The 72,089-nt window shown below is 32.6% G+C and overlaps 2 protein-coding genes across 2 annotated transcripts; both read left to right on the top strand.

Moving 5' to 3' along the window:
- The first annotated feature begins 14,861 nt into the window (after window positions 1-14,861).
- Window positions 14,862-15,209, top strand: LOC122505892 (uncharacterized mitochondrial protein AtMg00860-like). The gene has a single exon (XM_043617760.1). It carries the CDS (start codon window positions 14,862-14,864, stop codon window positions 15,207-15,209), a length of 348 nt encoding a protein of 115 aa, XP_043473695.1.
- A 3,557-nt stretch (window positions 15,210-18,766) lies between these two features.
- LOC122505890 (radial spoke head protein 6 homolog A) lies at window positions 18,767-50,164 on the top strand. The gene is made up of 11 exons (XM_043617759.1): window positions 18,767-18,885; window positions 19,016-19,205; window positions 23,164-23,369; window positions 26,891-26,978; window positions 27,269-27,508; window positions 28,433-28,555; window positions 33,612-33,771; window positions 33,970-34,118; window positions 34,680-34,787; window positions 48,262-48,488; window positions 50,029-50,164. Exons 1-11 carry the CDS (start codon window positions 18,767-18,769, stop codon window positions 50,162-50,164), a joined length of 1,746 nt encoding a protein of 581 aa, XP_043473694.1.
- The last annotated feature ends 21,925 nt before the right edge of the window (window positions 50,165-72,089 follow it).

Genomic DNA, 72,089 nt, shown 5'->3' with positions numbered 1-72,089 from the left:
TTTATATATACTACTCATATCAATCACTCACTCCTGTCACTTGTTGCACACACCATTAGCCGAGTCGTGTCAACACTTGATTTCTTTTTTTAAATACGCGCACTTCACTTGATTTTTTTTTCTTTTATAATACGCGCACTTTACTTTCTTTTGCCGGTGGTACATCTTCGCGTCCGAAGGTTGTAGCGTGGCTGGTTCTCGCGATTTGTCTCTGATGATTTTCCCTCAGGTTGTTCGTTTGTAAACTTCTCGTTCGCCTCGTTCAGTTATCGGCAACTTTTTGGCTTCGCTCTTTCACGGGGATTAAGTGATTTCGGTGCACTTTAATACTACGTCCATCTTTGTCGATAATGAAGACGTTCTTTTCCACTATGTCCTTGATGATGTGTGGTCCATCCTCTAATGACGCCGTCGCAGCGTTGAATCCGCGTGCCGCATCGGACAAATAATGTGTTTTTAAGTACACAGGCGTTCCACGCAGGAGTTGCTTGCCAGCTTGCTGATGATCTCTGATCCTGTCACATCTTTCGCGCCGTTGTTGAGTCACAGGAGACTCCATTCTCTATTCCCCGGGCCTTTTCAGCGATCCGCCAAACAATGCAACACTCGGGGAAACTCCAGTTGCAGCGTTTCGTCTATTGCGTTGATTGAACAAAATCTCCAGTATTTTCTTGTCCCACTGACAATGCGGGAGAGCTTCGAGTTTGATACGCAGGCGTATTTTTATTTCTTAATTCCTTCTTTCAGTTGAATTTCCTCTTATTACTGCTGTAACGACTTTGAGTTGGTGTGAATTTCGCACTGGCGAAGCTGATTATAAGTTTTTTGATGTTCGATGTTGTCTGACATAGGACCGCCCCCATTCCAACCACGCTCGCGTCCGTCTGCAGCACGTAGGTCAGCTTTAGATCGAGTCTTGAGAGTTGTAGTGGTTCTTTGCTGATTTCGTTCAATTTTTGGAAAGCTTGTTGTGCTGTGTCGTTCCACTTCCAACCTTGATTCTTTTATAATAGTTCTGTGAGTGGTGCGACGATCGTGGAAAAATTCTGGATATATTCCCTCACCCAGTTGCAGGTTCCCAGAAATTGCATCAACTCCTTCTTATTTTTAGGAATGACGGCTTCGGCGATGACGTGCAGATGCTCCGGAAGTGGACGATTTTCGCCTTGGCCGATCATATGTCCTAGGTATTTTATTTCTGTTCTTCCGAAGTGACATTTTTTAATTGAACAAGTAAGACCATGGATTTGTAGTCTTTCTAATACGATCTTCAAGTGGTGAAAGTGCTCGTGGATGTTCTTCGAGTAGATGATGATGTCGTCGATGTAAACTTTACAAATTTTGTTGATCAATCCCGTCAAAACTTCTTGTGTCATTGAAGCTTGGTATGTCGTTGACGCGTTTTTCACTCCATAAGGCATGACACGAAAATGATAAGTTCCTTCCTTGGGCGTTGAAAATGCTGTATATTTTTTACTTTTGAGCGAAAGAGGAATCTTCCAATATCCACTCTCCATATCTAAAGTGGTAAAAATTGTTGCTCCACCTATTTCTTTCAATTCCTCGTGGATTATTGGCATCGGATGTGGTGCGTCAATAGTTACGCTGTTTAGACGCCTGAGAGCTAGACAGAATCTGTACGTCCCGTCTTTCTTAGCGTGCATAACGACTGGTGAATGTATTCGTCGTCGCACGGTTCGATGATATTCGCAGCTCGCATTTCCTTCACTTGACACCTGAACGCATTCTTCTTTTCTTCCGAGTAGCGGTACATAGGTAAACGGAAAGATGTCTCGTCACTTAACCTTATTTTGAGTAAGATGGTAGTTGTTTGTGGTAGAGCGGTCCCTAATTGAAAAACATAATTGAACGAAAAAATGCACTAGGATCAATTGATCCATGTTTTAAACCAATCAGGTGTCTTTGTAAAATAATAACAAATTTCGTTGGTTATGTTATTACCAGAAGTGACATTTAATAGTCTATTCTGGAAAATGTTTATATTTGATTGATGTTATTGTGATTTAAAATTTCAATACACATATAAAACATTCTATAATTGATAGAATTCTGGTCCAATTTTAGGATTAATTTTCTTCTTTACGATCATAAAAGCTTCAAGTTCAGGTAAAAAATATAATAATTACATCAGTTCACTTTAAAAATAAACATAAAAAATGCCAAATGGAAAAAAATGTAGATTTCTTCAAATATTAAAAATTATATTTGGAATTTATGCAAAATATGAAAAGTTTTTTGTGTCCAATAATCTGGGTTACAAAAAAATGGTCATATCGTGTTTATTTAAAGTTTCCTGTGATTATTGAAAGTTTAGGTGTCACTGAATAAGAATATACCAGTAAAACATTTTTTCATTCGGTCATTCCCTTAAAAAAACGAGTTTAAAGTGTCAAAAACCGTATTTTTAGCACTTTTTGAGGCAGCGTAACAAGAAAACGCAACATGATAAAAATCTCTACAAGAGCTTAAATAAAAGCTTAAACCTTCAACTTTGAGGCTCAGAACTGAAAAGTACTTAAATAATCAATAAAAACCTCCTTAATCAAGCAGTCGCTACCTGAAATTGTCAAAAAAGCTAGAACAGGAAGCAATTGGTAAAAATCGATTTCCTTAAGCGGATTCGGTTGCAACTTGTTACTTGAAGTTTTTTGAGGTTTCTAATGACGAATTGGAACTTAGATTTAAAAAATTTCAAAATGGCGGACTGAAAATAATGAATTCACTCAATTTTTCAAAATTTGCGTTGATAATTTTAAAAAATTGAGTCCGCCACTTTGAAATTTTTTAAATCTAAGTTCCAATTCGTCATTAGAAACCTCAAAAAACCTAAAATAACAATTTGCAACCGAATCCGGTTAGGGAAATCGATTTTTACCAAGTGCTACCTAACCCAGCTTTTTTGATAATTTCAGATAGTGACTGCAGGTTTTCAGTGCTTCTTTAAGTACTTTTCAGTTCTGAGCCTTAAAGTTGAAGGTTTAAGCTTTTATTTAAGCTTTTGTAGAGATTTTTATCATGTTGCATTTTCTTGTTACGCTGCCTCAAAAAGTGCTAAAAATACGGTTTTTTGAGACTTTAAACTCGTTTTTTAAGGGAATGACCGAATGAAAAAAAGTTTTTCTGGTATATTCTTATTCTGTGACACCTAAACTTTCAATAAACACAGTAAATTTTAAATAAACACGACATGACCATTTTTTTGTAACCCAGTGTAATGTATTTAGTTTAGTTAGATAATAAATAATAGAAAAAGTCATGTTTGTATGTATTATTCATAGATTAATTTTTTTAAAGGTACGAAATCGAATACTTGGTCTCTAAGCAGATCTGAAATGTTTAATATAATGAAAATGTCCGGATGCGACAAATTGCACGAAAAAATTGAATTTTTACAAAAAGAAATCGAAAAAGAGACAGATATCAGCTTACAAAATCAAATTAAAAAACTGATAATTGAATTCAAATTTGAATTTAAATCACGATGGGCCGCAGCACATCGACTAGAAGAAAGGTTTCTCAAAATGAATGAAACATGGTTGCAAAAATCAATATTTTTTTCTTGTTTAACATTGAAACGTGGAGGTCGACCAGAAATTATATTTGATGAGAGTTCAGACAAAATTAAACGACAAAAAACTATGGATCTAAGGAAAAAAACGACTCTTTCACAGTTAATTTATGCAGCACAAATGGGACTTAGAACTTAAAACCGGGTAGAAGATTCTAAATCTGTTAAGAAACTGATTGTATCTGAAACGTCAAAATGTAACGAACGCACAATTGTAGGCAAAAATTCCCTTGAAAAATCTAGTTTAACAGGAGAAGACGCCTTAGCACTCATTGTAGATGCAAGTTTAACTCGACATAAATATCAATTAATAAGATCAAAAGCTCCATCTGTATATCCTTCTTACAAAATTGTACAATTGGCCAAAAAAAATGCTATCCAGAAACTGGAAAAGTAAAAGTTACTGAAACTTCAGTCTACGTTGATCTGCAGTCAATACTAAATCTTACTGTTGAGCGTTTATTAACGTCTCTGAAAGATGATGACACCTTTCAAGCTCTGAATTCTGATGAATTACAAAATATGTGTTTATTTTCTAAATGGGGTTTCGATGGTAGCAGTGGCCACAGCTCTTACAAACAAGCATTTTATACAACTCAAGCTACTGATGCCTCGGTCTTTATGACGTGCCTTGTACCTCTGCGATTAGTATCTGATTCAAAGATTATTTGTCAGAATTCAAGACCCAGTTCAACTAGATATTGCAGACCTTTAAAAATTGAATTCATTAAGGAAAGCGACACAGTTTCACAGAACGAAAAAAAATGGATAGATGATCAAATAGAAAAACTTGATTTGAGTAAAACTTAAATCAATGATAACAGGATAGAAGTAACTCATAATTTAATGTTTACAATGATTGACGGGAAAGTGTGTAATGCTGTTACTGGTACAAGATATACTCAAAGATGTTACATTTGTAAAGCTACATGCAAAGAATTTAACTGTATAGACAATTTACTTACAAGAAAAGTTGAAACAGAAAATTTGAAATTTGGTATGTCAGTTTTACATGGTTACATAAATTGTTTCGAATGTCTTCTTCGTGTAGCGTAAAGGCAATCTTTTGAAAAATGGGAGGCTCGTGGCTCTGATAAAGAAAAAGTGGAGGAAACCAAAAAAAAAAATTCAGGATGAATTGAAGAAAAAACTAGGTTTAATTATAGACAAACCAAAACCCGGATTTGACAATACAAACGATGGTAATACTGCGCGTCGGTTTTTTCAAAATGCCGAAGTATCTGCTGAAATAACGAAAATTGATGTAGATTTGATAAAAAGAATACACACAGTATATTGATTGTTGTTTCAAGTTGTTATGAAGTTGATGTTGAAAAATTCAGAGAGTATGGGATCAAAACAGCAAAATTATTTGTACATTTATGCTTTATGGTCCTGCTTCACGGACCGGAAATAATAAAGAATGCTTTGTTTCTAATAGGGCAATTAACTGAAGAGGCCCAGGAAGCGCGAAACAAGGATTTCAAAAAATTTAGAGAACATCATTCCCCAAAATGTAGCCGTGAGGAATCCAACACAGATATTTTCAATCAATTCTTGTTGTCGTCAGATCCTGTTCTTACAAGTAAAAGGAAACTACGAAAAAAAAGTTCCACTTTCCCTGCAGACGCGATGGAACTTTTGATACTTACGCCTCAGTCTATCAGTGAAAATAATACTGAGGAAGAATGTGATAGTCAAGAAAGTGATACAGAACTGTCCGATGATGAATCCTAAAGAATCCTATTTTTAATTTATGAGAAATGTTACATAAAAGATTGTATTAATTTTGTATGAAAAGATTTTTTTTTCATTGTTAATTAAACAAATTTCCTTATTTGCTTTAAATGAGATGCACTATAAAATTTTCTACAGAACTTTGTTCAATTTTTACACTGTTTAAGGTTATCAATGAACCCTCAATTTGAATTTATAAAAAATGACTTCAGATTAGTAATCAGCGACCTCAAAAACCTCTTATATAACTAACATTAATGAAAATCCGTTAACTTTTGCAAAAATTTATCCTCCATATTGGGTCCGCCATTTTGAATTTTTGAAAACTGACTTCAGATTTGTAATCAGCGACCTCAAAAACCATTTATAACTAACACTTATGAAAATCCGTTAACTTTTGAAAAAATTTATCCGCCATATTAGGTTATGACAAACACTAATGAAAATTCGTTAACTTTTGAAAAAATTTATCCGCCATATTAGGTCCGCCATTTTGAATTTTTGAAAACTGACTTCAGATTCGTAATCAGCGACCTCAAAAACATATAATTACCAAGCTTTATATATATCGAATAATATTTTGATGTTTTCGGCACGTTTTCATGATTCTGCCCCACTGTGCAGTCCCTTCATTTCACCATCGTCGCAATCACCTATTTTGCGCCCTTGATACGAAAATAACTATTCATGTTAACTGTGTAACGCTCCTGAGAGGCCCACATTGGAAGTTTTCTTTTGCTTTTAATACATATTAAAACAAGTCGTAAAAATGCTGAAAAAGGAAGTGGTGTTCAATATATTTTAAATAAATTGAAAATTGATAAAGGCAGATTAGATACCAAAGATCTTCAATGTTTGACGAAATTGATTTCAGTTCTTGTTTCTAAAAGAAACGAAAAATTTAAAAAAGAAAAAAAGTAAAGAATTATTTGTAGAAAACCATAAGGAATAGATTAATTATCTCTTTCTCGTTCCTGATTTAAGAACAAATAATTCTCGTGTTCTTTCTTATACTTTAAAACGCGGTCGTCCAAGTGTTGAGTTTTCAGAAATGTTAGATCGATCTAAACGAAGGGTAATTGAAGAAATAAGTAATCAATGCAAAAATGATCCACTTAAAATTTTAATGGCTGCACGTTACGCCGCAAATAAATCGCATGAGACTGAATTGAGTTCAGTTTTGAAGGAACTGATTTCAAATATGTGCAGATAAAACAATTGATAAAAGCTCCATAATCTTTTAATGTCAAGACTCCAGAAAAAGCTCTTGCTTTTTTGTTTGTAGACCACGTACAGAAGCCATTCAGATAAATGAAAGTGGAGCTGATTGTCAACTTCAATCTCTTTTAAGTTGAGTCTCCAATGTGAGAGAGGCGCGCATCGATGTTCATAGCTATAGATATACCACAGCATACTTTAGTATACCTATAGCTATGAACATCGATGCGCACCTCTCTCACATTGGAGACTCAACTTTACATCACACAGCAACAGGAATTATTGACTTACAACATGAAGTGATACTCGCACAAACTCAAAAGTCTGATTGCCGTGATATTGAAGCTGTGTTTATTTTTTCTTGGGGTTTTGATGGAACTAGTGGATTTCCTTCTTTTAAACAATCTTACTCTGATGCAAGTACGGAAATAAGTGATACAAATTTATTTGCATGCATTCCATTAAGATTAGTAACAACAAATGGGATCATTTTGTGGAATAATGCAATCTCTCAATCCGAAAAATTTTGTCGACCAATGGCATTTAAATGAATCAAAGAAACAGCTGTCTAGCCACCTTCCGATAGATCCTCACAAATTTTAAATGTTGGTCATTAGACTGCAAAAATTTATGTACAATATTATAAGTGATATTTAATGCCAGCAACGTTACACAAATTTCTAATTCATGGTAAAGCGATCATTGAAAACAGTATTTTACCTGTAGAGATGTTTGCAGAAGAAGCTTCAGAAGCTAGAAACAAAAGTTACAAATCTTTTCGAGAACGAAACAGTCGAAAATGTAGCAGGAAAGCTACAATGGAAGACATTTTCTTCCGTTCCATGGATTTATCAGATCCACTTATAGTATCGCTTAGCTCATCCTCACCATTACAAAAAAGAAAAAAGTTGCCACTTCCATCTACAGTAATTGAATTACTTGCATTGCCAGAAATTCCAAAAATAAAGAAACAAAAAAAAGAAGCTCTTGAAAACCTCTAACCTTCTTGTGGTGGGCACTGGAAACTGCAAACAATTGTAAAAGTTAGCAGGCTAATGGCAGGTAATTGATATTTCATTCATCGTCTCCTATAATATAGTAGATCCGTCATTAAGAATTTTGAATTTTAAACGTCCTGTTTGTATTCCGCGACCATAAAAACCTGCGAAAAATAAGTTTTAAGCAAATCCGAACAATCTATAATTTTTTCGTCCGCAATATTGGATCCGCCATTTTTATTTTGTAAATCTGACATCAGATTTGTAATCAGCGAGCCCACAAACCATAGGATACCAAATTTCATGAGAATTATTTAAGATTTATATTTTTTGCCACTTTTTCGTAATTTCCTCCCACTGTGCGTTTCAGTCAAAAAAATTATATTAAAATTAAATGTTAAAGATGCCTGCTTTAATAAATGCAATTTTTTTCTTAGTCCTCTGATATTCTGATAATAAATAAGAATGTCAGATGTTCTCTTTCTCAATGAAGGAATGCGATTGACAGGAGGGGAGTCACATGTTAAATCACCATCACAAACACGAGGTATATCGTAAACAAAACTATGAATGTCTCTGTTTACTCCGACAAGAGAAGGAGGATGAGAAACTGATGTGGGAGAGACAGTAATGTTATCTAAGTGGACCTTTCTGGGACTTTTGGTCCCAAAACTATACGAGGCTCTCCTCGCTGGTAAATCAGTCGTAGACCCTTTTCCCCTTTTCTCAACGGTTCTTCCATCATCTCTCTCGCCTTTCCGTACTGCTTCGCTTGCATTGGCGTTTTGTTATAATAATTATATTATATTAAATCATTTCTGTTTCTTAATTACAATTGTTTTAACACAATTTCATACAATTAAACTTTCAACTCGCAATCACACTACGATTTCCCGTGGCAAACTACTCTTTTTGCAAATTTGGAAAACGCCGACCGGTTCGTCATCTCTCTGTCTCCCTTCAATGCAGAGCAATTCGTCCACCATCGTTCTCTCTCGCTCCTTTGGGCCGGAACCACCTGTAGGGGTAAATTCGGAAACTCTCGAGGACATTCAACACCATTCGTAACTACTCATGCGCTCATAATTCTCACGACCAACGAATTCTCACGCTGAAAGCTTCGCGAAAATCAGAATTGTCTTAAGTAACAAAATCTTCGTTACAATGCATAAATTGCAATTCTTTCTTGTTTTCTCGATACTGTTAAATAAATAATCAGCAACATAATATTAATAATTTTTTCAATATTGTTTAGCGGTTCATCCGATTCCGATTTAGCACAAGACTAGAGGAAGGGGAAACGTGTCTCATCTCTTCTTCTAAGATCTCTAAGCAACCCAAAAACTCCCCGAGTAACAGGTTTCAAGAGTGATTTAATTGATGAGAAGGTCTTACACATTTTGTTCCCAGTTTATAATATTTTAGCTCTACACGGAAGAGGTTAAAATTAAAAAAAATATGATTACTAATTAAGATAGCAAAAAACATTGCTGACCAGTGTTCCATAAAACGATGTTCCTGTTTGAAGGCAAACAATAAATATAGTCATTTTTGAGTAATCATTCGATTTAAGATGTGACGATGTAAATAGTAACTTTCTTAAAATCCAAAAAATCTAAATTGTGGTGCCACCTGTCAGAAGTCATTGAACCGTAGAGTTCCAAAATTATGGTAATGAGGGAAACTCAGTGCTGCCGGCTGACCCAGTAAAAGTCGTGAAAGTGGGTCGCGCGGCTAGTTAGTAGGAAGACAGGTGGCAGGGCCAGTATTAAAATTTGAAGCAACGAGAGGAAGGAGACGAGCCACGTGCGGAGAGAAATTGGACGCTACAGGTGTACAATACATTAGCCGTCATAACGAAATTTGATATTGCCGCGCCGGTACTACAACCCGTCGCCGTGACTAAATTTTCGTTTTCTTTGAGTGAGTTTGAAGTGAATTTGAGAAACTGTGTAGCCGAGAACTGTGTATTGAAACCAGGATTTCGTGTGAATAAAATAGAACTTAAATAGTTGAAGTGTGTGTAGTTTTCCTTCCCTAGAATCTCCCGTTTTCAACCCGAGTAACATCTCCGAGGAGTTGTTGGCCGAGAGACCAGGAGGATTAATAGTTGCCAGGGAGGTCAGAGCAAAGATCACCGTGGGTAAGTCGCTTGCCAGTACTAAGCCAGACGTGTCTCGTCGTTGGCATTTTCTGCTTGCCAATTGTTCGAGCAGAATCTTCTTTGAGTGAGAGAGAAGTTCAGAGGTGTCGAGTTGTATTTGTTGGTCGAGTCAAATTAAAGTTTATTAATTTAGCTTTTAAAAATTAATTGGCGCCTGACGGCGAGATTTTGTTGATTTAAATTCTCTATTATTATTAATGTTGAAAGCGTCGGATTTTGCCTGACGTATAGCAGAACTTTTAACTTAAAAATAAATTAGTTAAAATTATACGTCACAAAATTTGGCGCCCAACGTGGGGCCAGGCTCGAACCGAGACACGACTAAAATTGATTGATTGCCAGAAAAATTTTTTTGTTATTGTTGTGATTATATTGCCAGAAATTTGAATCTTAAATTTAGCCAGAGCCAAAGTTTATTTTGTCAATAGCCAGAAGATTCAAATTTCTTTCTTGCCAGTGTCAGAAAATTGTATATGTTGCCAGAATTTAAATTTTTTTTTTGTTGCTAACACCAGACATACAAATTGTATGTTACCAGCTGACAGAAAATTCAAAATTCCCATTGCCAGATTGTTTATTGATTTATTTTGCCAATGCCAGAATTTACTTATCGATAAATTATAAGTAAATTTATACCAAAAATTGTGTAAAATAAAATTGTAGAGTGCCTTTGCCAATTATTTAAAAATTTAATTTTCTTTGGGACTGTAAAAATTTCCTGCCGTGATAAAAATTGAATTCAACAATTAAAAATTTTTTTTGCTTGTCGAAAGCCAGTTTTGTGAGAAAAATCCGAGTAAAATTCCCCACAACTTGTGCAAAATCAAAAATTTCCCCAAAATTTTATGCCGAGCACATGTTAGACTGGAAATAAAATTCGAATTAGTCACGTGACTGTAAATAGTGCGCCAGACGGTCGAGAGAAACGACGCGCCGGGATATTTAAAATTTCGACAGCCGAGAGAAAGTTGCGCGCGCCAGGAAAGAGTGGCCTAGTAGTAGTAGTAATAGCGGCTACACACAGAGAGAGAGAACGAGAAGAAGAGGCAGAGGGAGAGTCGAGTCATCAGTCCGCCAGAAATTTAAAAATTTTAAAAGGGGGCCCTGCTTGAGTAGTCACGTCCTTTCTTCAAGACAGCACAGTGCCGTATATACTAATTGTGCACCCCCCTGAAAATTTAAAATTTTTCAAACTTAGAAAATTTTCTTTAAAAATTTTTTTTTGAAATGGCAAAGGCAATCGACGAGATGCAGGATTACAAGAGACGCATGAGCGAATTAATTGGAGTACCATGTGTAAGCCGAGCATGGGAAAAAATTAAAATCATGCAAGTTGGCCAGGTAGTGACGAATTTATTGAGACACCAATTGTGTATCAGTGGTTCGCCACAAGTTTTGAAGGAGAGACTATTGCGAGCGGAAATGAGGTTAGCCCAAATCGACGACTTAGATGTGCCATTTAGCGATCGATATGACTTGGGAAATTCCGACAAAATCTTTTTGGTGGAAGCTTTCCCAGAGCCAGAAATGGAGAAATTTCCATTTGTTAATTATCGTCGGGGTGGCCAGATGTCATCGGCAGATGACGAAGAATCAGATAGTGAGGCGAGTCAGGTCATCAAACGTATTAGTGCCAGGAAAACTCTAGGGAGTGGGAAAAAAAAAACCAAAATTGAAACACCGTACAGTAGGCATAGTCCGACCAGCGTTGTTTCGACCCCAAATTTTACACCCCCACCCCCAGTCATGACAACAGCCAGCATGACGACATTTTCCCCCACAACAACGAGTGCTCAGATGAGCATGACAACGAGCACGACCATGACAGCACCCCACACTATTCAGTCGGCCACGATGGCCCCAGTGGTCCAGAGCCTCCGTGATTCAGTCGCGCGTTTGGGTTTGTCACCTGAAATAAAAAAAATTATGGAGTATGCCAAACAAATGGACCGCCAGTATGCGGGAGGAGGGTGGGAGCTACAACAAAGCCAGTGTAGGGCCGAGGTTGCCGAGGGACACCATCTAATTCACCACCAGCAATCGAGATTCGTATCCCCTTAAAGAAATTCCCTTTTAGCCGAGACCTCACACAATCACCAAAGTGATGACAGAGTGAGGCCCACACCCGCCCCGAGGAGCCATTCAAGCAGAAATAGCATGAGTGACTCTAGTATCAATCATCGTAGAGTGCCAGAGAATGGAGAGCCAGCCTTAAATCCCGAAAACAATGAAAGTAGAAGTAGGGGTAAAAGGGACAAGGTAGAGAGACAAATTGAGTATAGTGGTAGCGAAGAAGGCCGTATAAGTAGTAGATGTAGTTGTAGAAGCAAAAATAGTGACCGACCGAACAAGAATAATAAAAGAGAAAGAAAAGTGGGGGTGAGCCGGAGATCAATTTTAGATGACTCTTCGAGTGAGTCTGAAGTTGAGAGCGACCTAAGTCAGAGGTTGAGCAGTAGTTAGAAAATCTAGAACGCACACCAGGCCGTAGATCCAAAGTGATAAAAACACTGAAAGACTGGGACCTAAAATTCTTTGGAGACGAAGACAATGCCGAAAAATTTCTGGAGAGATTAGAAGATTGCAGAGTCAACTCAGGTTTCTCAGACCAAGAAATTTTGCAAGCACTGCCAATTATTCTCCAGAAAACCGTTAGCAGTTGGTTTAGGTCGTTACGTCGCGAAATAAATTCGTGGAAGTCATTTCAAATGGCTTTCAAAAATGAGTATTTAGTAACAGTTGACGATGACGACGTCATAGACGAACTTCGAGCCAGGACACAAGGAAAAGGGGAGAAAATTTCCCCATATCTGACCAGTTTTCGACTAATCTTGGGTCACATGAGACGACCATTGAGCCAGAAACAACAGGTCAAGCTGGCCTATAAAGGCCTGACACCAGCCTACCGTCGTCAACTGGAACGACTCAATTTTGAATCGTTGAGCCAGATGGAGAAGATTTTGAGAGATTACGAGAAGGCCAAAGACTTAGACGAAAGATACGCCCCACCACTACCCAAAGAGAAGATGCGTTTCCCGTTAGCAGCCATGAAGGAGAAGAAGAGTAGCCAGAAACATGCGAAGAATGAGTAGGTGGCAGCACTAGAAAAGGAGTCGGAGTCGAGTGAGAGCGATCACTCTACAAGGACAGAGAAACCGAAGAAAAAGAAGAATAAAAGTAAGAAGAGTAAGAATGAAAAGAGTAAGCCAGAAGAAAAGAGCGTCGAAGCCATTAGTCCAGCGACATCAAGCCAGAAGCCAGCAATGGTCCAGGGTCAAGTTGCCAGTACTGCGCCATCCCAAGCAGTACAAATGCCAATGCAATTTGCCTACCCAATGGTTTATCCAGGGATGTTTCCACCTGGAATGAAACCAAATTACCCCAGGCCAAATGGTCCTAAAGGACCCAAGTCGGGGCAAAATGGTACACAAGCCCAAAATACCCCCAAAGAGTTCGTTGGGGCATGTTTTCACTGTCAAACTACAGGACATCGAGCCAGAGATTGCCCACAGAGAACCTGTTTTTCTTTCCAGCAACAGGGGCATTATTCAAACCAATGCCCTCTGAAGCCAGCCCAAACAGAAGCGTGTTTGGTGTGTAAGAGGCCAGGATGCAATTTTCTAAATTGTCCAAATTGTGTGTCAGTCAGAGCCGCTTTGGGAAACGGTGTCTGGGGGGCACAGAGCAGCCCTGTACCCCCCTCAAAAGTATAGTAGAGACGAGAGCCGAATATAATGAGCCGTGTGTAGTAGAAAAGAGAGCCGAGACTTTTGAGCCATGTAGAGTAGAGATAAATAGCGAGTGTAGAGACAGATTCACGCCTAGTTGTAGTTGGGTAAAAACTGAGCGAGAATTAGAATTAGAGAGAGGAGAAAAAGTTAAGAAAAGTTTGGAGCCAGCCATAGGTAAGGACGACATAACAGAGGACAAAGCGTTCAAATTCGTGCCAGAAAGTAGACAAGAGCGGTCGAGTGAGAAGAGCTCACTCTGCCGAAACCAAGTAGAGAAAATTGTCGAAGAGTGTGGGACAAAAGGTAAGGATGTGATCCCGGTACCTATAGTCCAGGGGAGGGGAGAGGCTGTGAGAGTCACAGCTGACCCGAACCTAAGTAATGAGGACATCGACGGATCTAGGACGGAGAACAGATACTTCTTCGACATGTCTATTGGCGACCACCATTACGAGGCACTTTTCGATCCTGGTGCTATGATTTCAGTAATCAACACCAGAGTCGCAGAGCCGTATAAATGCTGAATTTAGCCGTGTGATACAGTTGTAAGAAGTGCAACAGGAGGTATCACAGAAACAGCCGGTATTCTGGATCTTAACATAGTAGTCGACGGATACGCACAAGGATTCGCAGTCAAAGTAATGAACACTTTGACTCAGGACATCATCTTGGGCATCGACTTCTGTAGGGCCTGGGACATGGAAGTGAAGCTGAAAGAAGGACTGTGGAGAGTTTTCCAAGGAGAATGGTATGAGTTGGGCCAAAAGAGAGAGAAGAGGACGAACAACTAATATTTGCCGAATGTGCCGGTATTCCTGCGCTTGATGATGAACAAAAGAATATCATCCAAGCCATAGTAGACAAATGGGTATTGCCAGAGTCAGAAGAACACGGAATGACAGACTTGACGGAACATCATATACGTGTTACGGACGAAACGCCAGTACAACATGGCATCAGACGGATGTCGCCGGCCATGTTAACTTGGGCCCAAGGCAATGCTGCTCAATTGTACAAACTAGTACAAACTATATCATCGAGCCATCTGCCAGCCGTTGGAGGAGTGCGCCAGTAATAACGAGAAGAGGAGAGAACGATTTTCGACAGTGTAACGACTACAGAGATGTCAACAAAGTTACGATCAAAGATGGGTATCCACTACCATCCATTGATTATATTTTGGATAAGCTCCGAAAAGCCAGATATTTGTCAAAGGTAGATCTCAAGCTGGCGTATCACCAAATACCAATGGCCGAAGAGAGCAAGAAATACACTGCGTTTGCCATACCTGGGTCAGGACTGTGGCAGTTTCGCCGCATGACTTCGGGTATCTAGACGACATCATAGTAGTCACAGACACTTTTGAAGAACATGTTAAGTGGTTGGAGTTTGTCCTCAAGAAATTGAACAAGGCGAAGTTGATAATGAATCCAGATAAATGTGAGTTCGGGTGCTCCCAAGTAACTTACCTGGGTTACTTATTGGACAGAGAGGGTTTGAGGCCAGATCCGAGTAAGACAGAGCCGGTGAGAAATTATCCAGAGCCGAAGAACGTGAGACAACTCAGACGTTTCTTAGGCATGGTCGGGTGGTATTCCCGTTTTATTCTAAACGACAGCAAAATCAAAATACCATTGTTAAAGGTTCTACGCAAAGGCCGAACGTGGGAGTGGGAGGACGAGCAACAAGAAGCTTTTGAACAGCTGAAAAAGAAGCTGACATCTGCGCCAGTCTTAGTCCGACCTGACTTCACAAAGAAGTTCACAATTTAGTGTGACGCCAGCAACTATGCCATTGGAGCCGTACTGACGCAAGAGTTTGAAGACGGAGAGCATCCAATAGTTTACATCAGCCAAGTCTTGACGGAGTCAGAGAGAAACTACAGTGTGACAGAAAAGGAGTGTCTGTCATTATTGTGGTCGATCAAGAAGTTCAGGCCGTAAATTGAAGGGTGTAAATTCCATGTGATCACGGATTACAGTGCCCTAAAATGGCTCAGGAACTTAAAAGACCCTACAGGCCGTTTAGCCAGGTGGGCCTTAGAAATGCAGCAATGGGACTTCGACATAGTTCACAGACGAGGTGCACAACATCATGTCCCTGATGCATTGTCCAGGCTTCAAGAAGACGAAGAAGAGTCAGTAGCCGCGTTTGAATCCATTGAGGATAAGTGGTACCTCAAACATAAGGTGTCTCAAGCCGGACCAGTCGGACTAATAGGCCAAAGAATTGTTGAGAGGCCGTGGGCCGTAGTAGCAGCAGATACGATGGAGTTCCCGCCGAGTAAGAGAAATTGCAAGCACCTGGTGGTGTTCCAGGACTTGTTTTCGAGGTTGATCGAGGTGAAGCCATTGAAGTCAGCAGACGGAAAGTCGGTAGCCAGAGCATTCGAGGAGTTGGTCCTATTCAGATGGGAAACGCCAGAGTATTTACTAACCGACAACGGTAAGGAGTTCGACAACAAAATTCTAAAGTCAACACTCGAAGAATATGGAGTCAAGCACATCACAACGCCACCTTACCATCCGCAAGCCAACCCAGTCGAAAGGAGTAACAGGACTCTGAAAACTATTATCTCCACCTTCATTGGTGCCGATCATAGAAACTGGGATCTTCATGTTCATGAGTTCCGCCATGCTGTGAACACAGCAACACAAGCGGCCACGAAGACGTCTCCTGCGTTCCTGAATTACGGAAGACACCCCAAGCCAGTGAAGAGCCTACGAAGAGAAGTCGAGGGAACGAGAAAAGTAGTTAGAATAGGGCAGAAGAGTGGGTAGATAGAATTAAAAGATTAGACGCGTTAAGAGACATGGTGGCCAGACACATTGACAAAGAACGAACGAGACAAACACAGTATTATGACAAAGGTAGGAGAGAAGTGACTTTTAAAGTAGGCGATTTAGTATTGCGGAAAAGCCATAAGTTGTCCAGTGGGGCACAAAAGTTCGCGACGAAACTAGCACCGAAATACGAGGGTCCATTTGAGATCGTCGAGGTCCGGTCGCCAACTGTATTCATTCTACGAGATGAACAAAGCCGGCGAGTCCCTAAAGTCCATATTACCGACCTGAAACCATACTTACCTGTCCTAAATTCATAAAATGTCATGTTCTTGTTGTGAATAAAGAAATTGTTTTAGAGCGAGAGGGGAACCAAAGCCAGAGAGAGAAGTCGAGGAAGAGAAAGAGAGAAGCCATGTCCAGACAAAGAAACACCCGCAGCCAGAAGTCATCGAGCCGTCATCGAGTGTCGTCCGATTTCATGGGACTCGAATGGGAAACATCCCCATCCCCACCACGAATTACTCGCCAGGGAAGAAGCCAAAGTGGCTATCGTCCAGTACAAGTGTTTCACCATGGAGACGCCCAAATGAGTAGGCCGACTATCCTATCCTTCCCGATTACGGAACCAACATCCCAGGAACCACTAGTGGCCAGGAGAGACACCGTGATAAGAAGAAGAGACGATCACCAAACGGCGGAGAGAGCACAGAGGCCAGAGGAAAAGGAGGGTCCGATGGGGGGACAGATAATGTTCGTAACAAAGTCAGAGGACTGGGCGGAATTAAATACGCTGGAGGAGAGAGGAAAGAAGGAGAAGAAGAAGACAATTCGACCGGACGGAGCAGAGGTGGTCATACCCTACCGTTGGCCGGCCGACCAGGGCCCAGAAGAGAGTCTCGAAGCGTATGAAAGCAGATTGGCTGAATACGAACTAGAGATGTTCCTAAAATCAAAGGAGCCAATGGTGACGGTAGCACTAGAGAAAGCCAGGGCCAAGCAGAGAAAGGCGCTCAGAGAGAGAAGCGAAAGGCAGTGGACTGCCGACGATCTAGAAAGCCAAACGCCCGCACCACGAATGAAGAGGTCGAACAGCCCTCAACCAGGACCTCCGACCGAACCGAAACAGGCGCTAGGAGCCAGACCAAAGGAGAGACCTGAGACACCAACACTCAAGCCAAAGGCCAGGGGAATAGTCTTCGGTGGTTTGACGCTAATTCCGACGGAAAGGTCGATAGATCCCCCGCCCTACAGCTGTTTTAACTGTTGGCGAGGGGGGCATAACGCTGAAGATTGTCGTCAACCAAAGAGGTACGACTACTGTTGGAACTGTGGTCGACGCTTCACCACGGTAGAAAAATGTCCTAGGTGTGCTAGGGCATACGCACGTTACATGGGGAAAACATATAAAGAGGAAACGAGGAAAGAGGAAAGACCATTGAGAGAAGAAAAAGGAGAGGAAACCAGTGAGGAAGTTTTCTCGACTGCAGACTCACAAAGGCAAGAAGTTGACCTAAATGATGAGCAGGATGTCCCAGAGCAGGAAACAGCCGAGGAGAAGGAAGTATAAGAGGAAAAACCAGATGTCTTAACTCAAAGTGTTCTGACATTAACAAAGGCGCTTGAGGGTCTGCCAGCCGAAACCATAGACCTAGCAATACGCCAACTCCTTAAGGAAAGGGAAAGTAGGTTGGAGAAAAGAGTCCGAAAATGAGCCAGAGAGAGAATAGGAGGGCCAGAAAGAGAAGAGATTGGCCAGAGAGAGGAGAAATAGGAGGGCCAGTAGAGAAGTGAAGGTCAGAGGGAGAAGAAAGAGGTGGGTCAGATGAGAGAGTAGGAGAGCCAGTAGAGTTGAAAGGCCGGAGAAAGGAGAGTCAATAGAAAGGCCAATTTTATTTTGTTAACTAAACTTGTGCATTATAATGTTGATATTTAATTAAATATTACTAAAAAATATATCGTAAGACTTTTTAGAATAATAAATATGTTTTAATACATTAAAATAAAAGTGTTTTTTCATAAAATACTTAATTTTGTTTCATTTTTAGTGGTTCGCTGGAAAAACGACTTAAGTCATTTGTTATAAAATAATGTTATTAAAGTAGCAAAACATTGTTTACTCGACCTTCTTTTCTTTTAAAGAATTCTTTGATAATACCTTTGTATTGGGAAAAATGATCGATATAATTAATACGTAAATTATATTAGTAATTCGTTTCCGAATCTTTAATTTAATTTTTTCGTCAAAAACTTAAGTCGACTTAGGTCGTTTTTCTAGCGAACGGCTCAATTCATACTCAACTTTTTATTTAAAAAACACCTGGGCTAAGAGGCTCAATAAATAATAATTTAAACTAAGAATGTGGTAAAATTTCAAACACTATTCTTACAGTTATGAACTAAATTATTTTTAAAAAATGTGATAAGATTGTCTTTTGTTTACTGTTATTTAATAATTTCACACTATGAACTTTTGTATTTAAAAGAAAACATTAAAAGGTTAAAACAAGTTTAAGTAAAATAAAAAATTACAACACATTTTAAAGATGAATTATTCGTTTAAAATTGACGAGGTTCCATCACCAGAAGTTCCATCTATTTCTGATGAATTACGTAAAGCAAAACTATATTTACAAAGACATAATGGAGAATCTGATGACAGTTTGTACGTTTCTAATATACTTCGATCATAAAAAGCAAATAATAAAGTTGCTAAATTATAAATATTTTCAATATAAAGTTCAAAAATAAATTGTGATTTAAATAATTCCATTTGAACTACACAATCTTTGTAGGTATGACCACTTGAGTAAATTATTGAATAAAATTCTTTCTGAACGACCAAACAATGCTTTAGATATTTTTGAAGAATATAGTAAAAATTTGAAGCAGGAGCGATTTATAAATCAAGCTGATTATCTTCAAAATATTTATATTCCGCCATTAGAGTATGAAAACGCAAAAAAACAAATTAAAATTTTTGAGGTAATTGCAATACTTCTATTTAATTTCTATATATAATTGTTTTAATATTTTTTTACTTTTTTAACATCTCTTCAAGTTGCTTGAAATGTTAAAAAATTCAAGGCGCTTGTAATTTTTATTTTGTAAATAGTATCTAAAAAAACATTATATTTTTTAATTGTTAATATTGAAATCTATCATGGAAAGCAGAAAGTCGGGGACTTTAATAAATTGCAATGCACACGTCTGTTTTTAATTCAAAATCATAAATATCGACATACTGAAATTTCTTTTTTAGTTTATAAGAATCTGAAGATATTAGTTACATGTATTTAAGTACTTTTCGAAAAATACTAAAATAGCATAATTTGGAGGTTAAGAATCACTTGTAGTTAAAAATTTATGTACTTCGAAATTTTCAAAAATCTTTAGTAGATGAATTAATCTTTAAAAATTGAAAAATTCAATTATATTTAAATTTATCACGAGATAAAACACTTAAAAAATTACCAGAAAAATAATCATTTCTCTCAGGTAGGTTTACAATGCACAAATAAATACGCTTTCATCTCTCTAAAGTTTACGTTCAGAATTTCGTGAATTATATTTTCTGATAGAAAGAAAATTATGTAAATTTAGCCAAAAGAAAGAAAATTTTTAACAGATAAATCAGATTGTTGTCTGGCTTGGAATGCTATAAGGAGCATTCGATGCTTGATGAAAAAGAAAAATTGCATGGGATATTCCTACATGGATCTTTTAGGAAGCTTCGTCAGCTTCATAATTCCAAATAATTTCCCTACGATGATTTATTTAGAATTATACTAATAAATAAACAGCTTCTTTGGGTAAAAACTGTCGATAAAAATTCACGGGTCTTAAGAAAAGTATATGTTCTACAATGGTACGGGGTTTTGGTAATTTGCGAATAGTTCTAACCTTCTGCTCTAAAATTTTGTTACACATTTTGGTTCACTGAATGATCAGAAAATCTATTTCTAAAAATCTAAATACGCATTTCTCCAAATTCAAACGTAAGAAAAGTTCACTTAGGCATTGGAAACAGTGTAAAGATGTTTCTTTTATTATTCAAAATTACACTTAAAAGAAGTTGTATTTCAATCAACTAAGAAAATTTCGTTCGTTCAACCGAAAATTATAGTTCGTTTTGGCGACAAATAAGTGTTAAATAGTTACTTCAACTGCATATTAAGTTGTACAAAATACAAAAAAACTTGTCTCAAATTAAGAGCCTAGTTAAATTTACTATATTCTAATATTTTAAAAAACTACAAAGAAATATTTGAAGACACTGTGATGAATACAGTTCTGTTTACATTTTCGTATATTTATATTAACCATGAGAATAGCAGCAATAAATATAAACTAACCAGTTTATTAAAATATTTTGCATAGTTATCCTGACTATAAAGCATAGAAAAACTTACTATGCTGTTATATTATAAATAACTATCATATGCGATTTTTAACTATACTATATCATAAATATTTTTTGCTATTCTTTTTTTAATATTAACAATATAATGTATTTAACCTTTAAATAAATATAATAAATTTAAAGAAATCATTTGAATAAAAGAATAAGAAAAAGATAAATTATAAGAAATAATAATATTTATTTTTCGAAATTCATGATTTAATTAGTGAATTAGTTGAATTCAGAATATAAAACAATAACGTGTGATGAATAGTGTTTATAAATTCACATATACTATTCTTGTTCTTTGCTCCCAGTCGTCTTCCTGGCTATGACCAAATACTCAACATACCTTATTTAATTAATAATTTATCAATAATTACATTTGTCTATAATTTAACGATGCTAATTCTGAAGCGTGCAACACTAGAGTGACTCTGTCTCGCCGGTTTGTCGTGAATATCACGTAACCCGGAGCGGCGTCTATGTCACTTCTGGTGGGGCGCTTTTTAAATTTCATAACAGGGACCATGATTTGGTTTTGTAGTCCACAACATTTTACCTTCTGTTACACTCTTTCCCTTCGAAGGTGTTGTTGTCAGGAATACTCAGGAGCTAAGGGGGTTTGATGTTAGGATTAGACGTCTCGTTGACCTCAGCTAAGGCGTTTTTCTAATGAGAAACTTTTGTAACCAATTTGGGTAGTCTTGATGATCATCAAACTTGGCTTTCACCCGACGTTTCAGGTCATCTCCTCCATCAACCAAATAACGATGATGTTTTCTCCTACTTACTCATCTTATCTGTTTTCGTAAAACAAAACCCTACTTGTTACAAAAACTACGTCTTGGTATCTGTAAGTAAGTTAAATAGTATATTTCGTAACGAGTGCGAGCAGTTGTCAATTTTTGAATGAGCACTTTTTTTGGAACAAACTGTAGGCGAAGCGAAGCTTCGCCTACAGTTTGTTCCAAAAAAAGTGCTCGTTCAAAAATTGGCAACTGCTAGCACTAGTTACGAACGATATTTTTCATAACAAGGTGCAAAAAAGTGCCCTTTTTTGCACCGCGTTATAAAAAATTATTTTCCTAATAGCTTTCCTGACCTGTCGACCAATTCAACCGTCGGCGAATCCAGAACTCTTTTAATCCTAGTTAATCCCACATATTTATGAGGTAATTTAGCTGAGTAACTCTAATATTTATTATTCAATTTTTTATTTGGTTAATAAACCTCCAAATCTTCTCTTAACTTTATTGTCGGAAATTTTCTCGAATTCGTTTCATCCAAAAGGAGAGTGAGCCATCCACAGTCTCATTCAATTTATTTTCGGAAGACAAAAGCGTCTGTGTTTTAAGAAGGCGGCTATTATTCGTTTAACGGTTTGGTTAACCTCATGATCAAAAAACAAGACCGACATACTACCGAAGTCGGGACAATTTCAAGTTACAAAATATTACCAAAATAAAATAATTAAAAATTCTAATTTTCTTTTAAATCATTAATAAAATCAATCACAACTTATTTTTTTAAAGTTACAACAAGCTATAAAGAATAAAATCCCAACATGCCCCACGTTTGAAGCTAAATAAAGCAAAATAAAAATGATTGATTATCAGGGACCATGATTTGGTCTTGGGTCGACAACACCCATACCTTCTGTCACAGTCTATAATGATATGTATTGATTTATTGTTTACGGTTTAAGGATACACTGATAGAAAAGTATAGTCGAAACATCCATATTTCTTTGTAAATTGATCATACTATATTACTAATAAAGATTTTTTCAGTTATTGAAAATTTTATTAAATATATTATTTTCTTCTATTAGCCTAAAGTGCGTTAGTCGAATAGCTTAATGCCTAGCCAGTTAGCTAACTATCTTGGCGTTTAGCTAAATGACGGATTCTTCTATTTGCCCACGACGTATACACGTCATCTACACGCCAGGGGTTAAGAATTTAATTTATTTTCGGAGAAGAAACCGACAGATCAGCTCAGTCGGATAGATGCCTCGCTTGGCGGTCGTTTAAGGACCAAGGGTAAGTACCCTTGGTTCGCGCCTATTTGGCTTGGTATTTTTCCGGCACGTGAGACAATCTGAGCGGGAGGTTTGACGTCGAGGTATAATGATGTGCACCGTCGATTCTTGTCCAGTACACACCATTAGAACTCGACTGTCGATAAACCGGTTGTACTCAGGAGAGGTTTTCTACAGTTTCCCTCTCCACTGGCGAGAAAACCCATTAGACGGGTGGTCCAGGCAAATGCGAGTACTCCTAATTTTCAAGTCGCTCTGTAGGCGCAAAATTTAGTATTAAATATAGAAATAGAAAAATATTGTATGAGAGAAAAATTTGTAAAGAGACACTTGTATAGCCAAGTAATGTAGGCTGAAGACAGGTGTATAAACCAATAAATATTTTCGGAGAAGTTTTGATAAATAACCCCTTTAGATTGATTTCGGAATCCATCTTTTTATCACTGCGCATCCAAAGTCTAAAGTCTAGTTAAATATTATTAAAACATTATTTACAGATGTCTAAAGTTCAAGAAGTAGAGAAACACATAAAAATAGTTCAAGAAAAGGAGGCGGAAATCGATATTAAAGATGCAGAAATTAATTTAATGAATCTATTATATTTCATTGAACAAGCTGATGTCGGTTTAACTCGATCTGAAATATTAATATTAAATTTGGGTATACAACATTTAATTCGTGAAGCTCCAATTCAAAATGTCAGGTATGATTGATGCAAAATTTTTTATGTTTATATAGATTATCAAAAATCATAATAATATAAAATAAACTGCTTCTAATCTTTGTATTTATATTCCTTTTAATCTTTGCTCTATTTAAACTTTTTTGTGTATAGGGACTTTTAAAAAATCTGCTTAGATACATTGGATTTCGCAATCCAGGTTTATGTGGGGTTGGTGTAAAAGGAAAAGAATAATAAATAAATCATTTTAAGTTAAATAGCTGGCGATCTACTACCAGCTTCAACACACTAAAGCCCGTGACCCTTATTCTGGAGCTCTTTTGTCTACACTCGGAACTGTCGTGAAACTTTTGTCTTCAAGATTAGTGCTCCATCTCTGTCGCGAATACGATTCTTCCTCTTCTACTTGGGTAAGACAATCCAAGTCGTCGATCTTCAGCGTTACCCTTCGATACACAGATTGCATCTTTACCATGCCTTCTACGGATTTGGTAACCTCGGCAACGAAGACCTCTTTATTGCAGTCGACTCTGATTTTAATTAGGTGGTCTCTCTTTTTTGTATCCCTTCAGACTGAGAACGCATGCCAAATCAAACTCCGATTCATCGGCTGCGGCATGCTTCTTGTTTGACTCATTCAGCAGAACTTGGGTGTAAAATTTTCTGTTTACGAACTACTGACATGGGATACTCAATCTGAATTCTTTGATTCCATTCTTGCTGTTTACTGGTTTTGGTACTCGACGCCTTTTTGCCTGTGATTGACCTAGAGCTAAATAATTCTTCGAATAATTTGACTCTTGGCTTACGGTCCTACTACTTTCAACTAAATTAATTAATTGCACCACGTCATCTAAAAATAGAAAAAAGAACTTAAATGACATATTTGAATTTATATTTTTAACAAATTTTTTTAAGTCAATTTACTAATATAAATAAATAAATGTAACGCGATCTGAAGAAAGGAATCTTAGATTCATCACATTTTAGCTTATGTTTGTGATTTTTGAAGTAAAAATACACGAAGATCAACTCTTAATTCAAAACACTGTAAAATTATTAAATTCAAAATATTCAATAAAAACTGATTTTGATTTTACATAATTAAAAAGGAACATCTGATCAAAGTGAAACAATTTCAAATATAACCTAAAATATTTTTGCTCAGACTAAGATTTTTATACATACATAATGTACCACTTTCACTTTTTATTTGACTTTTTTACGCTCATCATAAATAATATTTAATTCTTTAATTGTTATCTCATCATATACTGACTTTACTTCGCTTATAAAACCGATTCTTTCTGGTTTCCTTTGATTTTCTAAAAACGCCAACTTTTTTTATCAATTTGCATTTTTTGCAAAATATCAGAAGAACTACCAATGTCAAATAAAAGGCTACGATTTTTTTCGAATTTCAATTCCTTTAAATGATTGCATTGTTGACCCGATCTTTTTTGTAAAGTGTGCGAATCAGCATAAAGAATCTCGACTTTTTTAATGCATTTGTGAACTTCTTGTGTTGGTATTCCAGCTTTTTTCCAAAAAATTATGCATTCTTTTACTTACAACTAATAAAGCACTGTTATGTATTTGTATTTGTGTGACGACATCTCCAATGAGAAAAATACTTTCGCGTAAAAAATAATTATTGCACGCCATTGTTAACGTCAATTAATCCATAACTGAATTTACGTTATTTTAAGAAGACTGGAAAAATGACAACTGCTAACAAAATGACACAAGACTACAAACCAAAGAAAAACAATGGTATAGATCGACCATCAAGATATAGATATAGACTTTTGCTGTTAGTCGATATATGTCGTTAATTACAGCCGCAAAAATTTAAAACTTACCTTAAAAACTTATACTTATTAAAAACTTATATACTTATAACTTATGCTTATAAGATTATATATAATAACAAAAAAGCTCCTTCTGAAAAACCTGACAGCTTAATTGACTGTTGTCAATTGTGAAGAATAGATATCGCTATTAGAAATAATCTCAGTATGCTTAAAAACACTTGTACACAAGTAATTTAATGTAAAAAGTCTCCATTTTAAAAATTTGACAGCTTTATTGATAGTTGTCAACTGTCAATATTATATAAGTTTACTTAGGTTTAGCTGAGTGCTCTAAAAATATTTGTATATGAATAATTTAATGTAGAATCTGTCAAAAAACAAACCTCAACCACAGAAATAACAACTTAGAAAGGAAACATTTTGATAAAACATATTGGTATTATACTGTAGAGCCATCTATCAAAAGAATGTGTAAATTTTTAAAAATCTACAACTTCATGCATATGTACACCCTGATGCTCTAATGCCTTCCTTCCGGTTTTGATGGCGTTTTAAAAAATCAAAACAACATTTTGATAGATATGTCACGACTTTTTAAAATGCCGTCACAACCGGAAGGAAGGCATTACAGCATCAGGGTGTATATGATTTTCTTACAATCCAAGCCATTTTACTGGTAACGTTACTTCGTAAAGACTTCCATCCCCCCGCGTTATAAATTGTAGTAATAAGCGTTCCCCCTCCTCCTAAAGTGGTACCTTAGTTTATAGATGGTCCCTCTTCCAATATTTTACCTTGAACGACTGATTTGATTTTGATCCTTGAAACTGTTTGAATGATGGTTCCTGGCACAACATTCAACTCTTTTCTAGTTTCATTTCTGCTGCAGGAGTCTTTTGCCAACTATTTTCTTTCAAAAATTCAAGAAGTGTTTTATTCCATAATACTGTTGGTTCTTTGGAGTTGTTGACATTCTTTTAAATACTTATTTTCAATTTACAGGTATGATACAAAAATCTCTGTAGCCAGAAAATATATTTTTGCTTATGTTGACAGCAATATTCTTAATGCTTTTCTCAAGCAAGCTCGGAAGTTATGATTTTGGAAAAACTTCTTTGTGTTTCATTTTCTAAATTTTAAGAACATTTCTCTTAGAAATTTTCATGGGACTGTTATTTCGAATTATCGAATGTTCATTTTTTTATTCTAAGGTTGAACAACATTAAAGTATATAATAAATAATAATACAAACAATATTATTATGTCTTTTTGAAATTACTCATTATTTTAGTCTGAATTTTATTTTTTTGAATTTCTATGGATAATGTCAATTCTTATAATGTTTGCAATGCGATTAAAACGAGTCAGCTACATTCTCTTGGCTTTTATAAATAATATGAAAGGAGTATTATCCGGTTAAATATTCTAAATATTATTTTTATACTTACATCCTTAGAAGTGATTCATTCACAATAATTCATGCACTCGATAAGATTTGTTAGTTTATTAACTAGTTTTAAGTTATAAGAAGCGGAAATTGCAAATATACAATTATTTTCTTTACTTAAAAGTTAGATTATTTCAAACATTTCACACATTTCTGATTTGTACGTCATAATATTATGTAGACAGCAACGTCAAAATGTATATGAAGTACTTCTGATATTGTTGAGTTAATTAAATTTTCTTTAAGCATATGACTGACGATCATGTATTTAAAATTTACAGATTTTGGGGAAAAGTTCTTGGCAATCCAAAAAATTATTACGTTCTTGAGGCCAATTTGAAAAAAGAAGAAATCACTAATAGACAAAAAGTACTATAAAATTTATTGATCTAAATATAGTTTAGGGGAGAATAATGTAACTACGGACACTTAAGCTTTTTAGGCATACATTGTAAAATATTGATTAAAATTTTGAAACTCCGTAACTCAAAAAACATTTTATCAAATTTAATAATAATTCATATTTAGAATTCTACTAATAATAGTAACATTTTGTCAAAATTTCGAGAAAATTCATTTTTTGACCTGGACAGTTGAGGATTTTGCCCCATATGTTTAATTAATAATAGCAATAATTTTAAAAAATATTGTGATTTCAGAAAGTTACAAGTAGAGAGGAATTAGAAAAGAAAACAGGAAATACAGAAGGAACAGAAATTAATACGCAATACGAATCTACCGATACAGAAGCTTTAGAGGAAAGCGTAACTGAAATTTTAACAAAAGCAAAATCAGTAGAGTCAAAACGGAAATTACTTCTTTCAGATTTACCAAAAAATGTATGGCAACCTTTTGTACAGATTCCTCCTGAACCTATTGGAATGGGACTTAATCAAAAGGTACACACTACTGTCAGAAATTATTGGTACAGCTACACGCGCTTGGCATAAAAACATACCAATCTTTAAATCACGATTTTTTATTCATAATTAATGAATGAATGAAATGTTTTCTCAGTGTAGTTTTGTTTGATTTTAAAAAGATTTAATTAAGTTTATTCTGAAATGTGAGGAATACATTCAGGTAAATTTAATAAGTGACAACTTATTAAATTTTGTGCTGGAAACCGAATCAGTGTTACCAGAATTGGTGCTTTTTTGAAGGTCTTAAAATTTCAAATATTAAAAACATTTTACAATAATAAACTGAGTTCAAAAATAATTCCATCAAATTATAATATTCAAATTTATGTCATATATTGAATGATAATTGAATGAACGTTTTATAATTGCTTATTTTTTAATTTAAAAAGAATAAAATAATTTCACATGCTAAAACATTTTTTTTATTTTGGTAGTAGAAATTATAAGCTTTTGAATGGTATAAATTAACTTGGTTTTAGAGCATAATTTTCTTAATTTTTACCTTGGTCTTCTCTACGCAATAAAACTCATATTATTAATAATAATTATTATCATTACGAGGTTTATTAAGGAATAATTTGGAAAAATGTGAAACGCCGTTCGTTGAAAAGTATTCAAAATAACCGATTTCAACGTTTGAAGAAACTTAAAATTTTAAAAACTGAAATTTTCATTTAGATATTTTTGTTTCTTGAAGTTAAAAATATAGAAATAATGCTTTGTAGTAATTCAAAGTAGTGTTACGTCTTTAAAAATGAAGTTTTATTAGGAACGCCATTTCGGTGTTTTTGTCAGTCTGGTCAGTCTAGGCTTGACCTTAACTGAATGGAACCGGAAACCCTTCATACATACTTGTATCATACTATTTCTCTATAACAACTATACTAACGTTGTTTCTAGGTTTACTTTGTTTGCAATTCACCTGGAATAGATAAATGGATTGAATTACCCATTGTTACTCCACAACAAATAGTTGCATCCCGTTCTATTACCAGAGCATTTACTGGAGACTTGAAAACAGAGGTGGGTATAAACAATCATTACATGAGATAAATTTTCATCTTATCATATCTCAAAGATTTCGGTAGAACATCCATAGACATACAATTAACTTTTTGAAAATATCTTTTTCAATTACACTACCACACAGTCAGAAATTGTCGGTACGAACTACATTCCAACAAAGAAAAATTGCTGTTAAAATTAAATTAACATATTATAATTTTAAAAAACTGATAAAAACTTGGTTCTTGGATTGTTTGAAAGCTTATAAAATTTTGTGTCTATCGATATATAAATAAATATTATTTTATGTTTTTGAGAAATTTTATCACCTAAGAGGTTTTAAATTTTTTTTCTATTTTCGTGCAATATGATTGTGTGGCTGAACATTCTAGAAAAATTGAAAAAAAATTAAAAACTCCTACAACATAATCAATAGTTCGAGTCCGTCTCATTTTCTTAAATTATAATTTAATATTAATTAAAAATTCCATAATTATCAATGTTAATTATTAAATATTTAAATTTATCTTATTCAAAACTTTATTGATCATATAGCAGTTTATTTTGGTGAAAAGAATTTAGTTTTTATGATTTATTCTAAACTGTTATGAAGACTGTTTTGGATTTTTCAATAAGAATTGGAGGCAATATCAATATCTTTTTTTAAAATTAAAGGCAAATTCATAAGAAATCGAAATATGCTAATAAAATTTTTCGCACAAAGGAGTAAATAAACAAAAAATTGTTTAAAAACATTTTTTGATTTAAAAATACGTTGTATAGCCTTCATGCACAAGTATAGTACACGCGCGCAAAAAAATGTACACAGTTATTAATTCATTTAGGCACATTTTCCGTTTAACATAATTCCATAGGAAAAAAGTCAAGCTTCAGATATATGCTATTAAAAATAATCAAATTGTCGCATTGCATTGATAGAAACACTAGAAAATATTCTTAATACAACAAAATAGGTCAGAATAATTTTTTTTAATCAATATTTTAATCAAAAAGCTTGTTAAAAATGCTGTAAAAAACACTAGTATAAATTTAAAATCGATGATATTTTCTAAAAGTTATGATGAATTGAAATTCACTGTGCAGTGTGAAAGAAATTTTTTAGCGGTAATACTTGGCGAATTTTTTCCCTTATTAATCTTAATTTTCCTTTTATTTCAACATGGAATCCTTACGGAAAAGAATTAAGAGACTTTTCGAATGTAGGTATATTAACTAAAAGGCGGTGATTGCAGTCCGTTAACGCTCCACTGCCATAGCCTTAGTTCCTTGCCTTAGAATATTAGAAAAATTTAGTACAAAACTGGACAAGTCTTCTTCTTGAAGCATTAAATTCATTTTTCTCAAAACTGCGTTTTTTAAGTCAAAAAAAAAACAAAAAAAACAAAAAACAAAAATTTGAAGCTCTTTGAAAATTCGCAAATCATATTTAAACCTAAATTGTCACCAAGAATTTGTACTAACTGGAAGAATATTGTTCGATTTAAACTTGAGCTGTAAGCTTAGCGAGATTGCATGGAAAGCTTAACGCAAAGCTTACGTGTTATCTGGTTTGTTTCGAGCTCATCAAAGTACAAATGAAGTGATATCGTCGGCTTAGTGGAAAACTGTACCATTTCAGGTATTCGTTATAAACTGTACCATTTCGGTAAATTGTTTTAAAACATACCATTTCGAGAAAAAAAGTTTTTTGATTTTTTTCCAAGTTTGTCAACACTGCTGCTAGACATAAAATAAGGTTATGCTTTTTTAAAAAACGGTATCTTAAATATACTCTTGTTCATCTTTTCAATGTATTAATTCAAAATTTCTAATAATTTAAATTAATTGCTTGTTAATCATTAGAAATTCTTTAGTGCAACGCTTTTATAGATCTTCATCGAAATGGTATGTTTTATAACAAACTTTTGAAATGGTATAGTTTATAACGAATACCTGAAATGGTACAGTTTTCCACTAAGCCGACGATATAATGATTTTACTTGGATCGTGATACTTTTTTTATCAATAAATCTCCCTGTGTGGCATTTGATAGATTTTTTGTCTGCACTTAAACCATCCATGTATTGAATTATTGAATCTAATATGCCCAGTTTTGAAAGAACAGTTTGGAAAGCATCTTTTAATGAAACATAAGCTGCGAAAATGCTTTTCATTTCAAAACTAACACTTTCATCTTCTTTTGTAACGTAAGTAGGCTATTTTCCGATTTCGAAGAGTTGAGGAGATATGTAATAGTAAATTGCGATACAAGTTTGGAAAGATGAACATTTCCAAGTGGGATAGTTTCAGCACGAGCCGTAGACGAGTGAGACGCAGGCAAGTGCTGAAAATATCCCACTCGGAAATGTTCATCTTTCCAAACTCGTATCGCATTTTGCTTTTCATTACAAATGCTTGGATACGTCTTATGTATCATGTAACATTTATTGTTTTATTTTAGTAAAAACTGTAAAATAAAGTAGTGCGCCAATGTAAATACGAATTCTCATTGGTGGACGATAGTGCGCTGATGTAACTTTAAATCTTATTGGTTGAACAGTGGAAGTTTCTTTCAGTCTTCGGAAATGTGACACTTTCTAAAACAATAGAAAACTACGTTTTACATGCAGGTGTTAAGAAAAAACATTTTTCTTTTTGAATCGTAAATGTTCAGTTGAAAATTTAAAAAAATCTTTTGAATTTTCTAAAATAAATTGGGATTTTGAATAGGCCATCTCAGTTGAAATGGGCTTGACATGTTTTTCTATTTCTTTTTGAATAAATTAAATAAACTGCTTCGAAGTGAACTGTTTATCTATTTTTAACTGTTCATTATAATTTAAAATGAACCCAATGCATTGGAAGTAAAATTAACTTTCGTTTTCTGTTAATTATTAAAGTAAGAAATTAATAACAAATTAAATCGACTAAACGCGGTTAGTGGCATGGTTAGAATGTGAAATTATAATTTTATGTATTTTAAGAGATATAATTAAAAAATTGTATAAAAGTTAAAAAAGGTTGTTTTGTTTCTTCTAATAGGATTTAATCGAATTTTCATTAAAAATCTTATTGTATGGAATTCAATTTTTAATAATTAATTTAAATAAAATTTGATAGAATTTCCTTTAAAACACTGGATAAAAGTGTTGACTGTTGGACATTATTTCTAATAGAATTTAATAGAATTTTCATCAAAAAATCTTATTGGATTGGAAACAATTTTTAATATTGAATTTTGATAGAATTTGATAGGACTTTCTTTGAAATCAGTGGGACAAAGTAGGACAATTTTTAGATAGACAAATTATTGATTTGGATAAACTTCTTTTTAAAAGTATGTGATAGTAACTTATAGTAACTGTTAAAAATTTCGGATTTAGAAACACGATTAAAATGGAAAGAATTTTTTTTCTTTCCATTCCTAACAAATTTTTTAAACAGGGTGTGCACGCCTAATCCACACTTTTTTCATACTCACCTTGTACAGCCTTTGGAATAAAATTGTTGCTTCTGACTTGTTACGAAAATTAACCAATTAGAAATTTATTCGAAGCAACAACACACGTTGGAACTCAACATTGGCAATGATAGAAAGATTTATTTCAATTTTCACGGAAACAGCATCTATATTACTCAACATTCCAGAGTCTCCTGAAATGTTGAGTGTATCAGAACTGCAATTGGCTAATGAAATTATGAAAGTGTTTCAACCGCTTTACACCGTTACACGAGAACTGTGTGCAGAAAAGTATGTAACAAGCAACAAGATAATCCCATTAATTAATTGTTTGAAAAACGTATATATTAAGCTAAAAAATATTCTATAGTCTGAAACGTCCATTGCTTTGGTTGACCAAAGCAATGGTCAACAATAGACAGCAATGATCTTCATTCTATTTCAAACAGATTTGGCACAGTTGAGCATAACTTTATATTGTCTACTTCAACAATTTTAGATCCTCGGTTTTAAAAAATACACTGAAATGATCCATTAGCATATTCAAATGCAATTATTCGTATTTCTAACTCTTTGCGTGAAATGGACTAAAAAAGCATACAAAATGGTATCTATACTTCAGAGATGATAGTGATCTATGGTCTTTTCACGATAAGTTTACAAGCTTTTCGTGCTTACAGCACCAGCTATACGATACTTTGAGAATTGAATATTTTGTGGTCGATTTTTTAAAGAATCGAATCTATTCGTTTCGATTTCGATATGATTCAAAAATCGAACATCCCTAGACACGATTCGCATACGCGAGAAAACTAGGTAATGGTTGTTCTGATTTCTAAAGCGGCTTACATTTGACAATGTACGGAAATTATAGGGAGGTTCGGTTGTGGGCATGGTTCGGTTGTGGACTCCCCCGCAGAACTTTTGACAGAAATGATATTTGTCAAATCTGATAAACATCACGTGTGTGTTATGACCGAACGTAGTTTTTTATGCGAATGCAAAAGTGATTGGACACCTGTGCTTTTTAGTATATATAAATTAATTTTTCGACACATTGAAACTGACAGTATCGTGCAGTTGAAGTTCAGTGCGAGAGATCTTATATGTCCTTACATGGGAGAGAAGGGGAGATCGAAATGGGCAAAAAAACAGCTGGTCCCATGCGTTATTTTTTCCCATCGGAAAAAAGGCCGCCATTTTCATAGAAGTCGAACAAGTGAATGACTTTTACTCCCTGTCGTCAGATATCTGAAATCGATACTTTTGTATCTTTGGAATAAAAATTATCGTAAGTAACACGGGACTTAAAGGCTGCCAACTTATTTACGTACCTTGTTGCTTAATATACTATTACAAAATACTCGCACACACGTCACACTTACGCACATTAGACATTATTCACATATCAATTTACAAATACAATTTATCGGGGACAAAATAAAAATCTTTGCAAAGAGACAAAATTTTAAGTAGATCAAGGACCAACTCCAGTACAAAATGATACTTGTGCGACTTACCTCATCGTTGTTATTTTCCGTGTGTGAGGTCTAAAGTAGGTCCTAAATTTCGAATCGGAATATTTGACAAATAATAATTATTAAAACATTTCAGATATTTTCGTTCCCCTTATTTCCTGGAAACGAGGCAAATTACCTAAGATCACAAATTGCTCGAATAACTGCTTCCACCTCAATATCTCCAGTTGGTTATTTTAAGATTAAAGAAGGGGAAAATGAAAATGAGGAGGGAATCGAAAAAGAACAAATGAGTGGTAATTAATTTTGTCTGTTTTTGTGGAGAAAAACTTACCTTTGTTTTTCTACACTCAAACATATACTTATTTTTTTTAATTACGATTTCTCTTCTTATTAATGGTTTGCAAAGACAAATTTTCTTTTTAAATGCTAAATTTTCCTTTTACCAATTTATTATTTACTCTATGTTTAATGAATATTTAATCATTGTTCAGATGGAATTTTAACTAAAAATCCAGATTATGATCCCTATCCTGTCAAAGAATTGATTGATTTGTCTATGTCTAATTGGTGTCATCACAGTCCAATCATTTTAAAACAAGGACGTATTGTTCCTTGCAATTTAAATAAAAGTAAAGTTAATGTAAGTGACGTTTTATATACATTTCTTAAATCACATTAGGCGGTTGAAAAAATCGATTTTTTATTATGTAAATTGTTAGCTTATCAGTCGAAAAGTACGTTATTTATTTAAGTCTCAGCCTTCAATCACAAGGATTATTAATGGGCAATACAAACAAAATAAACTATAATAATTACAAAATATTATCATAATATTGAAACAATAGAAGAAATACTAAAAAAATATAAAGTTTGAAATACAGTAATATTATGATGTGTCCGAATAAAAAACGTGTTAGTTGATTAACAATTACTGAAATCGTATAGATGTGAAAATATCTAAATCAACAGAGGAATTTCTATAAAAGAAGTTAATAGTCTTTGTGATATTATACATTGTCGCATAGAAACTAGTATACCAAGAAGGTAAAACATTGAAAAAAAGTTGACAGTGTTGATTATTCTGAAGTTCGTTTTGCTTCATCACGTCAGGATGATTACGAACTTAGAGGCAGATTTTCAAATTACAAAATGGCGGCTAATATGTCGGTTGGATTTATAAAAACTTCTTGAATTTCCACAGAACTTAGTATCTGTGAGTTGTTGGACTTTGACAGATCACGGAATGACTCCGTTGCCCGGCGTCACCACGTGGAGATGCCTTGAATACAAGCCCACAAAAGAATTCGTGGTCAGTGACCTTAAAAACACCTAGATACCAAATTCTGTAAAAATTCAAATTTTTTTAATAAATTTAACCGCCATATTTTATCCGCCATTTTGTATCTTGAAAATCTGCCTTCAAATTTGTCATCAGCAACCCCAATAAACCCTCGATACCAAGATTGAGGTAAATCCGTCAATATTTATAGACTATTTTCTCTCACTGTTATAATAAGCGCGGGCAATTATACATGACGCGTATTGCTGTCTCTCTTCTCGCTAGAAAGAGAAGAAATATTTGGCGCTTCAAATTCGCACATCGGATCTCTCCTTTTACGTGCAAGAGAAAAATATTACAAGTTGCAGAAACCATCTTTATCATGCTCGATCCCCACAGTACTTACCCTAAGTAAAACGGTTATTTGAAAAAAAAGTTTTACAAAGAAATTGAATCACTTATAGGCAGTCGGTGAGTGCAAAAAGTACACAAAAATACAAACAGCAAAGTCTCAGTGGTTTCTGGTAGTTTAGGGGCTCCATATAAGAGCCCCATAGTTTGCTCTCGATTTCCGGTTGCGAAAAATGGTATAAACAATCGTCAAAGTTTGGAAAACGTAGCTTTTCGATGACTGTTACTTCCGGTTACATTTTAGAGGAAAAAGTTGTAATTAAAAGTTGTAGAGCTGGAAAATACCTTTCAAATGACGGGTCATACGTTAAAAAAGGTTAATTAGTTTAGTTGCAAATGAATTTAAACCATTACAAATAGCACTTTCTTAATTGTTGAATAACTTTGTTAATATGTTACATCCCGAGCGGAAAGCGAGGTTATTTTGAATTTTAATTATTATTTATTTTATTTCGGAGGAATGGTAGGCTGATTAAGTCAAGTTGGTAAAGCTTGACTATTTATTTTTTATGTGAGTACGTTGTTTTCTATCGATCCTACGGGGGTCGTCTTACAATTATTCCAAATTTAATTGTTAGATAATTACCTTTTCTTAAGAATTTTAGGATATTTAATAAATTTAACTCGAAAATTTAATGATTTTAAATTTTAAATGAAATATTTATTATCTTTGATTACAAGAAAGAATGAGATGTATAAATGTTGTTGTGTTTAAAATGTTAATACAATTTGTTTAAAATATAAACGGTACTTACAATTACCTCTGTTCAGAGGGCAGGTACAAAGATGATTTTTGACAAGGAATATAATTCCTATAGTCGTTGACACTGTGAGGTTTTACAACTCTTTAAAAAGAACGGTTGCGACTTTGTCACAGTTTTTAGTTCTTATTTTCCGAAAGCACACACGTCACGTTTGCAATTCGTATCTCGAAAATAAACTAGGTTACGACGGATAATCTATTATTTAATTTTGAGAACACCGACTCACAAATCTGGCGATAATGAATACTTGCTCAATATTTTAGAGCAACGAGTAAACTTTATACTGTTTGAAAGTGTAAGATTTACGGCCAAAATTATGAATTCCGAAGGGTCAAGCTTAAAGATGAAATTGTCACGACGCGAACGTAGCGATGACTTTGTATCGAAATAAACTGACGGATGACAATGGATTTGCATGGGGTTTTATAGTAGCAAATCTTCCTTAGTGGGAGACAAAAGATCAAAGATCATCCCCATCTCCAAGCTTGATTTCTAGATCATCCCAAGAATTGAGTCACTTCTTGGAGCTTTGTGACCACCTGCATCACATATAGTATATCGCGAGTATCACTATTCCATGGGATAGTAAACATTCCCAGGAAGAAAACTAAGCTTGCATCTTCGCAATATACTTATGTGAGTCAAGTCCACTCATAATGCGTATATAAAATTATTTATAATTTATATATGTGTGCATTTTCATATCGAGTCTCATAGCTTCAGTATCTATGAAGAGTATTGAATTTTGTAAACTATGAGGATCGATATAAAGATGAACTATTTTGAAATACATTCCATGCTCTATGCAGCTGCAATATAATTCTTAGAAAGTAATGCATAGAGAACAGAAAATACATTTGTTTGTGATATTGAAATCATATTTGAATTTTGGGATCATAATATTAATTTTGAAACAAGAATATTGCGTGAGAAGTAATCAGCCAGTTAAATAATATTTATTTAATTGTTGCTGTTCTGTATCAAAATTTTGTAATTATATTTATTTAAAGGTTAATTTAATGTTTGTGAATTTGATAAAAGTAATAGTATTATTTCTCTAATATTTTTCTTATTAATTTTTATATCTATTGTCTTTCTATTATTTTTATTTCAAACGCAATATCTATTTTCTTAACACTTTTCATATGCGATCATCAACAATGATTCATCGCTAATGTCTTTAGTTTCAAAGAGAGAATTTTGTTACTGGGATGTAACAAATAATTATCGAATTTGTTTATAACTTCCCAGAAATATTCTCCTTGCGAGGCAAAATAAATTCCAAAAAAATTCAACTTCATCGGATAAATAGTTTATGCATAATTCGATTTGTTAACTAAAAACATGTAATTTTTTAATGGAATTTCCCCACTTTTGGACATGCGAATTTCGTTTTTTTTCTTGTAAAGTACACTCAAGGAGTCAAACTTTCATAACAGTTAACCACTTCACTGGCAGGGCGTTCCAAATGGCGTTCCACGCGCCGAGGCCCAGACTGGCAAAAACACCGAAATGGCGTTCCTAAAAAAACTCTTTTTTTAAAGAGTGTACACCACATTTAACTATTGTAAAGCAATATTTCTATAGTTTAGACATCAGAGAACAAGATTATCACAATAAAAATTTTAGTTTTTGTGATTTTCAACGCTTTTCCGAACGTTCAAATCGGCTGTTTTTAATAATTTTCAACAAATGGCGTTCCACTTTTTTTCAATTTTTACGCAATATAACTCGTATTTTTATTAAAAAAAGATATTTATATACAATATTATAATATAATAATATAATAATATAATAAAAATAATAACTATAACTATTATTTATCATTATAAATAGTAATATTATACGTATATGTATATACATGTATATATATATCTATAAAATTAAAATTTTTGCTATAATAATAATAATAATAATAATAATAATAATAATAATAATAATAATAATAATAATAATAATAATAATAATAATAATAATAATAATAATAATAATAATAATAATAATAATAATAATAATAATAATAATAATAATAATAATAATAATAATAATAATAATAATAATTATTTTTTTTTTTAAAATCCATTTATATAATGGAAATAATTTAAAAAATTTTATATAAAATATTCAAATTTCTTTCAAGAAAATATATTATAAAATATAGTATTTTTTTCTAAAAGATATAAATTTTTGATTTTTCAGTAATCAATGCATTTGCTAGAGAGTTAAATCTCCACCCAGAGCACGCCACGTGGAGGCTGCAATGATAAGTTTTTGTGCTCCATTTTTTTTTTAATTTTTTTTTAATTTTTTTTTTTAAATATTTTTTAATTTTTTTTTTGTTTTTAACTATTTTTTATTTTTTTTTGTTTTTAACTATTTTGAAATTTTTTTTTTGTTTTTAACTATTTTTTAATGTTTTTTTGTTTTATTTAATTTTTTTTAAAATAACTTTTTGGGTTTTATTTGTTTAATTATTAATTTAATAAATTTTTTGAATTTTTCGAAGTATAATTTTCTGAAAATATTATCAGTATCATTCTTACTCTGAATGTTTTTCCATTTCATCAAAACATGATTTACAAAGAGGCATTTCACATACGTTACAAATCCATGTAGTGTCAGTTCTAATTTTTTTTTCTGAGCACTTTTCACATCTTAATCTCTTTCGTTTGATTTTACCATTTGAAGGAATTTTTGTTAGTTTGTGAGTCTGTGAGGTTTTTTTGTTTCTCGGTTTCTTAGCTGTTTTTCTTTGGACTCCATATTCTTGCAATATCTCTCGAGCAAGTTGCAGCCTAAACTCACAATGACTTTTTTTTTCGTCGTTATGCAAAATATTATAAACAATATTGGCATTAAATATTGCCATGTCCAATAAATTTAATGCGACTTTTTGATACCAGCGGTAAGTTTTTCTTTGGACCTCATAGGGCTTTATTATTTGGTCGCATTTATCGACACCCCCCATATTGCTATTATAAATTGCGACTACTTTTGGTTTTTTGATTGCTTGACCTGTTTTGTGGTCGGTTCTACCAGTTTCGATGAATTCTGAACCAGGAAGCGTACTTAACATGGTGACAACTTTCTTGTCTTTCCAAATAACTACTAAAAGGTTATTTGAATGAAATGTCACCACTGTATTTCGAGCTAGTTTGTTTAACTTCATTCCCTTCGTAATTGGCATTTTTTTTCGGTTGGTTCTAACGGTACCAATAACGTTATTTTTTTGCTCATACAATTTGGCAAATAACGTAGGAGAACTGTACCAATTGTCGATGAATAGAATCCTTCCCTGGCCATTCAAATCATCTAGCAATTTCATTACTACTTTCCCAGAGATTCCTATCATTTTACTCTCATCTTCAGGATCTTTACCAATGTAAACTGATGCATTATATATATATCCATTAACAGAATCACAACATTTATATATTTTAATGCCGAAACGTGATCTTTTGCTCAAATTACATTGCTTGAATGATAAACGCCCTTTAAATTTTAATAATGATTCGTCAATGCTAATTTTTTCCCCTGGCCTATAAGCTATTTTAAATTTTTCTATCATCATTTCAAATAAAGGTCTTATTTTTCGTAACTTGTCAATCGATTCGTCTTCAGAATAATGTAAATATCTACTTATTGCTTGAAATCTTTTTAAAGACATATATTGTCCAAACACAGGGGTAAACAACAAGGGGTCATTTGATTAGTACATTTCATAAGAAGGTTTTTTTATTAATCCCATTAAAATTACTAACCCATAATACGTGTACAATTCGGAAACAGAAATATTTTTCCAAGATAGAATTCTGGAATTGCCCTTTAAAATGTTTGATTCATTTAGTAAATCAAGTTTGGAACTATGGTAAATATTTGTCATGGCGCAAATCATTTCCATGACATCAAGCGAATAAAAGTATTTAAAAATATCAATGGGTTTGCACTCTGAATTAAAATTGCAGTCACTATTAATTCCTACTTTAGGATCATTAAATTCGTGAATGGTGGGATTAAAGTTATCATCTTTTACCCATGAAAAATTATTGCGAAATTTTTTCCATCGATCCTTTAAAGGCATATCGGATTCATCGCAAGATGAATCGCTATCATCACTACTGCTATAGTATAGAGTGAAATCTTCATCGCTATCACTATCATCAGAGTCAGAAAAATGTAAATCATCCATTTTATTACTTTGCAAAAGATTTAGATGCTCTAAACAAAAAAAAATTCTGTAAAAGAAATGCCGTCAGTCGTAAACACGTGCTGTCCATAGAGGAGTGTAGAGAAAATAGGTTAAGTTTTCATCCCCACCACTCAATCGTAAATGAACACTCCACAGTCCTATTTGAGCTGCGCAAACTTTATTGAAACAGTGAAAACCAACTTTTGACTGACTTTACAAATTATAATAAACATAAAAATTATTGTAATCTAAATTTTTAAGATTCTATTTCTATTACTTAATTAGAATATTATTTCATTTACTTTTTTATTATCTCATTTTCAATAAGCTAATAATAACAACAACAATAATAATAATAATAATAATAATAATAATAATTATTATTATTATATTAATATATAATATATATATATTATTATTTATATTATATAAATTATATTATATTTATATTATATATATTATTATATATTATTATTATTATTATTATTATTATAGCAAAAATTTTAATTTTATAGATATATATATACATGTATATACATATACGTATAATATTACTATTTATAATGATAAATAATAGTTATAGTTATTATTTTTATTATATTATTATATTATGATATTGTATATAAATATCTTTTTTTAATAAAAATACGAGTTATATTGCGTAAAAATTGAAAAAAAGTGGAACGCCATTTGTTGAAAATTATTAAAAACAGCCGATTTGAACGTTCGGAAAAGCGTTGAAAATCACAAAAACTAAAATTTTTATTGTGATAATCTTGTTCTCTGATGTCTAAACTATAGAAATATTGCTTTACAATAGTTAAATGTGGTGTACACTCTTTAAAAAAAGAGTTTTTTTAGGAACGCCATTTCGGTGTTTTTGCCAGTCTGGGCCTCGGCGCGTGGAACGCCATTTGGAACGCCCTGCCAGTGAAGTGGTTAAACAGAAATTCGATTTTTTTCATTTAAGTGCACTCTCAATCCATCTCAGAATCAGATAATAACTCACACATTCATATTTTCTCAATTGATAGGCTACTAATTTTTAACGAACTGAAAGAATTAAACATTAACAAGGGCGCTGGATCGGATGGGATTCCACCTTTTTTGTTAAAGTCGTGTTGCTCAACATTTGTTGAACCGTTGTACATTTTGTTCAATAGGTCCATTTCATGTGGGATCTTTCCCTTCGAATGGAAGAATGGAATCATTATCCCTGTATATAAAAATGGTGACAGACACAATATTAGTAATTACCGTCCAATATCATTACTCAACACTATAGCTAAAATTTTTGAATCTATTATTAACAAACTTATCTATGGTCAAACTTCTAATATATTAGTTCCTGAGCAGCATGGCTTTACCAGGGGTAAATCAACGGCAACTAACCTGGTTATTTTCACTGAATTTATATCGAGAAATGTACTAGATGGCAATCAGGTGGATACAGTCTATACTGATTTCAGCAAAGCATTTGATAAAGTTAATCATAGTATTCTTGTAAATAAACTTAAATCGCTTGGTTTCAGCAATGGTCTCCTCCTTTGGATTGCCAACTATCTCTCGAATAGGTTCTCGGTGGTGAGAGTCGGCTATGCTTATTCTGCGGTTTTTTGTTCTACTTCCGGAGTACCACAGGGCTCGAACCTCGGACCTCTTTTGTTTCTGCTGTTTATAAATGATGTTAGCACAGTTATTAAAAAATGCTTTTTCTCTTTGTTTGGTGATGATTTTAAATTATACAAAGTAATTACCTGTCTTCAAGACTGCATAGATTTACAATCTGATATTAATTGTTTAAATGTTTGGTCAACTGAAAATAAGCTTTCTATAAATGTAAATAAATGCAGTGTTATTTCTTTTCAAAGAAAAAGATTATCATCATCACTTATGTATTCCTATGCCATAAATGATTCAATTATTCCAAGAGTGTCGGAGGTTCGTGACCTTGGTGTCACATTTGACACCAAATTGCAATTTGGCGATCATATTAATAATGTTGTGAGTAGTGCTAAGAGTGCTCTGGGTTACCTCACTCGTAATGCAATTAATTTCAATAATTTGCGAGTATTGAAAGTTTTATATTTTGCTAATGTGAGGTCTATTGTGGAATATTTATCTGTGTTATGGAAACCCTACCACGACAATGATATATTAAGAATTGAAAGAGTACAAAATGTTTTTTTACTTATTGTTTTTGTTTAAAATTATTAATGGTTTTGTCTGTTGTCCTGAAATTCTATCGCGGATGGATTTCTTTGTACCTTCAAGAGAGCTGCGCAATGCTCCTTTGTTTCTTGTCAATACTACAAGTACTGTTTTTGCTGACAATTGTTTATATATTAGATTGTTGAAAGAAGCTAATTCTCTCTCTAATAGAATTGATTTTTTTTCACACTCAATTAGAGGTTTTTCGACTCAACTGCGTGTACTACTTTCTGAAACTAATTAAGCGTCAAAATATTTTTTTATATATATATATTAATTTAATTATGAGTACTTTGTACAAAAAGGCATTTTTTTCTATGTAGCCCGTTTACACGTGAAATAAATTTTTTAAATAATAATGGACTTCAAAAAAGGGTATGTTTTTTGTTATAAACAAATAGAATAACTCAGTCAATTTTCACTTTATCAATTTGGTGTAAACGGTATTTAATTTCATTTGTTTTCACAAAACTTTTTCAAAAAAAAATCCGATCTTGTTTAAAGGGGGGGAGAGTTAGTTTTTATTTTTCAAAAAATTCCTGACTAGTTAATAATTAATATTTTTAATTAAAAATAAAAAAATATGAAAATATATAATGTTAAAGTGAGTAATGGATAATTATAATTACATTATATTAATGGATGATTAAAATAATGTTTATTGTAAATTGTTTGTGTAAATAACATTAAATAAAAAAATTTAATTATAATACTTTTTCAGTTTTGACTCATCTTTGTTTATATAATAAAAATTTTTGAATAACATTTTTAAACAAAAAAAATAATATTTTCAATACTACAACTATTACACGCAATGCTACATGCTTCTGTATAAATAATTTAATTCTTTTTTTTGCGTAATATTACTATAAAGTCAATGGAATAATATGTATGAAAAATTTTTTTTTGTAAAACTTAATAAAGATTAATAAAATTTTGTTGTTAAAAATTTTTTTTATTACTATCAAAAAAATTGCATTTTGAAAAAATATTTACTTATTTTTGCATTGAGCGTAAAAAAGTAAAGCAAATTAATAAAAAAGAGATGAAAATCGGATAATAATTAACGCAGTTATGACCATTTTTGTGAATTTGACGGCTGAATTATTCTGTTTGTGGCGGGCGAAATTCCCGCGTAAATTCCCCCACTCCACCGTCCAAGGATTGAAAAAAATATTCAAGTACTTTCACTTGAAAGTAAATGAAAAATAAATGAAAAATAAAAGCACAAAATCGGATGTTCAATTTTTGTTTATAAATTACATGTATTGAACTATAAGTGGTGCAATTTTCAATTAAAAATATTAATTATTAACTAGTCAGAAATTTTTTGAAAAATAAAAACTAACTCTCCCCCCCTTGAAACTAGATCGGATTTTTTTTTGAAAAAGTTTTGTGAAAACAAATGAAATTAAATGCCGCTTACGCCAAATTGATAAAGTGAAAATTGACTGAGTTATTCCATTATTTCCATTTGTTTATGACAAAAAAACATACCCTTCTTTGAAGTCCATTATTATGCACTTAAATTAAACAAATCGAATTTCTGTTTAACTGGAATGAAAGTTTGACTCCTTAAGTGTACTTTACAAGAAAAAAAAAACGAAATTCGCATGTCCAAAAGTGGGGAAATTCCATTGAAAAATTACATGTTTTTAGCCTCGCAAGGGGAATATTTCTGGGAAGTTATAAACAAATTCGATAATTATTAACAAAGTTATTCAACAATTAAAAGTGCTATTTTTAATGGTTTAAATTCATTTGCAACTAAACTAATTAACCTTTTTTAACGTATGACCCGTCATTTGAAAGGTATTTTCAAGCTCTACAACTTTGAATCACAACTTTTTCCTCTAAAATGTAACCGGAAGTAACAGTCATCGAAAAACTACGTTTTCCAAACTTTGACGATTGTTTATACCATTTTTTGCAACCGGAAATCGAGAGCAAACTATGGGGCTCTTATATGGAGCCCCTAAACTACCAGAAACCACTGAGACTTTGCTGTTTGTATTTTTGTGCACTTTTTGCACTCACCGACTGGCCTATTAGTGCAGTGTTATTCGAAGGTGTGTTTAAACTAATGTGAAAAAAGTAACTGTTGTCGTAGCTAAAATTAAAATTGTCAAAATTTTAAAAATATAAAAAATAGAATTGAGGAGCCGAGAAGAAGAACTCGCCGAGCACGTGAACGAACTCTCTAATACCAGTCGGGGAGCAGTGAGCGCCTCTGGGCCTGTCACTGCTTTCTTGTCTGGTATTAGCGCATGATTTCGAGCGCTCGTCGAGTTCTTCTTCCCTGCTCCTCAATTGAAAAGTTGTGAAAATTTATAGTTTCAACAACGCATTGTTAAAAAAAATACAAGTATTTACACGGTGATCAGTCGTCTGATACCTGAGTGTGTTTTTAAATTTTTTATGTAACCATATAATACTGTGTACAGCCTGTAATAAAAAAAAATATATATATATATGTACAATAACAAATATAAATATCTTCTCGTAAAAATTTAACAATAAAAGTAATGTCGTTTTATAGATATCGCTATGTTTTCTAAAAAAAATATTGGAGTCATATTATCTTAATATTAATATTTAATTATAACAAAGTGGTTTTTATTGTTTAGAAGAGACCTTTTTTCTTATCATAGGTGCGCATCATGGGTCTTACGTTAAAATTAAATTTACTTTCCGAAGTCGAAGGTGCAGGATTTGCCTGCCCCGTTGCATTGTAATTTAAATGTGCATTGCTCGCCTGAATATTTGTTTCGGAATTCGTGTCTTTTGCGAAAAAGGCTAGCTTTAAATTTTCTATTGATATTTGTTTATTATTTTCGTTAATTTCCACTTCGAATACCCTATCAGAAGTGCGTTTGATAACTTCATGTGGTCCAGAGTTTGGGCATTCAAGCACTTTTTTACTGTACCGATTTTAAAAAGAAATGCGAGCAAGTATATATATATGTCTTGGTGAAAGAATATTTTCCTTTTATGCTTGTGCTCTACGGGTACAGGTTTAACCGTCCTCATATGTTTCCTGAATTCTTCGATGAAGATTAGTTGATTCGCAGAGAAATCTTCTGATAACACGATTTCTCCCTGAATTCTGAGGGTACAAGCACTCGGCCAGCGACGCTCCCGAGTCCAAAACATTGTTTCGTAAACCTGACAGGCCGTAGAGAGAGAATGAACCCATTTAGAATTACTATAGCACATAATCGCTGCTTTAAAAGTACGGTGCCAACGTTTTGTAACGATTGTTAATTAAGTGAGAACAGATTTTACTAAGTTTCTCGAGGATTTCGACATAATCCACCAAAAAACTTCACCTTATTCGCCCCAATGCAACCCGGTCTAGAGAGCAACGTGGGATAACCTACTTCCAGAACTCCAATTTGCAATAAACACCGCCAAGAACGAAAGTACACTGTTCACCCCGGCCTATCTAAATTATCAACGTGAATTAACTATTTCGAAATCCCTTAAAAACGCGATCGAAAAAGATCAACAACGGATCTGTCGCGGAGACATCCGATCGCATAATTACGCGTTCTTTCAAGGCCTGTACGATGGATTTTATCTTTTGTTCTCGTAAAGGACAGATTTCGACCCATTTAGTGAATTTGTCCTGAAAGACCAGTAAATATTTGTGTCCCCTGGATGAGCGTACTAATGGACCGACGATGTCCATAGACACGTATTCCCAGGGGACGGTAGCGTTCGATGTTCCCATCTTACCGGGTATTACGGTTTGCGGATTCTTATATGCACTTCCTAAGGAGGCGCACTTCCTTACGTAAGCTGTTATTTCGCCGTTCATACCAGGACAGTAGTAGTTTTCGGCTATGCGCGAAATTGTTTTAGCGATGCCTAAATGTCGGCCGTGGGCGCATCGTGGTTTTCGATTAGGACTTTGTTTCTCAGTGGTCGAGGTACGCAAAGCTTCCAAGATTTATCCCGGTCAGTAAAGTTCAACGAGTGTAACATGTGTCTATATAACTTTCCGTTTATAACTGGATATTCAGGATAACGATCCGGATTCGCGACCGTCGCCATTGGCAGATTTTCGTACCAGTGGCACTGATTCGTTTCGGTAATATTGAAGATCGTTTCTTCGAGCGTCTCGTTGGTGTCCTTTCCGTCGTTAATTGGATTGCGTGAAAGCGCGTCTGCTACCTTGTTCAGGATTCCTCTCCGATACTTTATTTCGAAGTCGAATTGCTGGAGATATACACTTCACCTGGCTATTAGACCGGCTGGACTAATTATCGATTTTAACCATTTTAACGATAGATGGTCCGTAATTACGGTGAATGGATTTAACCTTCTAGGTAATAATGCATTTCAGCTATCCCCCAGACTACCGTAAGACACTCCTTCTCTGTCACTGAGTAATTTATTTCGGATTTGTTTAATGTACGGCTTGCGTACGCTATAACTACTACTTTACCGTTTTGCAATTGCGTAAGCACCGCGCCTAAACCGTGTTGACAAGCGTCGCTCTGGAGACAAAAAGGAATGTTGAAATCGGGTACTGCGAGAACTGGAGAACTTATTAATTTATCTTTTAATGATCCGTACCCCAGTTCCATCTATGTCCTTTTTTAGTAAATCCGTAAGGGGTTTTGTTAACGTGAAAAAATTCGTTATGAAGCGTCGGTACCACGAAACAACGCCGATAAATCGGCGTAATTCGGTAGTATTTTGTGGTACCTTAAAAGACGAGATTGGTTCCATTTTTCTGGGGTCGGTAGGTATACCGTTTTCATCTACAATGTGGCGAGATATTTTATCTCCGTTTTTGAAAGCTCTGATTTATGGACATTTACTTTCAAGTTCGCGTCACGTAGTAATTTTAAGATACGTCTAAAGTTTTCTAGGTTTTCGTTTACTGTTTTCCCTAATACGATAACGTCGTCTAAATAAACGAATACGCGCACGCCTAGTTCCGGTTGTAATACTTTTTTAATAATACAATATTGGTATAATCCCCTTCCTGGTACGAAGAAAGCTGTAATCAGTCTACATTCCTGTGATAAGGGGATATTCGAATATCCGTTTCGTTGGTCTATTTTCGTGAAATATTTGGAATCGTGCAATTTATCAAGAGTTGAATTGACCTGAGGAATTTGGTATACGTGTCGTTCTGTGACAATGTTTACCTTCCTATAGTCATTCCCCTCTTTTAGTTCTCGAAAAATCTGTTTTTAACCTCTTTTAAGCCTCTTTAAACTTCTAAATCCACTTTTGAACTTAAAAACTTCAGAAATTGATTTTTCCGCACTATTACAGGTTCAAAAGAGGTTAAAAAGAGAAGAAAGGAGGCTTAAAAGAGGTCAAAAAAAAGATTTTATAAAATATTTTGCAAACTAAAATTGTCATTTTTTTCACAGAGTTATATTTTAATTGACCTATAGAGAATGCAAATAATAGTTTTTGAATGATTTCAATAAATCTATTTTAGAATAGACAGAAATTTAAAAAATTTTAAATTTACAAAAATTTAAAATCCTCTTTTCAATCTCTAAACATCGGAATGTGGATTTTTCCGCATCGTTTTCAGGTTCAAAAGAGGTTTAAAAAAGGAGGCTCAAAAGAGGGTCTAAATTTTTACTCGGGACAGACTCATACCAATCAATTTGATGGATCATTAGACAAATCTACGTCCTTTACCTCATTTGATAATGAAAAAATTAAATTAGGATCATTTGAGGACCATAGGCGTAATTTAAAACTGATTAGATCTAATATATCAATTATTTCATTTCTGAGTTTAAGAGCATTTGAAAATGTGTCCCTACGTGTCATTAAATTGACTACATAGAAATCGTCTTTAACAACTTAAGCTATTTTTAATATTGACCGAGTTATAGATCAAAAACTGTTATTTAAGGTTGTTTTCTGGATAATTACCAAATTATTTTAACAGGACTATAACATTGAAGAAGAAGAGAATGTGGCAGATGTGGATGAAAACATAAAAATATTTAATAATGAAGAAAGTACACCATTGTTAACTCCTCTGTCTGAAGATGAAACCTCAAAGTTTTTTACACCCTGGTCCTCAAGGCAATCATCTCAATTTCAACAAAATATTTCTATTGCTATAGTTCGATCAAATGTATGGCCTGGAGCATTTACGTTTGCTTTAAATAAGTAAGTTTATTCATTAATTTACTTAGGTTTGGATATATAAACTGTTGTGTGGATATTAATGTTAAAGGGAATAATTCTTGCAATTAAATCGTAAAGTCACTTAGACTACCATACTCCCACTATCCAATCAATCTAATCATTCCCTAATAGGTGAGCCCTATCCGGCCCTGATCAGGGCCCCAGCGAAATTTCTACACGGGAATTAAAATAAATATAAAACTATACATTGCCTTTAGGAGATACTCAAAACGTCTCTCTACAGATAATTCACTGTAAATAAAAGGTTCTAAATTAGAGCTGATTTTCGGTATTAAAATAGAACCAAATGCCGATTTAGTACCTAAAATTGGTACTAAATTAGTACCTTTCTATTTACAGTATTTTTATATAAATTAATTTTCAAATACACGCATAAATTCTTATGACTTTTTATACACAAGTTCCCTAACAAAAACTGGAACAGTTGAATTATGCTTGAAATCATACTAAATGATCACGCACTATAGATTTTAATTATTAAAGATCGTTTAATAGTTCATGTACATATCTAATAGGCAGTATAATGTGTAGATAAGTTTCTCTATTGCGTGCCTGTGTATTATTTCAAGCTTTTCGGACTTTAAAGCGGCGAGTATGTACTTAGGCATGTCATGCCCCACACTTACTAAAACATTATTAAATCCAAAAATTTCCACTGTATCGTTTTGGTACTTCGAATAGCTAGATTTATGGATTTATAAGAAAAGATAGTAGTGTGGTGATAGTGTTGTGCAAATTATGTTTTAAATTACTTGGACTTAAACGTCATTTTGGCATATCATTCTGCCTATATGTGTACAACATGCGAGATTTTTTTGTCTTTGAATGAAAGAAAATCGAATCGTAATACATACATTCTAAAAAGCAGTGTTATACTTCTCATTCTATAATGTTTAAAGTCCTAACTTTGTAAAAGTAAAAATTTTATTTTATAAAAGTTTAAATGTTTTATTTATAATCATATGATAAATCTTAATACAAAGACTTGTTGTCATCATAAATAAATAATTAAGGAAATATATTTTACTACATGACTTTTTATAATAAAATACCCGAAATTAACTTAATGTAGCCATATGTAACATTTATAGTCAATTTTACAGTCAGGGCATATCATGCCCATCACATAGTTGGTGTAACAGTTTCGGTACATACTCGCCGGGTTAAGCATTTATTCAGATAGTACGTAATCTTGTAGCAATATACCGGAGAGTTTACAGTGAAATATTCCACAATAAGTTTGCAGCTAGGTTATGTAAGCTTATATATAATTTATTAATTATAATATAATAATTATACCTAATACATACATAAAATATGTTAAAATAAACACATTAATTTATTAATTTCCACAAAGATCTGACAGAAAAAAAAAAAATTTTTAATCTGATTTCAAAAAGCTTGCAAACTTGTACGGTAAGTTTGCTGCAAGATTATGTACTATCTGGGGAATAGTTTTTTCAGTTCAAAGATAAATAAATATTTTATTTTTAACTTAAAGGAGATTAATTAATTTATACGTCGGGTTTGGTAATAAAAAATATGCGAACAATTTTATGCCACCGTTATTGCCAAAAGTGCAAGATCAATACAACATTGCACCTGAAGTAATGGAAACTTCTGATCCATCTGACTAACCGTGGAATCAAATTATATTGTTTACTTTCATCCGCTGTATGAGAATTCGTAAGGTATGCAATAAATTTTTTTCGTATTTATTTTAGAAGATGTAAAGCTTGTAAGATTTTCTTTTTGTACATATAATTTTAATAAAATATTCTTTATTTTTTAAGGTGAAGATTAGAAAAACCTGAAATACATGATGATTAAAATGTCGATAATTATAAACTATAAATCAATAAGTGAATGTCCAATACATGTAATGGTTAAAAAGTATTAAAGTTTGCTAAGCTTTAAACATAATATATATAGGCATTATATTTTTTGCTATCATTTGTTTATGGATGCACAGTACACAGAAATAATGCAGGCGCTGCTTGATTGATGATAACATGTTTGGTTTAACATTTTAACGAATTAAAAAAAATTGAATTGAAAATTGATTGGTAAAATTGGAAAAAAATAATACATTTCGCTTTAGAGCATAATTTATAATTTATTATATTCATGTATTTTCATTAAACAAAAAGATACATGTATTAACAGATTATGTTTATAAATTAAATACAAAATTAATAATTTATTTGGTAATAAAATGATTTATCCATAAAATTCATTTTGCTCGTTATCCAATTAAAGAGCATACAATTTTTGACGAAATTTAAATACTGGCATAGGGTACGGAAAAAATCAGACATAGCCAATTGATTGAGATTTTTGTACATGATAAGCGTTTAGCTCTTCCTTGTAGAATAAGGTATTTAAGATATTGTAGATTACTATAGCATTTTCATGTACAACAAATATTTCTATAATTCATGTAAAAACTGGTAATACTTCATCTGAACTTTACAAAAGAAATACGCACAACAAATTAGCATTGGATAAATTTTCCAATAAAACATTGTGACATGCTGAAATGTAAACTCCTTGGTCGAAATTTTTTTTCGATTTCATGCCGGAAAGAGTTGCAAGCCTTGAGTTCATTTGAGCTTGATAGCGATAGGTCAATGTGTGTGGCATGCATATTTTTAAAATTCCTAACGACAGGAATAAAACATTTTGAAAAATTGTGAGTTGCTTCAATCTGAAACACGTGCAGGGCCGAAAAGTTTGATATAAAGTGAAATATCAACAAAAAAGGGAAATTTTTTAACAACTTTGTTTGCATACAGTTGATTAAATTCAGTGATGAAAATATCTATTATGTGAGATAGTTAATCTACTTTGTTTACATGGACTTTGTCAGCAGAGATTCAAAATTTGCTTTTGGATAATCTGTCTTCCCATGAAGCCCGCGGCGGGTCTCTGATCGCGTTTTATCTTTTGACAAATGTCGCATGTACTAACCCACACCTTAATATCGCGGCACATTCCCAGTCAATAGTAAAGTGAGGTTGCTCGGCGATATGTTTTTTTGATCCCGAGGTAACCTGCTTAGGGTTCGCTGTGAATTTAGTTAAAGACCTCTTGTCCCTTGTCACTAGTTTCCAAGCGTCGGCTAAGGTTGATAATTGAGGAATAAAGTGTCTGTACCACGACGCCATTCTGAGAAAACGCCGGAGCTGTTTCATCGTTTTTGTCTAGGGGTATTTTTGAATCGGCTCTACTTTTTCCGGATCTACTTGCAAGCCCTCGTGATTTACTATAAATCCTAATAGATGAAGAGATAGCGACAGTTTTGGTCAAAGGATTTTTATAAGGCTCATAATTAGAGGTTAGGTTCCTTCTTCACTCCTTTTTGGAAAAAGGTAAGTCTGGCAGCACACATGCCCTGTTTTTCACATATGAGACAGTTTAACATGTAGAAAATTTATTTTTATATTTCTAAGTGCCTACTTAATATTAAACATTATGCCTAAAATTAATTAAAAATTAATTATGAAATTTTAAGCGCTTTTTATAAGTCTGTCATTTTTTCCTCGGTTGTGTTTTACTCGTATGTGTCACCATTAAAATGACAGACCGATATTCCCCTGCTAAATATGTGAAAAAATTGTTAAAGTTGTAAAATTATGAACGAAAAATGGTAGCCGCTGAGGGCAGGGGCAAGCAATCCCAGTGGACAAAAGTGGTGTGATTCGATTTCGGAGAATGAACGTGGAACATTTGAACACTGTATGTAAGAATGAATAAGAGTATGAAAATTTAAAAAAGAGAACATGACTAGAGACTCATGCCCTGCGATGCAAAGAGACAATGAGTTAGTCGAGTTTTTGGTAACCGAGCGTAAAGATCTTTTAATCATTGATTGAACTTATGTAATTCCTTTGTTCTTATGCTATATGTATAATTCTCTTTTTCTAGTTTAATAATAATAAACTTAAAATACGATCTAAATTAATTATTTTGGGTCGGGGCGTTGATATTTTTGCGCTAGGGGAAAGGTGCGTGGAAGGGATGGCTCGAGAGTTAGGAAGTCCAATCGTCTTATATTGAACTAAAAATTCTTTTTTAAATACGATGAATTTTATCTGTAACTAATTGATTTTAAAAATCGCTAAATTTAAATTTCTAGTCATTTTACCAAACTTCAAAATAGCGAATCCAATGCTGCAGTTATACCTTTTTCGGGGATTTGAAGAAAACTAACGTTCTTTTCATTACTATTTCCTCTCGATTTTTTATGATCGCTCCACAGGATCAGGAAGAAATCGAACCTTTTTTTTATTTTTCTCTAAGATTCCATTATTTAGGATCTGGAATACCGCCTGTCTCTCTCGTTCTCAATCTAATCCTAACTACACCCTACCTTACCTTTTTTCTTCCCTCATATTCTGGATTCTTTCTAAGATACATTTGCGGTATCCGATAAGAATTGAATAAACTTTTCCACTAACGTAATTATGTGATTCCAATTTTGGGATCAAGAGGTTCTCGAACCTTTGGTCAATTTTTCTCACGATTCTTTTTAAGATACCTTTCAGGGATCTGAAAAATTCCCAATCCCTCTTTTCTCGACTTTTCCTATGATCCTTACACGGGATCAGGAAAATTTTTCTTCTCTACTTTTTCCTTCCCTATGATCGTTCCTCAGGATTCCTCAAATTACGATTAGTACGACAAATTACGATCCTGTTCCTTTAAGATTCGAAAACTTTCCCGCTGGAAATTCAATCAATCTTTCCTCATCAATGGATCCTATGATCCAATATAATTCTTCTACAATAAAAGGGACACTGCAGGCACATCTCTGTTCGGAACGTAAAGGTAAAAAAGAATCGGTCGCTGTTTTCCTTCATAGAAAAAGCATGCTTTACTGTCGCTTGCACCTCCAGGATAATGAGTTCAAGTCCACGAATCTTTGATGAACTATTAACAAGGTCAGTGGAAGCAGAATATGATGAAAGAGATCTAACAAGAACAAACCCGAAAAAAGAAGAGTCGAAACCTGAGCCAAAACCAAAAGTTCCAAAAGGTCAGAGTTGTTGATACTGTCAAAAGTGCCATCTTCATCATGATTGCGAAATTTACCAAAAAATTCTGTCCGAAAAAACGGGAAAACCAGAAGGAGCACCGGAAAATTAAAGAAGGGCGGTGCCAACAAATCCCGCCGCCCACACAACCCAACAGTAACCCTCGCAGGAGAAAATAATCACACGTCGCCCGCTTTGATGAATGTAACTTCTGCAGAAAAAAAGCATCCATATTTGCAACTGAAAATTTTATATAATTATCGGTTCTCCCAGAGAATAAACAAGTAAATATTAGATCGCATCCCAAGGTAGTAGAGTTGGTTGTTCCTGGAACATTTTTCAAAAAAATGGAAGAAATTAAACTTTTTATCACGATCAACCAACATAACATGCGACTAACTTGTTTTATTAGTGAAGAACTAAAGAGGATCTAATTTTAGGCTTACCCTGGATTCAAGAACAAAAGGTAGTAATTGATGTAGCCAACGGTGTCTCGTATGCTGCGAGTAAAGAATGATTTCCTTTATATCATACTATGTTTGATTCCGAGCATCCAATGATCGGTTTACCAAAATTGGAGGTTGAAAGCGGATTCTCTTTGGAATATAAAGTCGAATTTTTAAACTTAGCTTCACGATTCCGCAAGACTCTTGATTCTCATAGCGGTTCCACATAGAGGCGAAATCGCAAAGACATTGCGACTGTCGTACCTCCACCAGCACTGTAAATTGTACCGACGCCACCCAAAACCTTGTAATTTTCTTTTTCGTAGTGATGTGGTTATTTTAATAGTATTTTATATAAAAAATTGCTTATACCCAAAAATTATTGGTATATATAAGTACTTTTGAAAAACATATGGCCTTTTAAAAATTTCAATATGGCGGCACCAATATAACCTATACATGTAGCTAAATTAAAAAAAGAGGCCAAAAAGTGTTAATAAAATGGGATTAAATGAGGAAGTCACTTATGTATTGACGGTAAAATTAGCACTGGGATTCATACTTTGTAATCCATATAATAACGGTAATTTGATGTCGGTTTTCAGAAATTAAATATGGTGGATCCAATATGGCGGACAAAAAAATTTTTAAAATGTGTCTGATTTAGTTGAAACTTGTTACTCGTGGGTTTTTGGAGTCGCTGATACCGAATCTGATTTTGGTTTTCAGAAATTCAAAATGGCGGATCCAATATGGCTAAGGAAAAATATTTTATATTTATCGGATTTGGTTGAAAGTTGATGTTAGTGGGTTTTTGGGGTCGCTGATAATCTAGGTGAAATTAGAAAAAATTTAACATTTAATTGTTTAATTTTATAATTATTAAACAATTGTTGTAATGTCGATTTGACATTATTTATTATTTATCGGTCATTATAATTAGCTTCATAAAATGCAAAATTAGATAAATCCCTCAAAATACAAAGGAAAAAAATTAATAAATAACAATTATTTGATTAAACAATATTGAATAATAGTTGTAACAAATTTAACTTAATATGTTATTTCATTTATTGAGTTAATACTAAGTAATACCAATAAACGCTGACAAAATAGAAATTTGCTCTTATCTACATTGATTTTGGAGTTGTTTAAAATTAACAATAATAGATGGCTATAGGCATCAGATTCAGTATCAGCGAACCCAAAAAACCCCGAGTTACAAGTTTTAACCAAATCCGACGCATTTTAAAAATTTTGTCCGACATATTGGATCCGCCACATTTAATTTCTGAAAACCGACATCAACAAGAAAAATAAATAAAATAATAATTTTAATAATTTTTCTTTACTGTCTCGAATTTTGAAAACGACCTCCGTGGACTACGGACTAAGTTGGTATTTTATTTTACGTCCGTCCGAATTGCTCGTGTAAACACACGATCAATTCGGGTCCTTGGTACCTGACGGGATCGCCTGGGATATTTAATCCGGTTGATTCCAACAGAGTTGGAACCCCTAAGCTCGGAGAAACCATACTGAACGATTTTAATGTTTAATTAATGAGTTTTATAGTAGATAAATTGCGAAATATTATGATGCAAGAAAAGGTGGGTACAGGGGATTGAACCTGTTGCAATGCCAAAAATTGTTAACTCTGCAGTTTACCTTAGTTCAATGCACTATGTGGAAATAAGAATAATTGTAATAAAGTATTTTCTTAATTATTATTGCAATGTAATAATTACTATTTTAATTAAGGTTTAAATTTTTAGGAAGATTTATTAATTCCTTGAAATGATGGACATTTCTTATCAATTGGAAATTCCACCCTTTTTATAATTCTTTTTGATTTGGAAGGTTGGACATTTCTATCAAATAGAAATTCCACCCTTTTTATAACCCTTAGGATTATAATTCCAATGTTAAGATCAATTATCTCAGTATTTGTTTTAGATGCATTGAATTCCGACAGTGCATAATTTATGATTGCCGAAATAATTTTTTCAGCGCGAAAAGAATTCCTTATGGTCTTTTTCCGAGCTCGTTTTCTGCGTGATTTCAAAATGCTGATTAAGCATTCTCAAGAAATAAATTCTGGTTATTAATAATTAATATAAAAATTTGTAAACAATTTTGTTACGGAAATGGCGTAACATCATTCGGGACAATAACAACTTTTAAGGAGGAAGGACTATTACAGTCCGGTAACAAAAATATTTTTCTAACTTATAAAATGCATCCAATTTAGTTATTTTCGTATCAAGGGCTCAAAATAGGTGATTTCGACGATGGCGAGATGAAGGGACCGAGGGAGCAAAATTGTGTCCCCGAGGTCCCGAAATGTCGCTGAAGTCGCAATCACCTTTGTGCCCTTGATGCGAACATAATTTGTTGTCTTAACTGCATGGAAAGTATGGCATTGAAGGAACGAACGATTGAATGATCATATTAGTTAAAAATTAAACTCTGTATAAATATTAACTCTTTAAAGTGTATAATGATAGAAGTTTTAAAATAGAAATAAGAAAGCAATGTATTCTAGAAAATATAGTATTTATTTATTTAGAACGTACTAATTAATAATTAAACAAAACTGAAACAAGAACGTTGAAAATTAAATTAAATTTTTACAATCGAAAAGGGAACAAAACCAAATGTGTCATAATTTCTTTTAGAGAAAATCGAAAAAATTGCACATTTTTATAGACAAAATATAAAACAAGTTGAAAATGTTTGCATTTTTATAGTCAACATAAAAAGAAAGTCGAAAATGTCGCATTTTAATGAAGAAAATCGAATAATACTTTTCCGCCCGCTTCCCCTACTTCCGGGCGGAATGTGTTACTTTGTACCCGCCTTAAGTGCCCGAAATGACATACTTTCCGTGCAGGTAGGACAAAATAGTACATTGTACAACTAGTGGCGAAAGTGTGATTTTTCGAGAGTGAAGTTTGCGGCTCGAGCGTAGCGAGAGCAGCAATCACTCTCGAAAAATCATTGTTTCACCACGTGTTGTGCACTACGTTTTCTCCAACGCCTTGCGAGGAAAGGTTTCTTCGTGAGTTTCGTATAATTTTAATTTAACGTGTGCTTATGTTTAATATAATAAAAGACGAATTTTTTGAGTGGGGAAGAAGTTAGATACAAAATATATCTCGGGCAAAGAACAAGAAAAAAGAATTAGGTCATGATTTACTTTCGCCACGTTAAAAATTACTTTCGCCACGCTGAATTTACTTTCGCCACGCCAAATTTTACTTTCGCCACGCTCTTCAGAGCAATTGAGAAAAGCTCTACTTTCGCCACACTTTTCTACCATTTTCTACCAAGAAAAGTACTCCTTTTAGAGCAAGTGTCGGAGAAAATATTTTTTGTCCTACCTGCACGGAAAGTATGTCATTTCGGGCACTTAAAGTGAGCGCAAAGTAACTGATTCTCGACCGGGGTCGAGGAAGCGGGCGCAAAAGTTCTTTTACGCCTGCTGACGTTCCACAAGCGGGCGCAAAAGTACCCAGAGGTAGGGAGAGCGGGAGCAAAATACATTCGCGCCCACTGACGTCAGAGGAGCGGGCGCAAAATACATTCCCGCCGGCCAATGTCACAAAATCGAATTTATTACTAACCTACCTTCTTCAAACCTAACTTTCTTACTGTAGCATATGTGGGTAAAATAAAAAACTGTTTAAAATCACTTGGTAACAACATGGAACACTGAAACCAGCGGACATTTATATTCCGTGTTTCTTTATTTGGTTCAGTCCCGTCTAAATGTTCCGATAGTTCACTACTCGTGTTGTCACTAATATAGTGGTTCTTTTACTATTTTAATGTTTTTACATTCGACTTCAAAGCTTTTTTCAAGTTTTTTGATTACTAAAATTCAAATACTAAGATCGATAATGTATATATCAAACCAGTTTCTGTTACTACATTCTTTGAATCGTGCTTTGTTTCTATACAAATTTCGTATCAGCTGATTTTCACCAAACACATTTTTGTTATTGACATCGGTTAGCGGCAGTTACAAAAATCGAAAGTATGATTGATTTCGAGGAAAATAACAATAACGAGATTCTTATACCACCGCAACTTCGTGAAATAGTGGACGAGATTCAAAAAGATTTGCTGCATTCGAATTCTAAGGAAAAGTATAATAATAAGTATTTTACTTTTAAGAGCTGGGCAGAATCGATAAACGTTAAATCCATCACAGAAAATGTAATGTTAGCTTATTTTGTGGAAGTAGCAGAAAAGTATAAACCTCTCACTTTATGGGCAACATACTCGATGCTAAAATCAACGATAAAAATTAATGATAATGTAAACATTGCAAAGTTCTTAAAGCTTATAACTCTTCTTAAAAGGAAATCCGATGGATATAAGTCTAAAAAATAAAAAATTCTCTCTTCAGAAAAAGTTAATACGTTTCTCTTTAAGGCTTTGGATAAATTATGCTTGGCCACAAAAGTAATTAAAAATTTAAATACAAAAACAGAAAATTGGTTAAATAATTAATTAAAAACAATTGAAACAATTAGTCACTATAGACTGCAAGATCATTTAAATAAATAAAATTAGAAAATAAAAATTCTTACAACACTAAATAAACAATAAATGCTATAGAATAAAAAATTAATTATTATAAATAAACGAAGTATTTACATTATACTCTTATCACTTGAAAATTTTTAGGTTGCCTTAATATTTGGCATTAATGGTGCCTGTAAAAGGGAAGAGTTGTCTAACATAAAAATAAGGGATATTCAACACGAAGGTAATCTTCTCCTTATACAAATTGCAAATACTAAAACAAAAATCTCAAGATCCTTCACTGTGGACGGAGAATTTAGAGACATTGTAGGCAGATACGAAGATTTACGACCGAAGAAAACGGATTTCAACAGATATTTTTAAATTTTAAAACGGAAAATTCGTGAATTAAGTTATCGGAAAGAATAAATTTAGCTAAATGCCATGCAAAATTGTAACGTACTTGAAACTAGAAATTCCAGGATTTTATACTAGACACAGTTTCAGGCGAACATCCGCTACATTGTTAGCTGATTCTGGTGCCAATTTATTAACGCTGAAACCCCACGCAGGATGGAAGTCCTCAACTATTGTTGAAGGTAAATTTAAGTTTTCTACGCAACCTCAGCTTCGCCTCGATGTTTAAATTTAAAAATTTAAATTTTAGTACATTGTTATCACATTTATGAAATTGTCACAACAAATGGTTTAAGTACGATTATTGGGTAAAGAACTGTGTAAGACACGACAGAAATATATTCTGATTAGATGCTTACACAGTCATAAAACCATAAAAATATTGCTCGTCACAATATTGTTGAGGCATCCATATATATAGCTAGAACAGCTTTTAGTATGGAAGCATTGACAAAACAGAATGGTTGTGGCGACCATATAATTTTGTTACGTTTGATATTGTCGTGCCAACCATAGCAATAGTTAAGTTACAATTTTAATTTGGATTTTAACATTTTAACAGATTATTCGCATCATTGCAAGCGTCCTCACGTGTGTTCTCGTAAAAATTTTCGCAAGTTATTGTACAATATTTATGCCGGTAAATCGTTTATGTGTGTTTTAAATTACAATTATGGAAGCCGAGTGTATGAAGCTGTTAAAAAGAATGGACTTTGAGGAATACATTCCTCTGTTCGAAGGTAATAAATAATTTATAGGTTATGTCTCCACGTGTTAAATTTTAATTCAATTTTTATTTTATTTATACGTAATAATATACAAAGTTTGACAATTTCCAAAACTTAAACATTTATTATTTTAAACTGTTATAATTTTTCTATAAAAATTTTTTATTTATTTTTTATAGAAGCACTTTTTAAAGATGTGGCGAGTATTTATGAATTTGCATCTCAGCCAGATATATTAAAGGAAATTATAAGTCCTCTTGGCCACAGAGCTAAATTTATTTCCAAAATTAAAGAAGAAAGTCAGAGAATTCAAAATGTAAGTTTTTTATTTCAATTTTTCTTTATTTTTAAAAGCAAAACAATAATTTTTAGGTTACACTGTAAAAGATGACGAGTAATTTTACACTGTCTGGTGGTGAAAAAAAGTGACCACATGTTCCACGTATTAATAAATCTAATAACTAGCGTGTTATTTTACACACGGAGTGTGAATGAATCAAAAATTATTAAATTTCAAATTTTAGATACATTAAAGCTTTCTCTTGTCAATTTTGTATTTTTATTTTTCTTTCTTTTAATTATAATAAAATATAAAATAAATGATTTTTTCTTACATAAAATTAACTCTAATTTATTTAACATTTAAACTCTGAATTTAGCATGTAGAGATTTTATAGATTATTTTTTGTAAATGTGACGTAAAATTATTGTAATTAAACTTTTATTAGAAATTGTTTACATTTAACAGCAAGATATAAAATGACCCATCACGAAAAATTAATCCATTGGACTGCAGAAAGAATATTATTACTAAAATTATACAAAACTCATGGTTTTGACAATAAAAGCAGATTAAGATTATCCACTTGCATTATTTGTGCAGAGTATGGAGCGGACACCAATAAAGTGATACCACCTATTCGTTTTAAAGAGTTAGCTCGACAAATCAAACAGGCGTTTCCCAATGAGAACGAATCAATCTATTATGTACCGGCTTTTACTCCAAAAGGAGGGAGAACATTGATTGCCAAAGGCAAATTATATGACAAATATACATCACTAAACAAAGAATTGAGACAGGCCAATTTAAGAGAAAAAAAACCTCATCAAGGATCAGCGATTCCTCTAAATCAAATTCCCCAAGAGAGTACAGATGATAACATCAAAACATTCATAAGATTTTTGGAGACTTGTGTTCAGCCTTGGCATTCAGTAGTAGATTATTGGAAACGGACATCGATTTATAGACTGAATCAACTGCTAAACAATGTTCAACCTAGTGCCAATGTGCAATCTTACTTCAATAAATACGGTTGTTTGAAGCAGCCAGAAGGAAATACACTGGTGATTATTTTATTGTAAACATATAATTTATTAAATATTTTATTTTTATTGATATTACTTAGTTTTAAGTAATTACTCAAAACTAAGTAAAATAAATTAATAATTAAGTAAAGTTTCCTCTTTTTTTTATTATTAATATTTTTATTTTCCTCTAACATAGCTGGCGATAGATTTTAATATTCGGTTTCCTGAAAGTAAACTGAGGATTTTTTCACACTGGGATCTTTTTGACAATAAAGTGAAAAAATAAATTAAAAAAGTTGGATTTCAAGACTTCGGTAAGATATAATCTAATAGAATGTTTAAATTTTTTTTAACTTTTATGCATATATATATATATATATATTTTTTTTTTACTTTTGCAGAATCAGAAGCAGATTTACTTCAAAAATTTGTTCATTTATTTTCTGTAAGTCTTGTCAAAGTCTCAAAAGGGAAAGCCTGGAGGGCATACAGATTGGAAATTGTCCAAGGATTGATGTTACATATTAAGGTATATTATTACTATTTACTTATTTGTTTACAAATAGTATGTTACGTTTATTATTTTCAAATATATATTTTAATTTATATAACTCAAAATCTATGAATTGTATTAAGTATTTTAAGAAATTTTTGAGTTTGTTGAAAAATGTATAAAATATAATTAATTATTATGTTCTAGAAATTTGTATTCTTTTATAGGTGATAGCTGATTTTGAGAAAGAAGTGGACAGAATAAATGCTTCTGCAGCACAAAGAAGGTTCTCTGTGCAACCATTTCCTCTTGTAGTTGGTAAAAACCTCAAAGAAATCACTTCGAGTTATGTCCTCATCGATGGTCGGCTCATCTTAGTGGAAAACCCGCTGCGTGCCCTAGAAGTAGCTTTCAAATGCTATTTTGCTCTACATTGCGAATACCCGATTCAAACTCAAAGGCAGTGGACGGTGCTTCAGAAGACGTTATTTAACGTCCACGTTTCAAATGACAGAATTGACAGAATTCCTAACCTTCCAGAGGTAAAAAGATTTATCAAACTTTTTACATGCTGATTTATTTAAAAAAAGGTTTAAAGTATTTAATTCTAGATTATGAAGCTTGAAATAGTATTGTTTACTTTTAATATTTTTAACATTAAAATTGATGTGATATATAAAGTAATCGAAAGACTAAATATTTTATGAAGTTTTAAATCTGTATAGCGTTATTACAGAATTACTTCAAAAATTAGACTAGTTATAAAATTTATAAAGGCAAAATGCCTGTTTGTGGTGAATGTTATGATTTTGTAAATTCTATAGATAGCCTTTACCTTTATTCAAACATTGTTTACTTAAAAGGAAAAAAGATATTTTTAAATGCGGAGAAAAAGATTGTACTAGAAGGTTTTCTAATTGGTATCAATTTTCTAAACACGCAAAAAAAAGTCATTGCTTAGATTTTGAAACAGTAGGAGAAAATTGCCATATCTCATCATTTAGTAAAGAGATCGAACAGCGTCAGTTAGAACCAAGTCAGTTATCAAAGGAAATTCCCCATGAATTTTTTAATTCACCTGACTCTAAAAATGATATCTTGAAACAATCCACTAGTTTTCTAGCTAAACTTTATTCTAATCGACAAATTCCTAGAAACTTTGTTCAAACTATCATCGAAGATAGGAGCGAGCCTTTAACAGATCTCACATTTTCTTTGGAACCTAACATATTCGACTTATTAAAAACCGCCAACGTTGATGAAAAAAGTATTTCTTCTGTTGAAGAAGAATTAGATAAGTTTTCCAATTTATTTAACTCATTAACATCAGAACATTTTAGAATGAAAGCGTTAAAAAATTCTAGGTGTTTTATCGATTCTGTAGACTACACAATCGGTTCACGAATAGACAACGTCTTGAAGCAAGGCCATATGATTAAACAAATTGTTCCTGTTAAAGCAAAATATATACCCTTAAGGTCAGTTTTGCAAAAAGTATTTAGTTTGCCTGGAGTTCTTTCTAAAACCAAATTGTATATGCAAGAATTAGAGCAAGAAACAGAAATCTTAGAAAATGTTATTCAAGGAAAATTATGGCGTTCAAAAGTAAAGGCTCATTTTCAAGGGAAATTTGTTATTCCTTTGTTCGTGTACTTTGATGATTTTGAAGTGAATAACCCCCTTGGATCTCATGCCGGAATCCAAAAGTTAGGAGCAGTTTATTATTCGATTCCATGCTTTCCTCCTAATGTTTCTTCTCTTCTTGAAAATGTTTTTACTGCTCTTCTATTCCATGCATCAGATCGAGTTGAATTCGGAAATTTTAATGTTTTTAAAATATTTATTGACGAGCTCAATTTTTTACAACGGGAAGGGCTGATTATCGAAACAGAAAACGGTACAGAGAGAATATATTTTGCTTTAGGTCTTATTTGTGGAGACAATCTCGGATTAAACTATATTCTGGGCTTTAATGCAGGCTTTAATTCTAACTTTTATTGCCGTCTCAGCAAGCCAAGCAAGCTTCAAGCACTTTGTTTGTGCTATAGATTATTAACAAAAAAAGGTTTTGTTGCAAATCAATCTGACGGTCCCTTTGAGTGTTTAAACGATATATCCAAATGTTACAATTATTTTCTTTTCAAAGAGAAACTACCTCAATCTTTTGTAGGGACATGTCTCAACGTAAACTGGGTCCAAAGAAATGGCCAGTACTGTAAACAAAAAATGTGCGTAATAATGAGATTAGAAGAATGTATGGGTGAATGTCTTCCTGTATTTGGTTTTGTTAATTTTATTTTAAAAAATGATCTCGATGATGTTTGTTTGGTATGTGATGTAGTAAGAACAAACGGTTTTGACTATGATCTACATGTTTATAGTTTGTACGAAACTTCTGAAGTTGACTGCGTTCTTATAAATAATTTACATTCACCTTTCCCAGTCATAATTTGTAAATGGATCAATAATTCCATGTTTGCAACACTTAGGTATGCACTATAATTATTATTATAATTAAAAAGGTGCGATAAGATTTTTTAAGTTTGTAACAAATTTTGTATTTTGCGTTTACTTGAAAAAAATAAACATGTTCATATGAGACTCAATGTTTTTATTTAATGAAAAATAACCTTATTGAGAATATTAAACAAATAAAATAAGCATAAAGTTTAACCATATAAAATGGCTACTTCAACAATATTAATATTGTAAACTAAATTGGCAATGGTTGCAGTATCAATTAAAAGTGGTTGTCACATCCATATTAGCATTGGTACGTTTACCATATATATGGTTGACACAGCCATATATCTTTGTTACTGTATCAATTTGAAGCTAGCTATTTGATATGGCTGCAGCAACCAGAGGTATGGTTGGCTCATATTTTTCAATATAATATGGTTGAGGCAACCGGAGGTATAAATGTACCAACTATTGCTTTTTTCCGTGTGTGCAACGTTTTTTTTCGTTGGACGAAAAACATGTCAAATATTTAAATTTTTAAATATTTCAAAATTTTATGACTTAGAGGCATTATAATAGAATATTCCTGCATTATTAGATTTTCAGAATTTTAAATTTTTCCTACAAATTTTTCGCTTTTTCAAAAACCTCTGTTTTTGCATTTTCCAAAAAAGTTGGGGTGATGTGCAACACCAGTAAAATTCAGGTATGTTATCCATAAATATCGATGAAAATCTCTTTAATTCTTAATTTTAGGCTTTTTCAATGCAAACTAATCCAAATCTGCCAAAAAAAATTTACTAAGGTATAGTTGACCTCTAAAAAGTTGAGATTTCACCAAAGAAAAAAAAATTTTTTTTGTTTAATTTTTTATTTATTAATAACTGAATAAAGAATATAATTAAAGGAAAATAACTAAGAATTTGTTATTCATCATGTGAATCGCAGTTATGGCACGTAAAAAGTAGTTACGTCCACCCCAAAAAAAGTGTTGCACATTACCCCAAATATGATATTTTGCGAAAAATGATTTGTACGCAATACAATGCAATGAAAACTCAAAATATAAACAGATATTTAAAAACACTTAAAAAACCAACAATAAACACATTCTTATCTATAAAATAAATTAAAACCCTTCACGAAACGACTAGAAATGTAAAGCGCGAGAAATATTTCCTTCTCGAGAAATTTAAGTCAACTTACGTACAGCAAACCTAGCTGCGAGCTGTCTCGTGAGTTTTATATCAAAAATAAGCTATTGAGGACACAGAAAAATGGCAATACTTGGCTCTGTTCAATATCGAACTGTACACGGAGAAAAAGGAATAGTTGACACATCCAGATACATGGATATCACAGCCATATTATATTGAAAAATACGGGATATCCATAGTTAAGGTTGCTGCATCCATATTCTATGGCTGGCTGTATATTGTTGGAGTAGCAAAAGATCTATGGTTGGGTGATCCATAGTAATGGAAATGGGAAACAAAAAAATTAGAATCACTCAATTAATTAAATTCTATATCACTTGAGATATTTTATACACATTTTTGTTAATTAATACACACCACTTATTTAATAACCGCATATTTACGATATAAATTATTAACCGATGGGGGAGACACGAACCCTAGACCTAACGCATACTAAACACTAACGCTATCCACTACACTATACACGCAACTACAATATTTGAGCATATACACTGCAAAAACTGGTATCTCACTCGTGTCTTAAAATGAGTTGCTTTAAGTGTTTAAACCATTGAGATACAAAATCTGTTTCATATTGAGACATTTAATTTCATCTCGTGTCTCATTTTAAGACATTAAAGGTAACTCAATGCGTATAAGACACGTAAAACGTCTTCTTAGTGTGAGACGGATACTCGAAACACATTTCGTGTCTCAAAATGCATTGCTAAATGTGTAAGACACTTTGAAACGTCTTAAAATGAGACACATAAATCTGTTTCAAATATGTGGACTAAGACATCTTATGTGTTTCAAATATGGGACAAAACGTCTCAAAATGAGACACTTGTTTTTGCAGTGTAATATTCTTTATATACTATACACATATTTCATGAAAATGAATTTACATAAACACTAATAGACAATAACGATAATAAATAATAAACAATTATAACACTATTTATACACAATAAACTCACAACGCGATTATATAGACTCGACAGGAGACCGACGCGAAGGACAAATTGAGACGTCCATTTTTAAATGGATGCCATGATAATGAATTGCGCGCAACATGTATCGAAATTTTGAACTAACTATGGATCTCCCAACCACAGTTTATATGAATGAGGCAGCCATATGTGAAAATCCATAGCATGAATTGTAAGCCCAACCATGCCTATGGATGTCACATCCATATTTGATTCAACAATATAATATGGCTCCCTCATCCATTGAATATGGAATGTGCTTCCATTCTGAAAGTTGTCTCTTCCATTGAATTGGATAACACAACAATATTCTGCTCAACAATATTTTTATGGATATCTCTTCCAGACCTTTTCTTTCCGTGTAGATCAGAAATCGGCGGTGTTGCACATCCCCCCATGTTTCGCATCACCCCACATCACCCTGCGACTTTATGATTTTCATTATGAAGCATCGACGCATGGAACTGAGAATAGTGAAATCTTTATCAATACTCAGGCCAGAATGAAATTTTATATGAGTACCTAAAAGCATTCAATCCTAATTTTTAAAAATAAAGGAACATATTTCTTTTATTTGTTAAATTGCATTGTTGAACATACAATTCTATTACATACATTATATATGTGTTATTATTGATATTAAATGACACTATTATAAATTTTATATCATTGTTTGACATTATTTATTGTAATAATAGAATTATGTTAAAAACCATGTCATTTGATAATATTTTATATCATTGTCAAAAAATTTCTAAAGTAAATCCGAATATCAAAATTCGTAAAAATTGAACATTTATCGCTATTGGACAGTACATTTTATACTTATCTCTATGTTCCGTAAGTGACATTATAGTCTCCCAAGTGCCTTTGTGTATTTGATAACTTTATAAAGTTGACTACAAAAAATGTCTAGGTAGCTGACACACAGTTTTCGGTTTAAGGTAATTTCAGTAGTTTTAAATAACTTTTTTAATTATTAAAATTATATAAATCATTATAAAACCTATTTTCCTACCTTCAAAATAGATGTACTGAGATACACTGTAAAAAATTTGGGGATTTTTCCCTGAGGTTCCTTGTGGAATGTTCCACAAATTCACGGGGAAAAGTATTTTCACTACGATTTTGGGGAATTTTCCACAAATTAGTGAAATTTTGAACAAACTTGGGGAAAAGTGATAAAATATTAGGGAATTTTCTACAAAGCGAAAGGGAAAAAATTTTTCACTACAATTTTGTGCAATTTTCCACATAATAGTGAAAATTTCAACAATATTATAGGGAAATTTGTATATAATTTTAGGGAATTTTCCACATATTAGTAAGAAAATGTCATTTTATGAAAGCTTTGTGGAATTTTCCCAAATTTAATAAAAATTTCCACAAAGTTGAAAAAACTTTTTTAAATTTTATAAAATGGGTTAATTTTTACTAAATTGCATGTACAAAATTATTAACATTTTTACAAAATGTATGATTTAGGGGCTAAAAAATTAAAATTTATATTACAGTGAAATGTTCTTTATAATACTTCATTAAATTAATGTTTTAAACAAATGAGCTTTGTCTAATTTATAATTTAAATAACAATTTTTACTAGAAAAAGCATTTAGAAGAAATGAAATTAATTAAACTTTACAATTATTATAATTTTAATAATTTAATAATTATATAATAAAAAATACTTTCACTATGAACTACATAAATTTTTTGTTCTACTTATAGTAAAAATTTTATCTTAAAAATACAATTAATACTTTGGTAAAAAATTTTTTAATAAAGCATGTTTAACAAACAATTATAAACTATTTTTCACTTATAAAAAGCATTGCCATAAATAGTGAGGTTTATTAAAAGATATATACTATGGGGGGCCTTAAAATTTTTTTGCTCTTAGTCAAAAGTATAAAATGTTTTGAAGCATTTTCTCATTTTGAAAGATTTGGCACATCTGGTTTGTCTTTGGATGACCAACAATACCTAAGGGTTTCTCGTTGCAAGGGGACGTATTTTATGAGTTTCTCGCAGGACCCGTTTTTTTCTTATAAATTTATTTAGCTAGAATGTTTGAGAAATTCTCAAGAAGTCTTCTTCGAAAAGTCTTTCAAGATGATTTTACATGTTAGTTGCTTTTCAGCCTTCGTAAGAGTAAAACCTTGAGTGAAAAAAATATTCAAAGTTATTAAATATATAGTGATGGTTATATGTATAATAGTGAAGTGGACAATTTGACAATATTTAATAATATTCTAGAACGATATTTAAGGATTATTTAAAAATTATTAAAAAGGTAAATAATATTTAAAGATATATTATAATTATATTGTAAGTGTAACATATTGTATTGTAAAGTTTTTTAAAACTATTTTTGGTTTTATCAAAAAATTTAGTTAGTTATTCATATTTTGCCATATAATGTTAATTTAACAATTGACTTATAGAATTCAATTAATTTTTAATATTTTAGTTAGATAACGTAGTTTAGGTATTTTTTATATTTTAATCAAAATAAAAATTTTTTAATTTATTTTAAAAATATATAAATAAAAATATGAAATATAATATTGAATTAGAAAAGTCATAACCCTATTACTACTATATATTCATAGTTTTTGGTAAATATATTATTGTTCAATTTAATTTTTATGTATTTTTTTGTCAATTGTAAAAGGTAAATAATAATTTATTTTTACAGTATGTTGTTGGACAATCAACCCCCTAAAGGCAATATAAACGGAGAACTTTCGCATTACACAAAGACTATTTGCGATCCGAAAGCAAAAAATTAATTATTAATGTTGTAAAGTTTAGATGTAGTACTTTTAACTGAAGTACTTATCGTTTACTGACAGTACCTAATATAATAAACAGTATTTAAAAAATTTGTTCAAGATTTATTCAACCTTACAAACCAATCTTCCCAAATATGAAAGGATAAAATTTACTGAAAAATTCTGTACTATTTTACAGTAAAAATATCCCAACGTTCGAAGAGAAAAATTCCATAATAAGTAATTTAAAAGAGAAATTTTCTAAGAATTTACAAGAAAAATTTTCCAAGGTTGCAAAGGGAAGATTCCCCAAGATTTCAAAGGGAACAGTTCCCAAGGATGCAAAGGGAAAATTCCACAAGATTTTAAAGGGAAATTTCCTCGAGTTTCTTGGGGAAAATTCCCCAAGATTTCAAAGGGAAAATTCCTAAAGTTTTTTGGGGAAAATTCCCCAAGATTATAAAGGGAAAATTCCCCAAGGTTTTAAAGGGAAAATTCCACAAGATTTTAAAGGGAAAATTCCTCTAGTTTTCTTGGGGAAAATTCCCCAAGTTTTCTTGGTGGAAATTTACCTTTTTTGGTTAAAATTGCGTCACCAAGATTTTGGGGAATTTTCCCCAAAAATTTTTTACAGTGTATATATGATAATTTTTCTAAAAGATAATATCCTATTCCAGTTTGGAGAGTACACTTTAAAGTCCCCGGGTGTCGCACACCCAGTGTGCGGTTTGAGGATGGATTCGCAAGTGTGCGCTTTAAGGGTTAAGCTGGATGAGAAGCATTGCTAGATGTAAGCATTTGTTTTACGTGACCAAAGGGATGTTTCCATCTTGCTATACAAAGACATTATTGTCTAAGAGGATACATTTCCGATGAATTTATATTAAGTCTAGGAAATTGTCTTAGTGACTCTAAAATTATAACTCGTTCAACACGTGATAGTTGATCATTTTATTGCATTTTGGTACTACATAAACCCCGGGTGTTCTCCAGGGTAGAGTGAGTCATTTCTTCTCTTGTGCGATATTGTGATCGCTGTTCACGTCAGTTCGAAACTCTGCATAATCTTTGCCAAAATTATAAGTCTTGCAATTTCTAACAGTGCAGTACAAGTAAATTCGTGTTCAAAAAGAATAAATTCTCTTGATCGCCTGAATTGTGAGCCCATTTTTGTACAAACGATATAAGTTTATTCGATGACTTATTCAGTGATTTAAAATTTCTTTTACAAGTCGAAACGACACTTCGGTTTTACATTATTCGATACTATAAGACGCAAGTCTTATAACAGTACAAGTAAATTTGTGGTCATAAAAAATATATTTTCTTGGTCTCCTGAATTGTGACCTAGATATTAAAATAATTAAAAACCGTCGTATTAGTGTATTTCTAAAACAAATACTAACTTGACGAATTAATTTTTGCGAATTACGAACTAAAGACAGTGAGTGTAAAACAACCGTTCTGTTAAGAGTTGTATGAGCAAAGCTGCGTCAATCTTCATTTTTTATGCCCTCATCTAAGGTAATTAAAAGAATTATTATTCAATAATTGACCAATGTCAATGATTGAAGTTCATTTCTAACAATAAGAGGAAGATTAGCTCTTGGATTTCAATTTAGTGAAAAAAAGTCTTGCGTTTCTTTATCATCAAAGAATGAATATGACAAGTACTTCATAGCTAGCCAATCGACTAGTTTTTTGTTGAAATTTCTTTAAAGAAAAACCTATATATGAAATGTAAAATAAACATAAAATATAAATCTGCATTGTATTTTTAAAAAAGTGAAAAATTACTGATAAAATAGTGAGTCAAGAAAATTAGGTAAAACACAAAAAATGCTAATTTTTTAAGCTTGAATTTTATTACAAATTAATAGGGGAGAGTTGTCAGAGTTAGGCAGGCTTTAGGGTTGAGCCATAAGGGAAATTTTGCAATTACAAAGCGTACTTGCAACAGAAATTCATTTTTTCACTTAAAGAGGTATTAAAAACTTCATTTCCATTGGAAAGAGAGGAAAAAAAATTTGTTGATAACTTTTTTTTCAATTTTCAATTTTTTCAATTTTTCAATTTTGGATTTTGTTCATGAGGAATAAATTATCTAAAGTTATATGAAAATGCATAATATGGGATTTTGTTTTGATTTCATGGTTTTTTTCCTCATTCCCAAGTGTCGTTCTATCATTTGAAGGTCATTTTTAATCATTTTCCTAAATATTTCAATGATTTTCTACAGTGTTCCAACTCTGGCAACCATGATCAACTCTGGCAACATTTTTTTTTAATTGCTATAACTCTAAAACTTTTGGTCCGATTGTTTTACAATGTTCCGCAAAAACATTGCATTTGAGTTAATCTTTCCAAAAATGTTTGCAAAATCGCGAAATTCGTTCTACAGGGGAAGTTATGAAGAAAAGTTAAAACTATGCCAAACTCTAACAACTCTTCCCTACTTGGAATATTTAAAAACTAAATTATATATTTTATAAATGTTGAATTTATTTTTGATTTCTCTTTAGCGTACAAAAATTAAGACGCATGCTTATTCCCGAAATCTTTTTTGACCAAATAGTTGCTATTTGATATAAAACTACTTAACTTAAAATTTACATAATATGCACATTATTTGACATAAATTACATTGTACACAAAAACCATTTAACATAAATATCATTTGTGATAGAATTTATTAAACAGAAATATTATGTTACATAAAACTCAGATAACTTAATTCCCATTTGACATAAAAATTATGTATCATAAATTTCTATTGACATAAAATCATTTAACATAAATTTCTTATGACATAAAATTCATTTAACGTAAATTTTATTTGTTATAAAATTCATTTGACATCAATTTCATTTGGCATAAATGTCATTTAACGTAATTCTCATCGGACATAAATATCATTACATATAAACTTATCTTGACATAAATTTCCTTTGACGTGAATATCATTTAACATAATTATTATTTAACGTAAAATTAAATTTACATAAATTTCATTTAGCATAAATTCCATTTAACATAATTCTCATTTGGCATAAAATTTACTTGACATAAATTTCATTTGGTATAAATCCCATTTAACATAATTTTCATTTGACATAAAGTTCACTTGATATAAATTTCATTTGACGGATAACTCATTACACATAATTCTCATT

The sequence above is a fragment of the Leptopilina heterotoma genome, unplaced genomic scaffold, assembly GCF_015476425.1.
Source record: "Leptopilina heterotoma isolate Lh14 unplaced genomic scaffold, ASM1547642v1 Lhet_38, whole genome shotgun sequence".
Taxonomy (NCBI): domain Eukaryota; kingdom Metazoa; phylum Arthropoda; class Insecta; order Hymenoptera; family Figitidae; genus Leptopilina; species Leptopilina heterotoma.
This window is presented reverse-complemented; position numbering and strand designations above follow the sequence as displayed.

Excerpts from the sequence above, each read along its gene's own strand:
- LOC122505892 (XM_043617760.1), top strand. The coding sequence starts at position 14,862 with ATGAATCCAGATAAATGTGAGTTCGGGTGCTCCCAAGTAACTTACCTG.
- LOC122505890 (XM_043617759.1), top strand. The coding sequence starts at position 18,767 with ATGAATTATTCGTTTAAAATTGACGAGGTTCCATCACCAGAAGTTCCA. Across the intron at positions 19,206-23,163 it reads AACAAATTAAAATTTTTGAG|ATGTCTAAAGTTCAAGAAGT; the intron begins GTAATTGCAATA and ends CATTATTTACAG. Across the intron at positions 48,489-50,028 it reads TTTACGTTTGCTTTAAATAA|GAGATTAATTAATTTATACG; the intron begins GTAAGTTTATTC and ends TTTAACTTAAAG.